The 72,089-nt window shown below is 37.9% G+C and overlaps 1 non-coding gene across 1 annotated transcript; it reads left to right on the top strand.

Annotated features, from left to right (window-relative positions):
• The first annotated feature begins 37,438 nt into the window (after positions 1–37,438).
• On the top strand, positions 37,439–37,545 carry LOC145607368 (small nucleolar RNA R71). Its single transcript, XR_014105550.1, has one exon. It is a non-coding gene; the product is annotated as a small nucleolar RNA R71 (small nucleolar RNA).
• Positions 37,546–72,089: the final 34,544 nt, after the last annotated feature.

The raw sequence follows: 72,089 nt of genomic DNA on the forward strand, positions 1-72,089 counted from the left end.
TCCTGGTTGACTTTTATGCTCCGTGAAAGGTTTACAAGTTCCATAAAAACTTGTTGGCGGCCCCCTACTTTCCTTGTCCGTAATCGTATAATGTCAATTCCTAATTCCTAAGAGTGCCAAACATATTCACAACATGCTTAATGTAGGCGCTTCAAACGACGACGCCTACAAGAGGTAATTACTTCAATTCTTTGTTTTATTAGTTAATTTGGGTGAATGTCGAGTAGAGCTCCTAAAATTAGACCTAGGTTTTAACTTCATGTTGTTAAAAACGAGTAACAATTGTTTCATAGAAGAAAGAGGGGACTAAGGCGGAGTTGTTAATGGCGCCTGACATGATGGGTGGTTTTGTAAAAATGGCGGGGTTTTCTAAGAACTTTTTTTGCTTATATTCTTGGAAAAGGCAAGAAAGTAGAGAATTTACCCAAGGGCTTCATTGTGTTTTTCAAGCATCCATTCTTAAAAATAGGGGCTAAATTCCCATTTGAACCGTCAAACAAATCTTTTTTCTAAGTACTAAGGTTGAGTCATGGGCATTTAATGCCTTTTTGCCGGAGAATTATGTCGGTGCTGGAGGAAGTTACTAAGAATTGGGATGATCCCTTTACGTTGGAGGATTTGACTGAAGCGCTTGAGATAAAGATGAGGAAGGTGGTTCTTTTCAGTTTGCATAAGAAAAGGGATCGATTAGTTTTGGACATTGATTGTAACGACATGGTCGGGATTGGACTAATTGGTTTGATTTGTTCAAGAAGACAACAATAGGTGTCGAGGAAAATTGGTTTTTAGAAGGATGGTCAACGGAGCCTGGTTCTTATATTTTAAGCCTTGATCTTAGATTCGATCGTGCAGGTTTGAATCTAAAATTTCTTAAGCCGACGGAGGCATCATCGTCGAAAATGAAGCGAATTCTTAATGTAAGGCCTTCGGAAAGCACTTTGGAGAGGATGAAGAACACTCTTGGTGATTCGTTAGGATAGAGGCAGATAGGATTACCGAGTACTTCATAGAGAGTCGAAAATTCCGAAGAAACGATGTCAACTCATAAGTCTTAATCTGTTTTCGTTGATTTTATTATCAATGTCATTGTTCATTTGTTATTATGCTCATTCGTTGTTCGGCGTATTAACATATTTTAGAATTCCTTTTTCTCTAATGCAATTTTAGTGTTTGATCTTTGATATATTGTTAAATTTCTAGTTGATTTTTTGAATTGATTGTTGATATTTTGGTTACAATGTTGATGATGAAATTAATGATTTGTTTAGTTTTTCTTTTCATTTCTACAATGTGTAGTGAGTAGATCCTTTGCTAGGGATGTAGTGAAGCATGTATGAATGATAAGCTAATTCTAATTTGGGGATTTAGATTGATTTGATATTGTGATGAAATTGGTTGATGGAATTTGTGCATGTTTAATATGGTGAGGAGTAGCTAACCTTGATTATCAAGCAAGATTCCGTTGTAGTTTTCATTGTTATGACATTTTGATTTGGAAGCTACTCATATTAATTGAACTTTTCTCGTGATTTTCCTTTTATAGTAATTCGTAGAGACTATAAGGAGGGTGTGCCCATCGTAGTGGATCCTTCTTCTTAAATGCCCATGGCCATTTAAAAGAATAGTTTGTTTACACTTGTTAGGTTGTATTAGGATTTGAATTCCTGAGTGTTTGGGGGACCTTACATTAGAATTGATTCTATCATTAGGCTTTTTTGTAAGAAACAAGTAGGAGTCACCAATGAGTTTTAGGAAAACTCATAAACCACGTTCACGCCTTTCATTCTCCCAAGTAGAGCTCAAGGGATATTTAGCACGAATCGTAAGTTTACCAACGCCCAAATTGGTCTACATGTACCAGAAATGAGTTCGGGAGCGAGGGTACAAAAATAATGTTCCCTTTAGGGGGGAATCGCTATCCTAGCCCTAGTACGACCTCTACTAGCTCTTCCTTTTTCATAATTTCGTCACCAAACAGTATATGCAACGAGATACCTAAAAACTAAGTTAGTTGATTTTATTTAATTTACAAGCACCAATCACGTAGGAATTACATTTTTGCAAAAGTCATTATTCTTATTTAATCAATATTTGTGGAAATAACAATAAATAAACAAGATTCACCTTGACAAAATGGATCAAATAACAATCAATTATTCAATTTTATTCATTAATTAACACAAGATACTGTGGAATTAATTAATTAAAAGTTCGTTTAAAGTTATCAAATAATACTGATGAATTAATTAATTAATTAAAGGTTATTTAAAAAAGAAAACAAAGGTGATTGATCTAAGTGCTCGGGAATTTACCACTTCTCCTTGCTAGATCTTTGTTTAGAACACTTATGGACTCCTTGTTCGGGAACCTCCATCGTAGTAACAAGTATTAAGGGGGTGAGTGTTTAAGACAAGAGGGTTAAGCTTACACAAGTTCACAAAGTTTCTGGAAGAGTTTTAGGTTAAAATCTGTCTGTTTAAGCGTCGTACTAAGCCTATATTTATAGAGAATAGATGCATTTAGGGTTTTGAGTATTCTGCCACATTAGGTGTCGCGTGCATCTAAATAGGTTGCGCGCGATTACCCAACGCAAGTGATTTAGATGTGCTTCTAAGGGCAGCAAAACTTGATATCTTGCGCGTGATATTATGTTAAGATTCGATTTTATATTTTTATGAAATTCTGAATCTTTTGCAAGAGCATCTCTAGACCTTGGGTTGCGTTTCACGCGCAAGCTTATGAGTTGCTCGCGCCCGACTAGCGTGAATCATTGAGATGCGTGCAGATTTTTATGAGGCAGCATTGGTTTTTAATTTAGGAGCCTTTAAATCTATCATAATTAGGTTTTAACCTTGGGCTTAAGCCTAATTATGATCGGGCTTAGTTATTTTGGACCTTAATTCGTTTTGTTTTAGGTTAAGCTAGTCATTTTGCATTCTTGTGGCTTAATTAGTTGTCCATAAGCATTCCTCACGTTGATCCAACATATAGATGGTTTTATTTATCGTCATAGTACTTCCTATCATGACAGGAGGCCAAAAGTAGATGTCTACAGTTAGCTCCAACTTTGATCGAGTCTAGAAATGACGAGGATCACAGTAGCCAAGGAAATAAATCCGAGATTCATTATGATAAGTTCCCTATGAATAGTGAATCTTTCAGTAATGTTAAGAATGTCGTAACGATCCTTGATTCACTAAGTTTTTTGACAAGTAGCTATTAAGACTAGACACATTATTTTCTAGTCTTAATGTTCTAAAGAATCTAAATAGATCCTTTGCAAATGTAGAACGCCTTTACAAGGGATGTCCTAGGTGATGTCATGTCATGCGAAGATATCGGTTTAAAAAAGAGTAAAGAGGATGATATACTCTCAATTATGGCATCGTTGATAAAAAGTTCTTAAATATGTCATTGAAACTTTAGTCTATGATAGTAACAAGTTAAAAGATGATAAAATGAGAAATGTTTCGGCATTCATAGCGTAACTATAGACACCCAAATGATTCTCCCCAAAACCAAACCCTGTGATAAATACCTTTCATGTCATTTGATTATCGAACAAAGGAAAAGTGTGGAAAGACTGGTGTTGCGGTTAGTTTTTATTCTCTCTTTCTGTTTTCGAAAACCTATTTTATTTTATGAAAATAGGCAATCCTGTTTAGTTTGGTCCATAACAAGTGTCCGATAATATTATAGTTGGATAGGGCTCGAAAAGAGCCTTCCAACGATATATTATAATCCCAATTCCAATGAATAACGAGGAAGTTATGGTCAATTACTAAACTGGGCCCGATTTGATCTTTATATGCGGCCCAATGATATAGAGGAGGGTCTATTATGAACTATCATTCCAAATGCAATTAGGATTGATTATAGTCTTCTTGAATCTTCTAGAAGGTTCTTTTGAATCCTAATGGGATTAGGATTGATAATTGGGTTTTATGAGTTTTATTTGGAATTAAAGAAGTGTTTTAAATGAAATTACGATTTTACCCCTAGTATGGGCTTTTACGACTTAATTTTATTAAAAAAAGAAAACGGGTTTTATTCTTCTTCAAACTTCGATTCTTTTTTATCAAATCCGGACTATTTTCATTATAAATAGCATCGTAGACCTTCGTTTTTAATTACCATCTCTCGTTAAGAAATTCTTGATTCGTTCTCTTTCTTTCTTAACCAACTTTTCACAAACAAAATTCTTTACGTGAAAGGTTGGTTAAGAAAGAAAGAGAACGAATTAAGAATTTCTGAGGGTTTGGTCCCAAATCTATATTCAATTAGTTAATTTCATTGTTTGTTTTATTATTTTCCTTGAAGTTACTAACGTGTGTATTTTGTTATTAGAAAGAGATACAATGCATCCAATTAAGTGATTTAATTGCTTTATTGATATTATGATATAGAAATCATGCTTAGATTGTTATTTTAATGTCTAGTATCATGTTAGGATGCTTTTCCTAGTATCATGATTAGGGTAAAGAATAAGTTCTTTGTATAAATTATGATTTCTACGATGCTTCCTATTTTGTTTCTTAATAGCATGCTAGTAACATGTTAGGGTTAAATCTTTGATATTTATTGTTTAGTGACATGCTAGGGTTTGTTATTAATCTTGTTAGTATCATGCCTAGGATCTTTCTATTAATATTATGCTTTAACATGATTATGTTAATTATGATTATTATGATTATGATTGTTATGATGATGATTCATGATTATGATTATTGATGTTATTATGTTGCTTGATGATATATTTATTTGTTATTGCTTGATCACGCATTTTATGCATGTTTAAAGGGAATTGGTACTTGTAATCATGCTTAATAAGATAATTAATAATCTTGTTTAGGGTTAATATGATTATAACTCAAGTGATCGCTAATAATAGTTTTGTTTGTGCATTAATATTCAACCAACATAGATTAAACAGGTTAATGGTAAACCTAATGATTCCATGTTTAGTCTGAAAGTGCACATGAATGCGAGAAGAATAAAATACAGGCCTATTATTATGGCAGGTTCTTTCCCTTTTAGATTGGATTTGTACCTTCATCCCCGAACTTCCAGTCTTGGTTCTAGACCTATTGGAGTTAACGATCTCCTGGATTGTTAAGGGGTGTAACCTTCACCTCGTGAACGGTTTACAAGTTCGTAAAACTTGTTAGCGACTCTTTTGCTCTAACTTCTTTCTTTTTGGACGCCACCATGCTTAAGTGTATGATCACAGTGGAATTCAAGTTTGGGGTAATTCTTAAAATATTCCCTAGAGTTTTTGGCGACTTCGCTGGGGAGGATTTCTATTTTAATTCCTAAAATTTATTTTGGCAATGATTTAAAATGAGTGGATGAGACTTGAAAAGTTCTAAGTATTTCATGTGCGTAATTTTGATTAACATTATTGTCATATGCATAAAAAAGTTTCTCATTGGAATGACCATTCGTAATGAGTTAAAAAATAGGATTTTTACACGTAGGAAATTTTAGAAATATCTTTCACAACTAAAATCGAAATAATACTACGAAAACTTGAAAATTCTATGAACACATACAGCTGCTGAGGCATGTAGGAACCAACGTCTAGAAAACAGAGCATGTCGCTAAAGATATGGCTCTGTCGCTGGCGACAATTCTGTCGTCTGGTGACAGGGCTCATGTCCCGGCGACAGACTCTGTTGGCTGGCGCTGCGTTCTTCCAATACCAAGCCAGAAATTTGCCTTCTAATTTTGCCTAGTTTTAGCATTGTTGGCTCGATTCTACTTCCTGATTGAGTTTTTCTCATATTTCTAAAACCCATTTTTGTTCTACATATGGAAATAACCCTCTGGGAGTTCATGTTCCATCTACCTGATTGAACGCTCTGAGCAACAAAGTGTACATCTGAGAATGTTGAATTCACCAAACCATGGAAGTGAGTTTAACTCGCGGGGTCCCATCCACACGCGCCAACCCTTACAAAGGTAAGGCTTTCGCACGGTGCATCTGGACTCATAACCATCGACCCTCTCTTAGTAACCCATATCTCGAACTTTTGAGAACTAGAGCCATGGTTAGGTTGCAAACTCATTGCATCATATTGTGCCTACTTGATTACTTGTGCATTATTTGTTGTGCATAATCTATGTGTTTTTCCTAACCGTTTGTTTGAATTGTGTTTAATCCTTAAATAAACTAATTACTGACTAAAAGGACTTTGCCTAATTAATTAATTAATTTGAGTAATCAAAGTTTATTAAATTAATCAAAACTGACTTAGTACGACTTTAGGCCTGTCCTGTAGAGTAAAAATACTAAAAGTAGTCCCAAACGCTGTTGTGCAACGTCATGCGACAACCCTGTCGTCTGGCGCTGCACAGAAGAGTGCGGCGACAGTCCTGTTGCTTTGGCGACAGTTCTGGTTTTTGCTCGAGTTATCACGACGAATCTAATTAAACAGTTTATTTATCACTTTGGTTATTTTGTTAATGGCAGTAACCTTATTTATCCCTTAATTGAGTATGAACATTTAGTCCCATGGTCTTACACAAGAGTCTTAACATTTCACCTACACTCACTAGTCTTAGCACACACTTTGTATATGTTACCATGACCATGTCTTAGGTTCATGCATGAGTCGTTTTTTTGTCATTCGAGTTGGGGGTCCAATCTATTCCTATTCTCTTCCACATTCTCTTCCATGTTGAATAGAGCTTGAGTCAAAATAAATAATAATAAAAAAACTTATCCCTAATTTCCCTTTCCACAATACTTGGTAAAGGAGAGAAGGGTGGTTAAACAAGGAAAGCACCTTCCTTCAAGTTCAGCTTTTTGATAAACTAGTCAGTCGGAAGAGAAAAGCTAAGATAATGGCGAGTCAAGAAGAAGTCAATGAGCTTAAGAAGCAAATGGATAGCGTTACTGAGGTGCTAAGGACCTTAACCATCCAAATCAATGACCTTGTGAAACAACAACAAATTAAGCTCATGCAAGAGAGCATGAGCAAGATATCTAATGACTACAGGTTCCAAGGTATTAGTTCGCAAGGGGTCTCGGTGGACAAGGAGCTTCTTCAGCATAAGTTCAATACCAACGGCATCCCAAAATTCAAGGCTACTGACAGCCCCTATTTCCATTTAAGAGAATTCGAGACCATAATGAACATTAAGGGGATTGATAGGAAAGTCTTTGATTCCTTGTTTTCTTTATCTTTTGAAACCGTTTGTCAACAATGGTTATTTTCCCTTGACAAAGAGAAAACCTCTTTTCGGGATTCAATAAAAAAACTTTCGTAGACAGATATTAGTGCAACATCCAAGACGAAACAGACCACAGACAACTTAAGATGTTAAAACTAAAAGAAAACGAAGGGTTAACTTCTTTCTTCAACAAATGGAGGGAAAATTCTGCTAATATGGTTAAGGTTCCTACCGAAAAAGAGTCTCTAAGGATGTTCATCAAGAACCTTCAAGAAAAATATGCAAAGCGCTTAAAAAACCATCACAACTTGAATACTTTCAAGGCTGTGTATAATATAGGCATTAACATTAAAGATGATCTCTGAAAGATAATAGTGTGAGAGGAAAGAAGAACGACCATCCTTCTTCTTCCTCTCCCAATAACGATGTATATGCTATGAACACCTTTAAACCACGAATGCAAAGGTCAAAAAGAGTGTTCACTCCACTTGGTATGAGTTATGAAACAACTTTCGAAAAGCTACACCACAAAGGGCTAGTCATGCCCATAGAACCTATCAAAGACCCAGTTCTAGAAGCCAGGCCACCTAAGTGGGATCCTAATAAATACTACATGTATCACCAAGGAAAGGGTCATGACACTGAGGAGTATTGGAAACTCAAAGAAGCTATTCAAGACCTGATCGATGACAATAAAACTTCCGAGATTCTAGCAATCGCAGAAGATCAAACATCCTTCGATCCTTCACTCCTTATTACACCTGTAGGTGAGCCCAAGATAGAGATAGCTTTTATAAGTTTTATTTATGAAGTGACCATGATCGAGGAGGATGAAAGAATTTTCTTAGATAATACCGGGGAAGATTTGTCAAGTCTAAGAGTAGACGTTCAAAAACTGCAAGATGACATTGCCATGCTCTTGAATTTGGTAGAAGGACAAGCAAATCGGATGATGGCTATCGAACAAAATTCTCACCAAGGATTTAATGAAGAATTCAATGCTCCTAAGCCACGAGCAAAACAGACCATTGAAGAATACACACCAATAGAAATAACTTATGATGAAGCTTTTGACTATCTTCATGATCAAGGTCTCATTCATCCCGTTGGCCCCAGTCAAGACCCACCACTTGAGAAACGATCTCCCAATTGGGATCTAAACTCTTATTCCAAATATCATAGAGGCCATGGTCACACCACCGAAAAGTATTTTGCCCTCAAGGATCACATTCAAGACCTCATTGATTCAAATCACCTTAATGTTACTCTTAGCAACAGGAAGGCCAAGAATAGAAACAAAAATAACAATGGCTGGAAAGGAAAGAAGAACGACAATCCTTTTTCTTCCAAAACTATCTACTCGAACAACGTTATCTTATATGAGGTCATTGCCATGAACAAACGAGAGCAAAAGAGAACCTTTACACCTATTAGCATAAGTTATGACACAACATTCGATCGCCTTCATGGTAGAGGTCTCATAACTCCCATTAGACCTATTCAAGATCCCCGCACCTAAGAAGAGGTTACCTAGTTGGAATCCAGATGAACACTCCAAGTACCATCAATGTAGGGATTATACTACTGAGAGATGTTGGAAGCTAAAAGAGGTCATCCAATACCTAATTGATGATAATAAGCTTCATATATCTTTAAACGAAATGAAGTCCAAGTGATGATAAAGCATAAGATACGAGGCGAGCTTGAACGACAAGATTTCGTGACCTCTTTTTTTTTTTTTTTTTTTTTTCTTTTTTTCAATTCCCCAAATAAGTCTAGCAATAGGCACCTTTTTATTTTCCTTAGATTCTTCTTTTGTATGCTTCTTTCTCCCTTTAATAAAATGAGCATTTATTTCCTCGCATATGATCATTGCATTAAAAAAAAAATTATTGTCGAACTAAGAACAAGGTATACAAATGATTTAAGGCACCCCTTGTAGCCACATCATATCATCTTTTACCCTTTAAATATGCAATTCTTTCTTGATAAACCACTTTAAGCCTCATTTTACGATTAACTTTTCTTTATTCAACCCACATCTACCTAACCTTGGGATGGGATGGTGTGTAACTTATGCAATTTTAAAAGCTTGAGTGATTTTAAAAAATAAAAAAGCAATAAAAAATAAATAAAATAGTACAAAAGGGCAAGTGTTCCAATGTCTTTGACATGAACACGTCTCAGATTGCGTCTCTTATTGAGTACTCGGTACCGTGCCTGAGAGACATGAATTCCAAGTGAGTGATAAACCGCATGATCGGGATTGCCCACACTTATAAAAATAAAATAACTACTAAAGAAAAAAAAAAGAGAGCTAAAAAATAGTGAGAAACCTCAAGCATGAAAATACAAATATTCAAAAGCAAAATTGCACACCTTCGGGGCTTATCTAGGGTCCTAAGCGTTTTATCTCCTTCTTCTTTAACCTTTAGCCTAACCACGTTACAACCATTAAAAAGACCTTTTTCAGGTATACATTAACTTGTGCGAGGTTCGGCTAGAGCTACGTTCGGCCTGATTCCTAACGTAATATTTACACTCATAATTGATCAAATCTAGGAATTTCCAATGCTCATCCCTTTTAATTTAGAGCTAGACTTGGGGGCTTGATCCCTACATTATTAACTTACCTAGCCTAAAGAGTCACCATCATTTGACTCTTCTAAAAATACATTTTCCACACACTTAGACCTTGCAGCCTAACTTTAGTGTCACTATCACACACATCACAAATACATGACCAAATATACTTCCCATAGGAACCCATTGTCATGAAAACTTAACACAACATTCAACTATACTTCGTCATAACAAAATCACTCATCACACATCATTGCATCACAAAGTACGAAGTGCTTAGCCTCCGTGCCTAAGTTACCCAAATACTTTCATCATTAAGTCAGCAATTGAGATAGCCTAGGATGAATTAATACTTGCACCTTGAGAAATAGTATCAAACAACATTTGACTAAGCTCATTCAACATGCACCATCAAAAACTTCGATTCTTTTTTGCGTCTTTCTTTTTCGGTAGAAAGTCGGTACTCTCAACAAAAATGACTGAAATTTTTTGCTTTTTCGAATTTTGAGTCAAGCACATCACAATACAATACACACACGGGTCATGAGTAACACGTGTCAATTCACTTTGAGTCAACCTCAAGTCAGTCGATTACCTTAGGTCAACCCTAAAAAAAAAATCAAGCCTTAGGTGAACCCTAAGAAAAGCACTAGCAAAGTCTTTTGGCAATATTTTGATTTTTACAGGGTACAACCATTTAACAAAGCTCCTGTTCACAGCCAACCAAACGATCGCAACAAACATTCAAGTATTATCAAAGCTCCATTGTTTAGAGACGCGTGGACATATCATCAAAGCTCTTTTGCTCCGAGACGCGTGGGCATATCATTCAAAAAGCTCTTTTGCTTAGAGATGCGTGGGCATATTATTCAAAAAGCGCTCTTAATTAGAGACACGCGGACATCTCATTAACAAGCTCTATTGTGAAGAGACGAGTGAACAGTCCTAAAAAAGAAGCTCTTTTTTAAGAGACGAGCTGAGTGATCATCAAACAACAGCGAGATGGCGTTCCCTAGCTTGTGGCCTGGAAGGTCGTCACCACAAAATGCAGCAAAAAATCGGTTACCTACAGAGACGTGTGCTTGACGGTGCAAGGTACGCGTTTCTTTACTCTTTTATCTGTTTAACTAATGATATTTTGTAGGTATCGACGTTACAAGAATGATTTAGGATCGTAGAACGTTCTGAATCATTCTCCGTCCCTATCGTTACTTTGACTTTAGTTTTCGAAACATAAGTTTCTCCAAACTCAGTCAAAGTGGGGGCTTTTGTATACACCCAAATGTGTCTCCTTAAAATCAAACTCAGTGATGAATACCTTTCATTTCATTTGATTATCAAACAAAGCGAAAGTGTGGAAAGTCTGGTGTTGCGGATAGTTTTTATTCTCTCTATCTGTTTTCGAAAACCTATTCTATTTTATGAAAATAGCCAATCCTATTTAGTTTAGTCCATAACAAGGGTCTGATAATAGTTTAGTTGGATAGGGATAAAAAAGAGCTTTCCAACGGTTATTATAAGCCCAATTAAGATGAATAATGAGAAAGTTATGCCCAAATTACTAAACTGGGCCCGGTTTGATCTTTATATGCGGCCAAATGATGTAGAGGAGGGTCTATTATTAATTATCATTCCTAATGCAATTAGGATTGATTATAGTCTTCTAGAATCATCTATAAGGTTCTTTTCAATCCTAATAGGATTAGGATTGATAATTTGGTTTTATGAGTTTTATTTTGAATAAAAGAAGTGTTGTAAATGAAATTACGATTTTACCCTTCTAACAGACTATTTCGACTTAATTATATCAAAAAATACAAAGCGTGTGGAAAAAGATCTTAAAGCGCCGGACGCTAGGCTGTCGCCTAGCGACAGGGGCTGTTGTGGCCACAGAGGCGTGGGTTTTATTCTTCTTCAAACTCCGATTCTTTTTTATCAAATCTAGACAATTTTCAAGAAATTCTGGATTCTCTATCTCTCTTTTTAAACCAACTTTTCACAAACAAAATTTCGCATTCCCAAGATCTAGACACGCCTAGCCAAGTTCGAAGTTGCCTTTGCCCTAGTCGTGAGAGGTTGATATCTTCTGAGGGTTTTGTCCCAAATCTGCATTTCAATTATTTAATTTAATCGTTTGTTTTATTATTTTTCTTGAATTTACTAACGTGTATATTTTGTTATTAGAAATAGATACAAGGCATCCAAGTAAGTGCTTTAATTGCTGTATTGATATTATGATATAGAAATCATGCTTAAATAGTTATTTTAATTCTTAGTATCAAGTTAGGATTCTTTTCCTAGTATCATGTTTAGGGTAAAGAATAAGTTCCTTGTATCAATTATAATTTCTATGATGCTTCCTATTTTCTTTCTTAATAACATGTTAGTATCATGTTATGGTTAAAGGTTTAATTTTTATTGTTTAGTGACATGCTAGGGTTTGTCATACCTAGGATCTTGCTATTAATATTATGATTTAACATGATTATGTTAATTATGATTATTATGATTATAATTGTTATGATGATGATTCATGATTATGATTATTATTATGATTATTTTTGTTATTATGTTGCTTGATGATATATTTATTTGTTATTGCTTGATCACGCATTTTATGCATGTTCAAAGGGAATTGGTACTTGTAATCAAGCTTAATAAGATAATAAATAATCTTTTTTAGGGTTACTATGATTATAATTTAAGTGATCGGCAATAATAGTTTTGTTTGTGCATTAATATTCAACCAACATAGATTAAACAGGTTTAGGGTAAACCTAATGATTGCATGTTATTCAGAAAACACACATGAATGCGAGAAGAATAAAGTAGAGGCCTATTATTAGCTCAAGTTCTTTCTCTTTTAGATTAGATTTGTACCTTCATCCCTGAACTTCCAGTCTTGGTTTCATACCTATTGGAGTTAACGATCTCCTGGATCGTTAAGGGATGTAACCTTCACTTCGTAAACGGTTTACAAGTTCCTAAAACTTGTTGGCGACTCTTTTTCTCTAGCTTCTTTCCCTTTGGACGCCACCCTACTTAAGTGTTTGATTATAGTGGGGCTCAAGTTTGGGGTAATGCTTATAATATTCCCTACACTAACATATGAATAAATTTCTTTACACTCGCTCGCCAAAACGCAGTATTTGGGGTTTACAAGATATAAATACATGTCTTAGGACTGGATGCATATATCCAAATCTAGTGAGAGAGAAGAAAATCGACAACTTTCTCAGTAGTTTTGACAACAAGATGAGAACACGTGTCTTAGGACTGGGGGCACGTGTCTAAATAGATGCAACATCACATGTCACTCTTTATACAAGGGGGTGGACAGACACCCTAATTGTTCGGTAAGTCAGTATGCTCACTAACTAGCGTATTTGCTTCTAATCGAGAATGTGCCTTGTCCTCGATGGTTCTGCCCGCCATTCGACTAGTTTAACAAAAGCCTAAAGACATAAACTCTACAGTTTTAGTTACAAGTGGTAGATCACGTTTGCTGGGAACAGGTGAAATTTTGCGCAACACCTACGCCATAAAATGTTACAATGTAAGGTACACCATGCAATTTTACATTGCACAATACACTATTCTTTTTGATGTGGATGCCAAAAAAAATAAAAAAGAACGTGACATTTGTAAAGTAAATAAAGTAAAATGACAAACTTGTCTATGGGAGCTCTTACGTAAAGCACCAATACGGAACATTTTAAGACACGCTTACGAAAAACGTCTAAAATGTATGCTTATGGAAGGCACAAAGCACGCTAAGCATGTAGGATGATGCAAAAAACTATAAAAAAGAGAACAAACTACAAGATAGAAAGCAAATAAAAGATTTCAATAACTTTACTTGCCATTACATATAACAACGAGCAAAAACCGTTTGATACTAATCAAACGGATCAAAATCAAAGTACCGGTCTTGTATTGACCAGTATCCGCGCGCAACTTAGTGGGTCGTGCTAGCTAGGCGCGCGCATCGTTCTGAGTTGCGCTTGGCTGTCAAGTGAAACTAATTGAGTTGCGTGCGACTTTTAAATCCACAAAAAGAAAATCCTTGAGCACGATTTTTCATTTCGCTCTCTCTCTTTCTCTCCTTTATTCGCCATTTTTGCTTCTTTCTCTCTGTAAAAATCTCAAATATTTTTTTTTTAAGCTAAAGGAAGCAGATCTCGTCCCCTATTCATATTTTCCATAATCTAATGTAAGTTTTTTGCCTTTTTCCTTCATTTTTTTTGGTGAATTTGGGGAAGGTTCGAACCGCAAAACCCCAATTTTCGAATTTAAGGGTTTTTAATTTGCTCCATAATTCTTGAAATTTTTTATCCTATATTGTTATGCTTTGTTTAAGGAGTATTTGGCAACAAATTACGAAAAATTGTTGAGTATTGAACCTTGTATGAGCATTTCTGTGTTTAAGTTCATTCTTGGCATATTTCTTCGATTTTTGGCTCGAATTTGTTGTTTTGCTTGCTTATTTTGGTTATACCTGTTGATTATGAAGTGAATTATAGTATTAGAAATACAATTACTTTCATGAAACATGTTTCGAAAATTTTGAATCTGAAAAAATGGCGTGAAGTTGTAGACACCTAATTGTGTCTCCTTTAAAACCAAGCCCAGTGATGAATATCTTTCATGTCATTGATTATCGAACAATGTGAAAGTGTGAAAAGTTTTGTGATGCGGTCATTTTTAATAAACATTTCTTTCTGTTTTCAAAAAAATACTCTATTTATGGAATATCCAGTCTAATTTATCTTGGTCCATGACAAGGGTCCAATAATAGTGTAGTTTGGTCAAGCTTGCAAAGAGCTTTCTAATGATATATTATAAGCCCAATTTAGATTAATAATGAGGAAGTTCTGGCCAAAATATTAAATTGGATCTGAAATGGTTTTATGGCCCTATGATCTAGTGGAGGGTCCATTAATTATTATTTCTAAAGTTATTAAGGTTAATTTTAATTTTCTAGAATAGTCTATATGGTTATTTTGAGTTCTAATAGAGTTAGGATTGATAATTATGTTTTAGAAAAATAATGTATTTGATTTGAAATAAAACAAGTGTTTTATTTTAAAAAAATCTGATTTAAAATTGATAAACACGGATTTTAATTTCTTTATTATATTAAGAAAAGGATTCTTTACAAAAGGGCGTTTTGTCTTTTAATCAGCGCTAAACGACATGTCTGCCACCAAACGACAGAGCCTGTCTCCATGCGTGATGCTTGTCGTTTCACACTGGATCCTGTCACTGGCGACATGAGCAAGTTTTATTCCAATTTAAATTCCTATTCTTTTCTATCGTTTTCGGACTATGTTCGCTATAAATAGGGTCGTATTTCCCTGTTTTCATAGTTTCACAATCATTAACAATCATCTTTAATTCTCTCAAGCAATAGCTTATTCTTTTCCCTATTTGTAAACCTTTCTTTTGTACAAAATTCTGCATTCACAAGTTTTAGAGGCCTATTTTAAGGGCAGGTTCATTCTCTTTTAGATTGGACTTGTACCTTCATCCCCGTATATCCAGTCATGGTTCCAGACCACTATGGAGTTAGCGATCTCTTGGATCGTGAAGGGGTGTAACCTTCACCCTATGAGCGGTTTACAAGTTCCTAAAACATTTTAGCGACTCTATTTCTCTAGCTTCCTTCCCTTTGGATGCCACCATGCTTAAGTGTATGATCACAGTGGGGCTTAATTGTGGGATGCTTGAAATATTCCCTATAGTATTTTGGCGACTCCACCGGGAAGTATTCATGTGGTAATTTTGATTAAGATTATTGATATATGCATAAAAAGGTCGCATTGGATAGACCATCCATAATGCATAAAAAACATAGACTTTTTACACATAGGAAATTTGGGAAATATCTTTCACAACTAGAATAAAAAAAACACCGCGAAAAACTAGAAAATTCTAAAACATAAAGCTGCCGAGGCATGTAGAAACCGGTGCCAAGAAAACAGTGCAAGCGCAATGCGATGGCTCTGTCGCCATGCGACAACAATGTCGTTTGGCAATAGGGTCATTTTTTTGCGACATGCCCTGTTGTCTCACGCCATGTTCTTCCAATACCGAGCCAGAAATCTACCTTCTTGGTTTCAACCAGTTTTAGTACTGTTCGCTCGTTCTACTTCCTGATTGAGTTTTTCTCACTATTTTGATGTGTTCTACATATAGCCATAACCCTCTAGGAATTCACGCTCCATCTACCAAATCGAACGCTCATGGCAACGAAGGGTGCATCCGAGTTTGTTGAATTCACCAAACCAAGGAAGCGAGTTTAACGCGCGGGGTCCCATTAACACGCGCCAACCCTTCCAAAGGTAAGGCTTTTGCGCTGTGCATCCGGACTCATAACCATGGACCCTTTTTTATAAACCGTTATCCTTGAACTTTAGAGAACTAGAACCATGGTTTGGTCGCAAACTCATTGCATCATATTGTGTTTACTTGACTACTTGTGCATTCTTTGCTTGTGCATAACCTATGCGTGTTTAAACTAATCGTTTGTTTGATTTTTGAATGAGTCAAAATAAACTTACCAATGACTAAATGCCTTTATTTAATTAATTGATTAATTAATTTGAGCTAATAAATATATCTAAAACCGAGACATAGTCTTTTTGAGGCAACCCAGATTTTTAATCCCGCAAACTACACAAGCGTCAACTTGTTTTGGTCATTGCCGGAGTTCTAAGAAGAGTTACAAGTCGTACATACAATGGGTTTTTATCCCTAAGTAGTGTCTTTCATTTAGAGTTGGTTTCGTCCAATTTGGAGTCACAGATCAAATGTTATGACTAACATACTACAGCCTATCCACTTTAGTGCACATATGTGGAGTCTTAACTTAGTCTTTGTTTAAGTCTAGTCACATAGTCTAGTCCCATGGTCATGACACGAGTCTTGAACATATCACTTACACACACAAGTATTCACACACTTTGTACATACTCTTTTCACACCATGATCATGTCTTAGGTTCATGCATGAGTAGTCCATTCCGTCATTAGAGTTGGGGGGTCCAATCTATTCCTAATTTTTCCATATCTCTCCATCTTTCCACTCTCTACATGCTTTCTCCATGCATACCACTCCCATATTCTTACATGATATCTTCCCATCTATAGCATGTTGAATTGCGTTTGAGTCAAATAATTAATAATGAACATCTATGACTTCCCTTTCCACAGTACATGGTCAAGAAGAGAAGGGAGGCTAATCAAGGACAACACTTTTGTTAAAATCTCCCTTTTTAATAAACCGATTCTTCAAAGGAGAAAAGCTAAGAGGATGATGACAACTAAAGAAGAAGTCAATGAACTTAGGGAGAACTTGGCCGATAATTGAAATGGTGAAGGTTATGGCTCTTCAAGTCAATGACCCTGCGAAATAGTAACAGAGAAAAGGGAGGAAAGCTTGAACAAGCTCTCCAATGACTACATGTTCCAAGGCATTAGCTCACAAGGGGTCTTAGTGGACAAGGACCTTTTTCCGCAGAAGTTCAATGCCTATGACATCTTTAGATTCAAACCTATTGATAATCCTTACTTCCACTTAAAAGCTTTTCAAACCATAATAAACATTAAGTGGATTGATAGGAAAGTCTGTCACTCTTTGTTCTCTCTATCTCTTGAAACCATTTTCCAACAATGGTTGTTTTCCCTTGACACAGAAAAGATCTCTACATGGGATGAAATAGTAAAAGCTTTAATTCATAGGTACAAATGTAACATTCACGTTGATACTAATGATAGAGAACTTGAAATGTTAAAACTAAAAGAGAATGAGGGTTTCACTTCCTTCTTTAATAAGTGGAGGGAAACTTCTGCGAAAATGGTTGAGGTGACTAGTGAGAAGGAATCTATAAGGATGTTCATTAAGAACCTCCGTGAAAAATATTCTAAGCATCTCAAATATCAAAGTAATTTGAATACTTTCAAGGCCGTTTACAACGTACGAATCAACATCGAGGACGACTTGATGAGTGTAATTTATGGCGCTCATTTTCTCTCTTTTAGGATGAATTTAGATTGCTTTTATATTTCTTTTCTTTCCTTTTCCTTAGTTTTGATCTTCATTTATTTAGTTAGCACATTACTTAGTTGATTTTCCATTTTCATGTATTTCTTGGTTTTTCACGTCTTTTTCCCTTTTGTTTTTTTTCTTTCATTTTTTAAGGTTAAGGTCGTTATCCAAATATTCCTGAGACCCCTTCTCATGTTTGTCATTGGTTAGGATGCCTAGTGTTTTCTATTTGAAGCTCAAGCATGGAGAAGTGCAAGTTCCAGCCATATGACCTTAGGCCGTGCATTCAAGCAGTGGGGGCACGAATTCTCGTGTTGAACCCACAATCGAGATAATTTTTGGTATTTCATGTCCCGTGTTTATCAAGAGCATCGAGTAGAGAGCACAAGGAGCATCAAAATGGTGGTGAAAAGGGGCTATTCTTTTCTAGGCGCGGCCGCACAGCCAGGTAGCCTGTGCGCGTGTAACCCTGGCGTGGGCGCACTGCCTTCTCTTCCTGTTCCGTACCCATTTTCGCGCGACCGCACTCCCTCTTAAAGATGGCTACGCCTGTTAGGGTCTATTTTGGACGATCTAACTAATTTCTTTTTGTTAATTTTACTATATATAGACTTTTCTTTTATTTTTAGAGAGAGAATTCCATTAGAGATAATTAGAGATAGTTTTGAGATCAAATTTTAGAGAAAGAAACTCTAGTTTGTGGAGAGATAAGTTCATGATTAATGATTACAAGCACAATTTCTATTGATTTCACCAAAGTTTGTAAGGATTTCTTCTACTTTAATGCAATCTTTAGCTTTTAATATCAGTTGTTTGTTGAGTGTTCAAGTTTATTTGATTAGTGATTAAATTTAGTTTGATTAATATGATTTTGGTGAACTTGTGATTTAGCTTAGTTTTGATTTTGATTTCTTCCATGGATTGTGAGTAGTTTACTTGCTACGGTGATGGTGAAGCATGTATGAGTAATGATCAATGATAATTGGGGGAAATTGATTGAGTTAATCTTGTTATTAAATTGGGAAATTGATTTTGTGCATGTCTGTGATTAATAGAAGAGTAGCTTACTTTGATTGGTGCACTAGATTGCATTGTGAGTTCTCTTTGATACGGACAATTGATTTGTGGCTTGCATTTGTCGATTCAGTTAGTTTGTGAAGTTCTTAGCTAGAGTCTCTCGTAGTTGGCGCTAGTTAGACCTCTAGGAAAATGGCTTATCATACTATTTTGATTACATTATTGATTTTCCCTCGCAATACTTGAATTAATCGATCCCAATCCCGATTAGTTTGTATCCATTACAAGTATATGCGAATTCTAATCCCTAATGCTTGATATATCGATTTACTTTGTGTTTGCGTTGTTTTTTTAGTTAAATCTAGTCATCTTACTTTCCAATTTTTGATTTCGATATAGCTTAACTTTAGCAATAGTTAACTTCCCTCCATTCCCTTGGGTTCGACCCTTGTCTTGCCTGTATACTAGTATTTGGGGTGGTTAAGTGTTTACAAATTTAGTTTTGATCATGGAAGGGTTAGTTTTAACGACCTACTCTTAACCCGCATAAAAAATGGCGCCATTGCCAGGGAATGGTGTAGTAGTGTGCTATTATTGTTGAGTCTATTTCACTTTATTTCAAAAATACAATAAGATTTTTCCTTTTTAGGCTACATTTGTAGCCGTGCTATTGATATTTGCTTTATGTTTTTGTATGCGTAGGATAAGAGGAAGGACTCTTGTGCCATTTGATCCGGAAATTGAGAGAACCATAACAAGGATAAGGGTTGCTAATTGTTCTTCAAGTCCAAGCTTTCCAAGAGAGGAGATTCATCAAGAAAGAGAAGAGGAGGATCGAGGAAGCATGGGAGCTAATCAAAGAGTTTCTTGACTGGGTTAGAGCTGAAAAGGCACCGGTTAGAGCTGCCACCAAAAAAAAATCGCGGGAGTATCTAAGGCACCGGTTAACCAGTGTCCAAAATAATTAAAGGCACTGGTTAACCGGTGCCAAAACCGGTTTACGGCACCGATTTTAAACAGGTAGCAAAAGGGGGGTAATTGGCACCCCCTACATTGTAATCGGTTCAAACCGGAGCCTTAGGTCGGGTTTGAACCGGTGCCCTTTGCTATTTTTCTACTAATGGTTCTACTTGCATCTTTGTCCCTTTCTTTATTTTCCTACTTTTCTTCTATCTTTGTTTTCCTATTTTTCTTTTTTTTTTTTACTTATCCTTTATTTTTCTTTCTTTTTGATTTTGGTTTAAATAAAGTTTTTAAGGCTTTCCTTTTTCTTTTTGTTGACTTTCTTGTGAATTGGACTATATACCAACAGACTTTTGCTTTTGAATGAACATCTTCCTAATTGGTAGTGGTATGCACGGTTTGAGAATATGCTTGGTTGATTCTAGGATAGCGTATGCTAAGATAGCATGTCCAAGAACTAGGGGGATCATGAAACCGGTATCTACTTGTTTGTGGCATGTTAGTAGTTGCTTCCTATAGTCGATTTGACACCTTTAGTGAGTTATTGCTACATCCATGTGAGGTTTACTTTTTTTTCTAGCCTTTTCGACTTACTTGCATGAGCGGAATGGATCCTTGACTATTGCAAACCCAATCTTGAATCTTGACTCATAATTCTCAAACACGAGACTGAACCATCTAGGGAGGACAAAGGCATCTTTTCGGGGTGGTAATTTTTCTTTTTCTAGGTTAATCTTCTTTATTTCAGATTTTGTGATCACATTTGCCCACTTGCTAACCATTTGAGCCTTTTTCCTTCTTTTCAACCACATATTTAGAACTTTAAGACTTTTATTTCTTTTTGTTCCATTCTTGGTTTTATGTGAAGCAAATGGTCATGATATTGGAGATTGTGTTTTATGAGTTTGGAATTTGGTTCTTATTTGTAAGCAAGCTTGTGAATTGTATATTTTGCGAATAATGGCAAGTGATTAAATGAAAAAGTCGTTCAAAGTAAAAAAAACCGAGGACATTTAATTGCAAAGTTGTAAAATCCGTCCATAGTTAAAAAAGGCAAACACACAAATAAAGTATATAAATGAAAAAAATTGTAAAAATGATAAAAAGACAAGCAAACTCAAACGCTTTGGAAAAAATGTAATAAAAGGTGAAAGTATGAGAAATTTCAAAAATATTTTGATGTGATTCTTTTTTCCTTTCTCCTTTTCAAGCATTGAGGACAATGCTTCCTTTATGCTTGGGGGAGAAGCATTTATGCTTTTTGTATATATGATTGTGGTTATAGCTTTGAATAAGCTTGGGGGTGTTAGTTTGTTTTTGTTTGGCAAGTACTTGGTTATGAGGAGAAGATTTGATCACCCTTTTGCTTCACTAATTAGGAATACCGCCAAATTTTAAATTTTTAAGCCTACCCTCACCCTTTTTGCCCTTACGTTACAACCATTGGGAAAGACCTCTCGACCTAGAGGTTGAGTCACATATCGAGAGAGGGCATTATGAGTTAAAGACTAAAGAGAGGGGATGCAAAGTGAAGAATTCGAGTAGCCTAAAATATGTTATATTCCGACTCCTTCGAGGAGTTATAGAGATACTCACTAGAGGGGGATTTGAGATTTTAGGGAGAAATCGGCAAGACCAAATGGGATAAAGGTGGATTATGATAGCTAGTTCTCTACGCTTAGCATATTCTATGTTTCAATTAACCTTGGATATCTTGGAACATGCATACCCATATTCGCTTAAGAAAGTTGTTTATTCATTTGAAGTGTAGTCATTTTGTAAAGTACAATTTGTAAAGGTTTTGATTTTGCTTTTCTTTCTTTTTCTTTTACTTTTTTGTGGTTTGCCTCATGTATGTTGGTGAGAGTTATAGGTTAAGCTCTTAGGAAACCTTTACGAGACCTCACTCGTCCTCATAGGCGACTTTGGGGTTCAAAGGGCTTGTTGTAGCTAAAAACATCTGTGATTCCTACGTTAGTGAGCCTTAGTGTATATTCCCATATTATGTCTTTCTTTTTCATTTTTAAATAAATATTTCATCCATATTTTGCTCGAGGACGAGCAAAAGTTTAGCTTAGGGGAATTTGATGAGTGTCATTTATGGCAGTCATTTGCTCTTTTAAGGATGATTTTAAATTTCTTATATAATTTTTTTCTTTCCTTTTTCCTTAGTTTTGATATTTATTTCTTTAGTTTGCACATTACTTAGTTGATTTTCCATTTTCATGCATTTCTTAGTTTTTCTCGTCTTTCTCCCTTTTATTTGTTTGTTTTCTTTCATTTTATCAGGTTAAGGTCGTTATCAAAAGATTCCCGAGAACCCTTCCCATGTTTAGCATTGGTTAGATTCCTAGTTTTCTCTATTTAAAGCTCAAGCATGGAGAAGTGCAAGTTCCATTTAACCTTAGGCTGTCCATTCAAGCCGTGGGGGCACGAATTCTCGTGTAGAACCCATAGTCGAGATAATTTTTGTTCTGCCATGTCCCGTGTTTATCAAGAGCATTGAGTTGAGTGCACGAGGAGCATCAAAATGGTGGTGATGAAAGGAGATTGCCCTGTTCCCGCATGGGCGCGCGCGGCTATGGCATTGGCACGCGTAACCCTGGCGCGGGCGCGCCGCCTGCTCACCCTGTTCCGTAACCATTTTCGCGCGGTCGCGCTCTTTCTTGAAGATGGCCGCGCCTTTTTGGGTCTATTTTGGGTGATCTTACTAATTTCTTTTTGTTATTTTTACTATATATATACTTTTGTTCTATTTGTAAAAGGAGAATTCAATTAGAGGTAATTAGAGATAGTTTTGAGATCAAATTTTAGAGAGAGAAACTCTAGTTTATAGAGAGAGAAGTTGATGATTGATGATTGATGATTCTAAGCACAATTTCTATTGATTTCACCAAAGTTTGTAAGGATTTCTTCTACTTTAATGCAATCTTTAGCTTTGATTTCAATTATTTGTTTATTGTTCATGTTTAATTTATTAGTAATTGAATTTAGTTTGATTAATATTATGATGATGAACTTGTTGATTAGCTTAGTTTTGATTTTGATTTCTTCCATGGATTGTGAGTAGTTTACTTGCTAGGGTGATGGTCAAGCATGTATGAGTAATGATCAATGCTAATTGGGGTAAATTGATTGAGGTAATCTTTTGATTAAATTGGTTAACTAATTTTGTGCATGTGTGTGATTAATTGAAGAGTAGCTAAATTTGATTGGTGCACTAGATTCCATTGTGAGTTCTCTTTGATACGGACAATTGATTTGTGGCTTGCATTTGTCGATTAATTTGGTTTGTGAAGTTTCTAGCTAGAGTCTCTCATAGTTGGTGCAAGTTAGACCTCTAGGAAAATGGCTTATCATACTCTTTACAATCAATTTTCCCTCGCAATAATTGACTTAATCAATCCAAATCCTGATTAGTTTGTATCCATTACAAGTATATGCAAATCCTAATCCATAGTGCTTGATATATCGATTTACTTTGTGTTTGCTTTGTTTGTTTAGTTTAATCTGAAGGAGTTATGTCTTAGATAAGCACGATCACTAGATATATAAAGGGTCACGATTATGGAGATAATTAGTTCATTATATAGGGTCGTCAATGTTTGTTGCTAGGTATAACAACTGATCTTTGGGCTAGTTAAATGGCCCAAAGCCGTATAGAATGGATCTTACAAGGTCACACACAAGAGTATTGGGTTAACCAAGTTAGAGGCCCATTATTGGGCCTCATGACTTTATGACATACCATATTGATAGTTGGGCTAGGATAGTTAGAAGATTTTAGTAGGCTTTGGGCTTGACATGGATTATTTCTAGATATGATCTATAAATATAATCCATGCCTAGGGTTGCATATCACATCAACTTACACATAATAAATTGTCAATCAAGCAACCATAAGTCCAAAAACCCTAATTCTCTCTCTCTTCTACACGCCTCTCTCTATCCTCCCTTAATCGTACGGCCACCCCTCAAGGCGGTACGTGTGTTGATTGTTAGGGTGCTATGTGGTGTGTTCGTGATTCATATCTCTGTTTAAGGCTGATTGAAGTGTTCTATCACGACTAAGTAGCATTTGTGGAGGTTTAATCCGTGCTCGTGGACTTAGAAGAGGAAGCATACGTGGGGTTCTTGTTCTTCTTATTGTTCTTGCTCGATCACTTGTGGAATCTCGCTTTAAAGGTATAATTCTTAATTTTTTATGTGTTATTCATGAGATTCTTGTTTAGGTACTTTATGAATATGATTCATGTCTATTCCGCAATTTAGTACCTATAATCTCCTATAGTGGTTTCAGTTAGCCTCTGGCATGTACATATATTGAGTATCAATTCTTTGATAATCCACAATTTAAATTCAATTAGGAGGGAGAATAATTTAATTATGGGTCAATTATTATATTAAATGTGATTTAACATTATAGAATCATTAAAAGTTGTTTAATTTGCTCCGAATTAACCTTCAAATTGATTCGATTTTTGCCTAATTAATTCGAAAATTTCGAACCCCCCATACCCTAATTCGAAAATTTCAAAACCCTTAACCCTTATTTGTGAAATTTATGTTTTGGTTTTTGATTTAATTCGATAGTTATATTATTAATGAATTTAATCTATTTGATTTCATGCTAAATAATTAATTTTCATGACCAAATTATTTAATTTAAGATTTAAATTGAATTAGGGATTCATTTCATAAAGAATCCTAATTTTGAAATTAAATATGATTTAATTTTAAAATTAAAAAGACCACATTAAGTTAATTTAATTTTAACAAAAATGTTTTGTTTTAATTAATATTAAAATAAAAAAAATATATAGGGGTTTTGGGTACGTCAGCCGCTGTTGGGTGGCGCTGTCATGGTGACTGCCGAACCCAGTGGTCCATGAGGAGGGAGGGGCTGGGCAGGAAATTGGAGAGGAGAAGCAGCTACCGCAGGGTGTACGACCACCGTGGTTGGCTTCGGCTAGCCGCACCACGTGGCTAGCGCACAATTAAAAAAAAATATTTATTTTATTTTATTTTGGATAAAATCTGATTTCAAAATTTAAAACTAGTTTTCAATTTGAAAAGATAATTACCAAAGTTGAAGTTGTTATTTTTGTTAAGTTTGGATAATTATAGAGCAAAAGATTCTATTTGGATAATAATTGAATAAATAATGTGATTATCCCATAATTATTTTAGGATATTAATTGATCTAAAATATGTGATTGGCTAGTAATTAGCATAAAATTTTCTAAATTAGTTAGGATAATCATGGAAAATAAATATGATTTATCTTCCATAACTAAAATAAGATTTGATTCTACCTCATACCTAAATTAAAATATATGACATTTTATGATTGGTCATGAATAATATATGATATTATCTAATTACAGTAAATAATTAAAATATGAATTTTAAAAGCCATGTTTCCTTAATTGTGAACATTTGATGTTGTAGTTTAGGAAAGCATGTTGATTGATTTTTTTTATGGCATTTTATAATATATGATGTTATTTATTGCTATATAGACTAGTGTGGCCCATAGAATCTTAATACAATCTGCGCATTGTGATGTATTTTTGTAATCTAAATACGGTCTGCGTACCATTAAGTATTTTTGTAATATATTTATTTTATTTTATTAGTAGTTAGAATAGAATAGTATTACAGGTTGCAGTTGATCCAAGAAGCCAACGGAGTGGGAGCCCAAAGGAACAAATGGATGAGATCCATGAAGATTCAAGTGGGAGCCTTTATTGCTTTATTAGTTTTCTTAGGATTAAGGGGTCATAATATGTCATGTTTTATTTATTCATTAGTAGATTATGCATGATAGATTATATTTATGTTGCTTGATGATGCGTTAGAGTTCACTAAATAATCACAACATAATAAATCTAGGTCCCGGTAATATTGAGGCTTGCTTTTCCAATTAAAAACTCAATGTAATCTTCGATCTATATGATGGGTCATGCCAAATCTAGGTATCATACTATATCTTGGGTAAGTTGAATTGGGGTAAATTAAATTCTACAATTTTAATTAATTATACTCAACAAGGTTACCTAAAGAGTTTAAAACCTTGAAGCAAAGGGTAATAATTAAACATGTGATGATTAATTATTCAACCAAGAATTACAAGAGTTGTAATCAGTAAAGAGTTTACTCACCTTGAAAACGTAGACGTTGATGGTAGGGCCAAAGTCCGGTCAATTATTGCACAAATAAAGGATCTTGGAATCACTTAGTTCAAATTGGGATCAATTAATTGAGTAAAGTGTTTTAAAGTTACCAATCTATTAAATCGCTTATGGTAATTTAAATTTATTAAACATAATAATTGAACTTTACCTCTTTTTGTTTTTGTTTGTAGATGAATAAACTTAGAGACAACACGATTTTACCAACGAAACTAAATTTAAGGCTTAATCTCAGAAACTTCGGGGAATAGGAGAACGAGCTGAGAAATGTTCTAAAAAGCCAAAAGCTTGAATCTTGTTTGTACATACCCGTTGAGAGCGAGTATACTAAAGGTTATGATACTGAAAGGCATGCGAAAATTGTTTCGGATGTAGAGAAAATCAGGAATCTCATTTTAGAATCTATTCCAGATTGTTGCAAAAGAAGGTTTAGGCACTATGAGTTGACCAACTTGCGTGAGCGTCTTCGTGCTATATGTAGAGGTGGCATTGGGGTATTAGAAAGTAGAGGCATCAAAGACCATAATGTAAGAGAGGTCGTTAATTCAATCCCTCGGATTTGCTACTCCTGAACTGACAGCATAAGGTATAAGGCTTACAGTGTTTATTGTAAGATAATGGCTAAGAAACTTATGCATGGTTAGTTAGTAAGGACCCATGTCACTGAACTGGTTGATTTATTTAATCAGATGGACTCCCTTGGGAGACCGTTTGATGATGACTCCGCGCATGACATAATCTTGTTCTCACTCCATGATGGATTTGACATAATCAGGCTCACTCATAATGATGAGGGCTCGACGGTGACATTAGTCAACCTTTTACCCAACCATGCTGAGGAGTACCTGAAAAGGAGAGGAAGCGAATGCTTATATTGTGACAATTGGCTTTGCCACACGCCTGGGTGTCCCCATCATACACCATTGAAAACATAATGTATGGAGTTACTTGATGATTTTGTTGCAGAAATTAATCTTACTTCATCTTCCACTTGGGTATTTGATACCGGTTGTGGTGCTCACATTGTTAATAACATGAAGGGCTTAAGAGTGAGTAAGAAGTTAGCAAAAGGGGAAGTAACGCTTCGAGTTGGAAATGGAGAAAAAGTTGCTGCACTTGCTATTGGAAACTATCACTTGAAACTTCCCTCTTTGACTTATATTGGTGCTTAATAATTGTTATTATGTACCAACAATTACCAAGAACATTATTTCAGTTCCTGTTTTAGATACTGAAGGTTTGTCATTTGAAATAAGAGACAAAAGTTCTTTTATTTCCAAAGAAAACATGTTATATGCTAACGCAAAATTAATTGATGGTCTGTATATCTTAGACTATACGACTCATGTCTACAACATAGATTATAAAAAGCAAAGAACAGATGGTTCAAACCCAACTTACCTATGACATTGTAGACTTGGTCATATTAACCAAAAGCGCATCCAAAAATTACACAAGGATGGACTTCTTTCTTAATTTCATTATGAATCATTGGAAAATTGTGAGTCATGCTTGCTTGGAAAAATGACTAAGTCACCCTTCATGGGTATAGGCGAAAGAGCTAGTGACCTTTTGGGACTCGTATATACAGATGTGTGTGGACCAATGAGTTCAAAAGCTAGGGGTGGATTTAGTTACATCATTACTTTCACTAATGATTTAAGTAGATTTGGCTACATTTACTTAATGAAAAACAAGTCAGAAGCCTTTGAAAAGTTCAAAGAATTCCATAATGAAGTACAAAACCAGCTTGGGAAATAATTAAAGCATTACGATTTGATCATGGTGGTGAATATTTGACCCAAGAATTTGATGAACATCTGATTATATGTGGAATACTTTCGCAATTAAAGCCTCAAGGGACACCACAATTAAATGGTGTGTAGAAAGGAGGAATAGGACCTCACTAGACATGGTTTGGTCCATGATCAGCTTTACTGATCTTCACATATCATTTTGGGGATATGCCATAGAAATAGCTGCTAGAGTATTAAACATAAGCCCGTCCAATGCAGTTGAGAAGACACCATATGAGTTATGGACTGGAAAAGTTCTAAAACTGTCTTATCTCAAGATTTGGAATTGTGAAGCCTATGTAAAACGTTTACAAGACGATAAACTACACCTTAAATTAGACAAATGTTTCTTCGTGGGTTATCCCAAAGAAACAAAAGGGTATTACTTCTACAATTGCGAAGATAACAAAGTGCTTGTTGCTCGCGATGGTGTCTTTCTAGAAAAGGAATTCCTCTCAAGAAAGCCAAGTGGGAGTAAATTAGTTCTTAAAGAAATTCGAGACGAGCAAAAAATAGATGATGATAACACCACATCAGAGGCGAGGGCACATGATTCGAATAATCATGCGTCGGAGCAAGCTAATTGAACTAGCGAGACTCCTATCGTCCCACTTGAATCTAATTCATGCGAAAATCTTCAAAGAGTTGGAGAGAACATTTCTAATGTTGCTCCTACCCCACGTAGGTCTGTCAGAATCAGAAACAAACATTCTGTTGGAGTTCTGTTAACTGAGGAATCTGAAATCTGCATATTGGAGAATGAGGAACCCGTAACCTACAAGCAAGCTTTGGCGAGCCCCAACTCAGATAAATGGCTTGAGGCCATGAAATCCGAAATGGAATCAACATCTGAAAATGTTGTGTGGACCCTAGTAAACATACCTAATGGGGTAACACCTATTGGTTGAAAATGGGTTTACAAGATTAAAACAGACAAGGATGGAAATGCCTACATCCATAAAGCAAGACTGGTCGCGAAAGGGTATAGACAAATTCATGGTATTGACTATGATGAGACCTTTTCCCTAGTAGCTATGCAATTCCATTCGGATCCTTTTAGCGATTGCTGCATTTTTCGATTACGAAATTTGGTAGATGGTTGTTAAAACCACCTTCTTGACTGGGTTCTTGACGGAGGAAGTGTATATGACACAACCTGAGGGTTCTGAAGATCTAGAAAATCCTGGAAGTGTATGCATGCTTTAGAAATACATTTATGGTTGAAGCAAGCATCGAGGAGTTGGAATATTCGTTTTGATGAGGCAATCAAACAATTTTATTTTCTCAAGAGCGAAGAGGAACCTTGTGTATACAAGAAATCCAATGGGAGCAGCGTTGTTTTCTTAGTCTTGTATGTGGATGACATACTACTCATGGGAAATGACATACCAATGCTTGAGTCAGTCAAGGAATAGTTGAAGAGTAGTTTCTCCATGAAGGACTTAGGTGAGGCCGAATACATATTGGGGATCAAGATCCATCGAGACAGATCTCGAAGGATGATTGGCCTAAGTCAAGAGACTTATATTGATAAGGTTCTTAATATTTTTTTCATGAAAGACTCTAAGAGAGGATTTCTCCCCATGTGTCATGGTGTTACGCTCAGTAAATCTTAGTGCCCTAACAAGCAAGAAGAGATGAGACGCATGTTTGACAAACCTTATGCTTCAGCAATAGGGTAAATCATGTATGCCATGATATGTACTAGGCCAGATGTTGCATATGCTCTAAGTATGTGTAGCAGATTTCAGGCATATCCAGGAGAAGCAAACTGGGTAGCTGCCAAGAACATCCTTAAGTACTTAAGAAGAACCAAAGGAATTTTTCTAGTATATTGTGGTGAAGATGAGTTGGTTGTCAAAGGATATACAGATGCGAGTTTCAAAATAGACAGAGATGACAGATCACAATCTGGATACATTTTCTGTCTAAATGGAGGAGCAGTGAGCTAGAAGAGTTCAAAGCAAAGCACTGTCGCGGAATCTACGACAAAAACAGAATATTTGGCTGCTGTTGAAGCAGCTAAGGAGGCAGTTTGGATTAAGAAGTTTCTAATTGAGCTGGACATTGTACCAAGTGATCAAATGGGAATCGAAATGTACTGTGACAACAATGGCACCATTGCTCAATAAAAAAAGCCTAGGTCACACTTCAAATCCAAACATGTTGAGAGGAAGTATTACCTCATTCGAGAAATCGTTGGCAGTGAAGATATCAAGATGTGCAAAGTTCATACGGATGAGAATATTGCTGATCCATTAACTAAACCCCTTCCATTGTCTAAGCATGAGAAACATGCTAGTGAATCTGGATTGAGGCTTATGATTTAATTTAAGTTGTATTTATTTTGAGAAAAAACTTATTACATATATAATAAATTCATTTGCAGAATTATGTTTAATCAGAAATTTATTTTTCATATTGTTTAATTATGGTTTATTATTAAATAAACTATCCAAAATATTTATGGATTGATGGGCTCATTGGGTTGATGACCTTATGAATGAAACCCCACAGGTTAACAAAATCCATGTATTATTTAAGTTCCTAGTTCCGAATAATTAAATTGGACATAAATGATTTAACAAAATGGACTAGCTTGTAAGATTGATTAGATAGCACAGTTTCATGGGCTATAGGGGCATAGTGATAATGCTTGGTTAATTGCATGGATATGCATGAATGATGCATAATCGAACTACTAATCTACTTTGAAGTTCAAGTATAGAGCTTTCGGATATATTAGTGGATTCCTTTTACATGAGTGGAACAATGATTCCATTCAATGACTGATTTAGCTATGGCACACTCAAACGTCTAGCCGTAAGTGGAGATTATAAAGGGTATTTCCTAGTTACTTTATGAGTTGAGTGGGAGCTTTGGTTACCACAAGATTGGATTGAGTCTACCTATTTAATTAGGCATGTGTCTTGGCCCTTGAAGAGGGAGAATTCAGAAAATGCATGGTCGTGCTCAATTGGATTACATAGTAATCATTTTTTTTGTAATTCTAACTCGGATTTCAAGAAAAGATTTGTAGATTGATATGATCATGACATAAGATGCAATCATATTATCAAATCGACACACATTGACTTAAGGAATTTTAATGTTGCGCACTTCTCTCAGATAAGTGGGAGATTGAATGAGTTATGTCTTCGATAAGTGCAATTACTAGATATATCAAGGATCACGATTATGGAGATAATTATCATTCTATATAGGGTCATCAATGTTTGTTGCTAGATATAACAATTGATCTTTGGACTAGTTAAATGGCCCAAAGACTTATAGAATGGATCCTACAAGGTCACACCACCATGTATTATGACATACCATATTGACAGGTTGGCTAGGATAGTTAGAAAAGTTTAGTTGGTTTTGGGATTGACGTGGATTTATTTCTAGATATGATCTATTACTATAATCCATGCCTAGGGTTTCATATCACATTAATATACACAGTGAATTGTCAATCAAGCAACCATAATTCCAAAAACCTTAATTCTCTCTCTCTCCTACACGCCTCTCTCTCTCTCCCTGACAGGGTAAAGTCGTATCCCCTAATCAAAAATAATTCCTAAGTCCTCTAACTAAAGTAGATAGGGAAGTAGGGTCGATCACCACAGGAAAACAAGTCTTTTTACTCCTAATTAATTAATATAATCTAAATTATTTAAGTAACCAATATTTATAATTAAGTAAGAAACTAAACTACTAAAGTTGAGAATAGGAAGAAAACAATATATGAAAGGATCTAGGGCATAGGTTCACCAATAAATAATACTCCAGGGTAAAACATAGTAACCAATCATTGACATTGCATAAATAACATGATTAACAGGCTCTCGCAATTTACTAGATCTAAGTTCTTATTGAAATTAGCCTTTAATATCAAATTAACATCTGCTCGATTCATCAATTTAATATTGCTATACTTTTACAAGCCGCAATTGTAAAACATTAAAACAATCCAATAAGAAATTATCATGCAATACCAATAATCAATAATAGTTAATCATCAATGCATCAATTAACCAGATTGTAAAGGGCTCTCGCTACATATTACAATCACACAATTAATTTACCGGTATTAAATCTCATCTCTCGAATCTTGACTTAACCATTTATAAATTAACTTCCCTATTGAAACTAGACCTAAACATTAATTCTCATCTCTCGATTCTTGAATCAATATTGTCAAACTCATGCATAAAAGATAGGCCTAATCTAGTCACAGAGCATTAAATCAATCAATAGGAAATTAATCTAGCATTGATAATCAACAACAATAATTTACCCCTTCATATTATTTATTAGATCCCCATAAACCCTAGAACTTAAACTACTCACACATATTAAAAATTAAACAAATCGAAGCAATAAAATAAGACATGATTAAAGGAATAGAATAAATAACTAAGATTAAGAGAAGAGGAAACGTTACCAGAATAAATCTGGAATTAAAGGAAGAATTAAGAACAAAAGTTTTAGAGAGAATTTAGGAGAGAGAAAAATACTAAGTAGAGAGAGAAAGTCTCAGAAAGAAAGTCCCGTAATTATTCCGTACAAAAACGTATATAAACTTCTCCTAAAACAAGAATTAAACTAAACTTAATCAGACTCTAGGAAACACACGCGCCCGCCTTTTTTCCAATGCTTCTTCTGATGTGCCGCGCCCGATCGAGCCTAGCTCACCCGATCGGGCGCGCCTTTGCCTTGAGGACACTAACGCACGCAGCCGCCCGATCGGGCGTATGCTTGCCCGATCGGGCCCGGTCTTCATCTTCGAGGCTTGGACTTCGATTGGGCTAGATTTCTCGGCCCAATCCATATTTCCTCTCGGGTCTCGAATACATGGTCCAAATGCCTCGTGATCCAAATTACCGAGCCCTTAGTCACCGGCTCTCACCGATCTTTGGCTCTAAAAGTGGTCGTGTCCTTCTAGCTTCCGTAGTCGATCCAATAAGGCCCGGGAAAATGCTCCAAGAGTGCAATTTCCTGTAAAATACAACTAAAACTACGAAAACACTAAAACACACAAATTAGTAATAAAAGTGGCCCGAAAGAGCCAAAAACACTACTAATAACGACCAAGGGACGGGGGTAAAACACTATATAAAATGGACATATCAAACTCCCCCAAGCCAAACCTTTGCTTGTCCCTAAGCAAAGAGCTCATCAATGAACATATAAAACATACTTCACTCCAATAGTCAAATCAATAACCAACAACTCAAGGCAAATCTAATGAACACGCTTCAACATCAATCAATCTTATTCATCTAATCACCCTTCCTCCCCAACAATTGTCAAGTAGAGCAAACCAAAAGAGCATATAGAATTCAAGACTAGTGCTCACACACTCAACTCTCATTTATGTGGCGAGTAAAAAATGTACTCGATCGCTCTCCAACCAACCCCTTTATGTGAACAATGCCCTCCCAACTCACACTCTCGCGTGTATAAAACAATGAACGCTCAACCTACTAGTCGACTCGAAATATGCCAAGTCATAAATTGCATTGATAAGCAACACTTTCACAATCATACAATTCTATGCACAAAGGTCAGAAGGTCTTTAAAGCTTGTAATGTAAGGCTAGGGTAAAGGGTAGGATAAATTTGGGAATAAGTGAGAGAAAAGCTATGCTTAAAGGAGCCATATCCTAATAAAACCCATGATCAAAATAAATAGTGATCATACATCTCCTACATAACCAACTCTAACATCAACCAAATATACTCCAATCATAATAAATAATCCCAACACTTACAATAATCACTCATAAGATATAATAATGAAGAAATAGAGTGAATAAACAAACTTATTTTCCAAACTTGAATTTTTTTCATTGAGGCACAAAATTATTTTTCTTTGATCAACCTCCAAATAGAACATTTGAACATTTCTTTCTATTGAAGTTCACTTATTTTCTCAAAAAAAATTTCTTTGAACTTCTCTTTTTTTTTCATAATATCATGCTTTATTTTTTCCAAGAAAATACAACTCTCAAACTCATCAAAAATAAGCATGAATAACAACAAAACAACTTCTCAAATCCCACCCAAATTGTGCTAATAATAAGCACACTACAAACTTCCTCACCTCACTTACTAATAGCTCCCCCAAGCCAAGCTTGGGACTAGTAACCAATGGGGAAAAATAGGCTTGTAATGTGGCTAATAAACAACAAAAAAGTCAAGGCAACAACATGGGTAGCAAAAAGGGAACAAATGTATCTACAATATCTGGAGGCTACCTAAAAGAACAAATGCCTTCATCCTCCACAATGTGCATAATAATGAATCATATAAACATTACTTATAGTTGCAAACCAATACTCAAATTCATTGACATACCAGGAACTATGGAACTATCACACATTTCCTAACCAAATCAACTAGTCAAGCACTATATTCACAAGTAGTTGGGCAAAATTGACGCATGTTAAGGTTTCCAAACAATTAAGCTTCAAATCATGACCAACAAATTCACAATGCTCATTATCAATAACCAAGAATCAAAACAATTTTTTCCTCAAGTTCGGGGCACAGGGAAGTATGATTTACAATTCATTGGAACAAAACTAACCTAAGAAAGTAATAAAATCTACTAAGCACACCAAAAGAAAAATAAAAAAATAAAAAATAAAATAAAATAAAAAGAGAGAGGGTGAAAGATATACCAAGCGCACACGAGAACCTCCCCCCAAGCTAAATTAGAAAATGTCCTCATTGTCTTAAAGGGAACCTAGTAGTCAAGGTGACTACTCTTCATCATCACCACATCAATGTCACCAAAGCCTCTAGGATTGCAATGCATCTCTTTGGAACAAAATTAGGCAAGAAAGAAACAAAGTGTTAGTGGGAAAAAGTTCAAATTTGAGTCAGGTGCACTATTCTGATCATAACTTTTGATGTATAAATGATAATAAAGTTATTATAATTGCATTGGAAACTAGACTTGAAGAGCTTTACAACGACAGGTCACACGCAAAAATCGGATAAAAAACGCAAAAGTTATGGCCTGTCGAAGTTGACATAGTTTGCTGACGCGTACGCGCGCCCGATCGGGCGAGATCCGCCCGATATATCTTTTCCTTCACTCGATTTGCGCCCGATCGGGCAACCTCACCCGATCGGGCGAAATTTGCTCGAGTTTCTGACTGCACTTGCGCGCCCGATCGGGCGACTCCGCCCGATCGAGCTAATTAAGGCTCGATTCGAGCTCTCTTCTCGCGCTCGATCGGGCGAGTGGAGGCATGAAATTTAACCCTCCTTGCGCGCCCGTGCCCAGTCGTTTCCTTTGTTTTTCTTCGTCTTCAATTTCTTCTAAGTCTTTTGACCTCTTAAACCTATACTTGTACAAAAACACTTATAGACGGTAAAATTTCACTCTCTTCGCCTCTCAAAACAAAAATTAAAGAAAAGGAGAAATAGTACAGAAAGCAAGAAATACGGGTTGCCTTCCGTAAAGAGCTGGTTTATCTAGGTCCCGCACGACCGTCTTACCAAGTACAATATTTAGGACCCTTGGCCTAACGCTTGATCGTGTGGTTTCTCACCCGGTCTAGCGGTGTTCAGGCTGCGATTCGGCTTTCTGACATACCCTGTGGGATGCCAAACCACCTTATCTGGTGGGTCCTCTTTGACTTGGATTGGGGGATCTTCAATGCTACGCACTAAAAACCCTCCGTCGATCGAATGTTGCTTCAAATTGTCATCGCGTTCAACACTTGCAACTCGATCTGGCGGAACACTTACCGTAGGCTCGATTCGCACAACTTGCTCGATTGGTTCCACTTGTTCATCCTCGAAACCAAGACCAACAGTGTAGAGTGCTATTTCTATTGCATCGACTTCCTTCTGCCATTTTTCTATCTCATCTGAAAAGGATGCAACACAAGATACCACCTCCAAGGGATCTTTTTCAAAAGCTTGGGGCTTGTTAGAATAATTTACAACCACATTAACACTAAAACATTTCTCCTCAGTCATGGAGCTTTTAGGGGCCTTATTCAGATTAAAAACAACTTTATCGTCCCCTACTGATAGTGTTAGCTTACCACTTCTTACATCTATGACTACTCTTGCAGTGTTAAGGAATGGTTTACCCAAAATAATTGGAGTTTGCATATCCTCAGCCATATCAAGAACAACAAAATCTACAGGTATATAAAATTTACCTACTCTAACGGGGACATCCTCTAAAACACCTAAGGGGTATTTAAAAGTACGGTCGGCCATTTGTAGAGTTATATTGGTAGCTTTTAACTTACCCATATTCAACTTGGAGCACACAGATAATGGCATGACGCTAACACTAGAACCCAAATCACATAATGCATTATCAATCAAGAGATTGCCAATATGACAAGGGATAGAAAAACTACCCGGATCTTTTAATTTAGGTGGAGACTTATTTTGAAGTACGGCACTACACTCTGAAGTGAAAGCTACTGTCTCTACCTCACTAATAGACCTTTTTCTCGTCAAAATTTTTTTCATAAATTTTGCATATGAGGGTATTTGTGTGATCAATTCAATAAAGGGAACTGTTACCTTCAAATCTTTAACCACCTCCAGAAACTTACCAAACTGCTTATCCAAGTTTGTCTTCAATTGACGATTGGGGAAAGGAAGTTTGATGATTGGCTTTGGAGCATTCTTATTCTTGTCTGGTGTAGCCACCTTCTCTGGAGTTGTACCCTACAATGTAGAATTAGATATGTTAGTATTATCTTTTAACCCTGCAGGGCTATCAACTACATTGTTTGGTTTAATGGAATCAAGATTAGCATTATTTGATAAAACAGGTTCATCGACTCTGGGCCTAGAGGGCCCTTCATAGTTTGAACCAATCCTTAGAGTAATTGCAAATGCTTGATCCGTAGGCCTAGTCGGCTGTGCCGGCAGGGCTCCCTGTTGGCGGGCTTGTAGAGTAGCGGAGAGTTGCGCAATTTGATTATCTACAATTTTATTATGCGCTAGAATTTGATCAATTGTCGCATCTCTGCTCTCCATGTGCTTTTGCATATTGACCAACATTGCTCTAATTTCCGCCAGAGAAGGGTCGGAAGATGAGGGGGGTTGTTGTGGTTGGTTCTTCTTGCTAGCATTGGGATGATAATATTTCTGCTGCTGTTGCTGTGGCGCCTGTGGTTCTTGTGGTGGTGGATTTTGAACATTAGTGCTCCGGTAGGAAAGGTATGGATCATTCCGATACCAAGGATTGTAAGTGTTGGAGTATGGGTTATTCTGCCTATAAGCTTGGAAGGCATTAACTTGCTACACGGAACTCCTACAATCCTGCTCCCAATGACCTACAATACCACAATTTTCACAGAAAGCCTCATTAGAATTATTATTAATCGCAGAAACATTAGCTACATTAGCAGTGCTCAGATTATCTAATTTTTGGCAAATAGAGGTCAGTTGAGCTTGCAAAAAGGATATAGAGTCGACACTATGCTTCCCCTTGTTAGCAAATCCTCTGGGATTCCCATATTGGGAATTGTGTATCGCCATATCTTCAATAACCTGACATGCATCATCAACATTAAGATTCATAAATCGCCCACTAGCTGCAGAGTCTAAGATTATTCTAGAGGAATTTCCAATGCCGTTATAAAAGGCTTGGATTAACTGCCATTGTGCTAAATTATGGTGAGGGCATTCTCTTTGTAAGTCCTTAAACCTCTCCCAAGCCTCATATAAAGACTCATCGGCTTCTTGGGCAAAGTTCTTAATCGCACTCCGTAGTACTGCTGTTCTCTCTGCAGGATAATACTTGTTATAGAAATTTAAAACAAGAGTTTCCCAGTCAGTTATACCAAGTGTAGTTCTATTTAAGCCATTAAACCACAATTTAGCTTTTCTAGTTAAAGAGAAGGGAAAGAGAATCTCCCTGATTTGGTCTTGAGTGACCCCAGCTTGCCTGATGGTGTTGTAATATTGACAATAGTCGGCAATGTGAAGATTCGGGTCTTCACCCTTTGCTCCACTGAATTGCTTCCTCTCTATCATCGTTATAAATTGAGGTTTAATTTCAAATTGAACCCCATCAAGAGCCGGAGTAGGGGTGAGTTGTGGAAAATCCATAAGCTTTGGTTGTGAATAATCACTAAGCTTCTTTGGAGCCGTCATCTCTAATTCTGCGTCTGATGATACCTCTAAATTGCTAGAATCAGTTGGAGGATCACGGTGATTATTATTATTATCACAAGAATCTGCTAGGATTTGCTTGTAGAGATTTTTCTGTCTATGGAAGGAACGTTCGATCTAAGGATCGAATGGGATGTAACCTGATCTGGAACACCTGGGCATAAACAAAAACTAGAAGCAAATATGAGATTTGTCTCAGAGAACTAACGCTCTCTGAGACAAAAAGGGAAATAATCTAGACTACAAAAACAATCAGAAATAAAAATAAAACCGTTTCCCCGGCAACAGCGCCAAATTTTGACAGGGTAAAGTCGTATCCCCGAATCAAAAATAATTCCTAATTCCTCTAACTAAAGTAGATAGAGAAGTAGGGTCGATCTCCATAGGGAAACAAGTCTTTTTACTCCTAATTAATTAATATAATCTAAATTATTTAAGTAACCAATGTTTATATTTAATTAAGAAACTAAACTACTAAAGTTGAGAATAGGAAGAAAACAATATATGAAAGGATCTAGGGCATAGGTTCACCAATAAATAATACTCCAGGGTAAAACATAGTAACCAATCATTGACATTGCATAAATAACATGATTAACAGGCTCTCGCAATTTACTAGATCTAAGTTCTTATTGAAATTAGCCTTTAATATCAAATTAACATCTGCTCGATTCATCAATTTAATATTGCTATACTTTTACAAGCCGCAATTGTAAAACATTAAAACAATCCAATAAGAAATTATTATGGAATACCAATAATCAATAATAGTTAATCATCAATGCATCAATTAACCAGATTGTAAAGGGCTCTCGCTACATATTACAATCACACAATTAATTTACCGGTATTAAATCTCATCTCTCGAATCTTGACTTAACCATTTATAAATTAACTTGCCTATTGAAACTAGACCTAAACATTAATTCTCATCTCTTGATTCTTGAATCAATATTGTCAAACTCATGCATAAAAGATAGGCCTAATCTAGTCACAGAGCATTAAATCAATCAATAGGAAATTAATCTAGCATTGATAATCAACAACAATAATTTACCCCTTCATATTATTTATTAGATCCCCATAAACCCTAGAAATTAAACTACTCACACATATTAAAAATTAAACAAATCGAAGCAGTAAAATAAGACATGATTAAAGGAATAGAATAAATAACTAAGATTAAGAGAAGAGGAAGCGTTACCAGAATAAATCTGGAATTAAAGGAAGAATTAAGAACAAAAGTTTTAGAGAGAATTTAGGAGAGAGAAAAATACTAAGTAGAGAGAGAAAGTCTCAGAAAGAAAGTCCCGTAATTATTCCGTACAAAAACGTATATAAACTTCTCCTAAAACAAGAATTAAACTAAAATTAATCAGACTCTAGGAAAAACACGCGCCCGATCGGGCGAAGGGCCGCCCGATCGGGCCCGCCTTTTTTCCAATGCTTCTTCTGATGTGCCGCGCCCGATCGAGTGCGCCTTTTTCTTGAGGACACTAACGCACGCAGCCGCCCGATCGGGCGTATGCTTGCCCGATCGGGCCCGGTCTTCATCTTTGAGGCTTGGACTTCGATTGGGCTAGATTTCTCGGCCCAATCCATATTTCCTCTCGGGTCTCGAATACATGGTCCAAATGCCTCGTGATCCAAATTACCGAGCCCTTAGTCACCGGCTCTCACCGATCTTGGGCTCCAAAAGTGGTCGTGTCCTTCTAGCTTCCGTAGTCGATCCAATAAGGCCCGGGAAAATGCTCCAAGAGTGCAATTTCCTGTAAAATACAACTAAAACTACGAAAACACTAGAACACACAAATTAGTAATAAAAGTGGCCCGAAAGAGCCAAAAACACTACTAATAACGACCAAGGGACGGGGGTAAAACACTATATAAAATGGACATATCACTCCCCTCCCTTGACCGTACGGCCACCCCTCAAGGTGGTGCGTGTGGTGGTTGTTTGGGTGGTACGTGGTGTGTTCGTGATTCATATCTCCATTTAAGGTTGATTGAAGTGTTCGTTCACAACTAACTTGCATTAGTGGAGGTTTAATTCGTGCTCGTGGACTTAGTAGAGGAATCACACGTGGGGTTCTCGTTCTCCTTATTGTTCTTGCTCGATCACTTGTGGAATCACGCTTCTAAGTGTAGACACCCATTTGTGTCTCCCCAAAACCAAACCCGGTGATGAGTACCTTTCGTGTCGAATCATAATCAAATAAAGTGAAAGTGTGGAAAGTCTATTGTTGCGGATAGTTTTAATTTCTTTTCTTTTCTCTCTGTTTTTGAAAACATATTTTAAGAAAGCAGCCAATCTAGTTTGGTTGGTCCATAATAAGGTTCCAATAATGGCGTAGTTGGATGGGGCTTGAAAAGAATTTTCCAACGATATATTATAAGCCCAATTCCGATGAATAATGAGGAAGTTATGGCCAAATTACTAAAATGGGCCCGGTTTGAGCCTTATATGCGGCCCAATGATCTAGAGAAGGCCCTAATATGGATTTATCATTCCTAATGCAATTAGGAATGGTTTTAGTCTTCTAGATTCCTCTAGAAGGTTCTTTTCATTCTTAATTCAATTAGGATTGACAAATTGACTTTTGTTGACTTTTTGGAGTTTTAATCAGAATAAAAGAGTGTTTTTAAGGAAAATACGATTTTGTCCTTCTGTACGGTTAAATTTTATCTGAATTTAGAAAATGCGTGAAAAAATTAATTAGCGCCTAACGCCAGACATTAGCGCCTGGCGCCTAGCGCTAGCGTTAGCGCTTGGCGCTAATGGTCAGCGCCTGGCGCTGACTTCTTTTTTCCTTGTCAAAACTTTGATTTGTTTTTTTTTTTTTTTATCTTTTTGGCTGATTTTCTCTATAAATAGCCTCCTAAAATATCCGTTTTTCATCATCAAAAATCAACAACTCTTTAATTCTCTTCTCTTTCTAAAGCTAAAGCTTATTCTCCCTCTCTCCCTTTTCTAGACTAGCCTTTTTACATACAAAATTCCGCATTCACAAGACTTAGAAGCATCTAGCCAAGTTCGAAGTTGCCTTCGTCTTAGACGTGAAAGGTTTTAATTACTGAGAATTTTGTCCCAAATCTCAATTTCAATTATTTAATTTAATTGGTTGTTTTATTATTTTCCTTGAAGTTACTAACGTGTGTATTTTATTATTAGAAAGGGATACGAGGCATTCAAGTAAGTACTTTAATAGTTTAATTGATATTATGATATAGAAATCATGCTTAGATTGTTATTTTGATTCCTAGTATCATATTATGAAGTTTTATTGCTTCCTAGTATCATGTTTAGGATAAAGAATAAGTTCCTTAAATGAAGTATGATTGTTATTATGTTTCCTATTTCTCTTCCTAATATTCATGTTAGTATCATGTTAGGGCTAAATATTTGATCTTTGATGTTTAGTGACATGCTAGGGTTTGTTATTAATCTTGTTAGTATCATGCCTAGGATCTTGTTATTATTATTATGCTTTAACATGATTATGATTGTCATGATTATTTTTATAATTGTTGTGATTATTTTATGTTGCTTGATATATTTATTGTTATTGCTTGATCACTCCTTTTATGCATGTTTAAAGGGAATTTGTACTTGTAATCACGCTTAATAAAATAATTAATAATGTTGTTTAGGGTTAATATGATTATGATTCAAGTGATCGCCAATAATAGTTTATTTGTGCATTAAATTCAACCAACATAGATAAACAGGTTTAGGGTAAACCTATTGATTGCATGTTAGTCAGAAAGCGCACGTAAATACGATTAGAATAAAGTAGAGGCCTATTATTAGGGCATGTTCAATCTCTTTTAGGTTGGATTTGTACCTTCATCCCTGAACAACCAGTCATGGTTCTAGACCTATTGGAGTTGACGATCTCCTAGATCGTTAAGTGGTGTAACCTTCACCTCGTGAACGGTTTACAAGTTCCTAAAACTTGTTGGTGACTCCTTTGCTCTATCTTCTTTCCCTTTGGACGCCACCGTACTTAAGTGTATGATCACAGTGGGGTTCCAGCTAGGGATAATGCTTGAAATATTCCATACAGTTTTTGGCGACTCCACTGGGGAGGATTTCTATTTTAATTCCTAAAATTTACTTCGGCAATGATTTAGAATGAGTGGATGAGAATCGAAAAGTTCTAAGTATTTCATGTGCGTAATTTTGATTAATATTATTGTCAAATGCATGAAAAAGGTCTCATTGGAAAGACAATCAATAATTAGTTAAAAACATAGGATTTTACACGTAGGAAATTGGAGGAATATCTTTTATAATTAGGACCGAAATAATGCTGCGCGAAATTGCAAAATTTTATCGAGCACAGAAAGCTGCTGAGGCATGTAGGAACTAGCGTAAGGAAACAAAGTCTAGCGCCACTGATTTGACTTTAGCGCCAGGCGACAACTTCTGTCGACAGGCGCTAAAGCCGAATTGTTGACGCCGGCCTCTGTTTGCTGGCGCCAAGTTCTTCCAATACCGAACCAGAAATATGAGTTCTAATTTTGACCAGTTTTTTAGCACTGTTTGCTCGATCCTACCTCCTGATTGAGTTTTTCTCACTACTCTAAAACCCATATGTGTTCTACATATGGACATAACCCTATGGGAATTCATGCTCCATCTACCTGATTGAACGCTCTGTGCAACAAAGGGTACATCCGAGAATGTTGAATTAACCAAACCATGGAAGCGAGTTTTTCTTAACTCGCGGTGTCCCATCCACTGGCGCCAACCCTTCACGGTTAGGCTTCCGCGCGGTGCATCTGGACAATTAACCTTTGACTAACCCATATCCCGAACTTTAGAGAACTAGAGCCATGGTTAGGTTGCAAACTCATTGCATCATGTTGTGACTACTTGACTACTTGTGCATCTCTTACTTGTGCATACTTATTATGTGACTAAAACTAACCGTTTGGTTTGACTTGTGATTAAGCCTAAATAAACTAATTGATGACTAGAGGAATTTTCTTAATTAATTAATTAATTAATTAATTTGATCTAATAAATATGTCTAAAATCGAGTCATAGTTCCTTTAAGTCAACCCGGATTTTTATTCCCGTATACTGCACAAGCGTCAACTTGTTTTGGTCATAGCCGGAGTTCTAGGACGAACTACGAGTCGTAAACTTATGGATCTGTAGCCCCGAGTTTACCTTTAATTTGGCGTTGGTCACATCCCAATCAGATTCACAGATCAAAAGTTATGACTAAAATACGACAGCCTGTCCAGTTTAATGCATATACGTGAAGTCTTAACTTAGTCATTGCTTGAGTCTAATCACATAGTCTAGCTACATGTTCATGACAAGAGTCTTAACATGTCACCTACACTCATTACACTCACTAGTATTGGCACACACTTTGAGTATATATCACCATGACCATGTCTTAGGTTCATGCATGACTCGGTTTTTTTCCGTCATTTGGGGGTAAATTCTATTCCTAATTTTTTTCATATCTCTCCATCTACATAATCTTTCCATTCTCTACATGCTTTCTCCATATCACAACCTTCATTCTTCCTACCTTTTTCCATCCATGCATGTTGGATCGAGTTTGAGTCATGTGATTGACAAAAAAAAAAAAAAAAAAAAAAAAAAGAGGGTAATGATGAAACAAATTAAATGCACAAGGCAAACTTCTCACCAAGTTTTCGTGCTTTCTTCTTCTTTTTATCAAACCCTTTCCCCAATAAGTCTAGCATAGGCACCCTTCATCCTCCTTGAATTTATTTCTTAGAGTTTGATTTTTATCCTTCACTTTTGTAATAAAATGAGCATTTATTTCCTTACATATGATCATTAAATTGCATTAAAAACAAATAAATAAATAAAATCATTGTCAAGCTAAGCACAAGGTATACAAATGATTTGAGGCACCCCTTGTAGCCACATCATATCACCTTTCACCCTTCAAATATACAATCCTTTTTTGATAAACCACTTTGAGCATCGTCTAACAATAAACCTTTCTTCTTCAACCCATATCTACCTAACCTTGGGATGGGATGGTGTGTAACTTATGCAATTTCAAAAGCTTGAGTGATTTCAAAAGATCAAAAAAATAAAATAAGAAAAATAATAAATAAAAGTGTACAAAAGGGCAAGTGTTCCAAGGTCTTTGATATGAACACGTCTCAGATTGCGTCTCTTATCGAGTGCTCGGTCCCGTGCCTGAGAAACATGAATGCCAAGTGAGTGATAGACCGCATGATCGGGATTTCCCACACTTATAAAAATAAAATAAATGCTAAACCAAAAAAAAAAAAAAAAAAAAAAAGAAAAAAAGAAAAAGAGAAAAGAGAGCTAAAAAAGAGTAGAAACTCAAGCATAAAAATACAAAGATCCAAAAGCAAAGTTGCAATCCTTGGGGGGTGATCTAGGGTCTTGAGCCTTTATCCCCTTCTTCTTCAAACCTTTAGCCTAACCACGTCACAACCCTTTTGAGGTATACACACACTTGTGCGAGGTTCGGCTAGAGCTACGTTCGGCCTGATTCCTAACGGATACGTAAGCAACCTCACATCGAGGCGCGGCCATAATAAACATGCATTCATATTCACATTCACATTCACACACCATGATCATATCAAGGGATTCAATGCTCATCCCTTTTTATTTAGAGCTAGACTTGGGTGCTTGATCCTTATATCATCAGCTTACCTAGCCTAAGAGTCACCATTAGTTGACTCTTCTAAAATTAATATCTTTCCACACACTCAGCTCTTGCGGACTAACTTTAGTGTCACTTTCACACACTGCACAGATTCATGACCAAATATACTTCCCTTAGTAACCCTTTGTCATGAAATCTTAACACAACGCTGAAGCATGACTTGTCATATCAACATTAATCATCATTACATCACAAAGTATGAAGTGCTTAGCCTCCGTGCCTAAGTTACCTAAATACTTTCATTATCGAGTAACCTAGGATAGTTAAGATGTTACAATCCTTGTACTGTGAGAGACAACGTTAACGGATTAAGCTCATTCAACATGCATCTTCTAAAAACTTCACTTTTCGTGTCCTTCTTTTTCGGGAGAAAGTCGGTACCCTCCACAAAAATGACGGAAAATTTTTGCCTTTTTGTATTTTTCGAGTCACACGATCACATTAAAATGCACACATGAGTCATGTACACATTGAATCATGTTGTGTTATCACATTGAGTCAACACTATGCACACAAGGGTCATGAGTCACACGTGTCAATCCACCTCGAGTGAGTCATCATTGAGTCAAGTTTATACCTTGAGTCATGTCCAGTCAATGAGTCAAGCAACACTAAATCTTAGGTCAACCCTAATTACATGCGCAAAGACCTATAGTTAAAGATGTAAATGCAGGTACATCCCAGCAAGCAAGAACATTCCCGGATTTTTTCAACAAAATCGCGAATATGACCACATGAGATTCTTCAAAGATGAGAGGAGTTTGAGCAAAATTACGTGGATTAGTAAATTAGAGATGAAGAGCTTTAATTTACAAAAGATTTGAGCAGATTTTGTTGAAAGGAAACGACCAAGTTCAAAGTTCGAAGAGAAATCAAGCAACATCGGCAGTAAGAGCAGAATAGATAAGACCCGACTCCAGACCAAGACGACAACATCTAGCGTCTGGAAACGGATTTCAGCGCCTGGAGCTAGATCCCAGCGTCAAGCGACAAAGCCAAATCGCAGCGCCTAAGGCATTGCAGTAGCGACAGAACGCTCAACCACTCAGAATAGTTATTTCGACCTCATACGGCAATTTCGGGTTCCTTGGTACGCCAGTTAGCCCCTATAAGCAAATTGACATGATTAGTAGTTGGATCGGTTACAATCACATTTAGTGATCGACCTAATAAAAGACCGTCCCACTTAGCTTAAATCGCCTAAGCGTTGGCTCATTACAAATATCAACGCATCGATTCAAAAGCAAGCAGCGATCATCAACTCTCTTCATTCACAAAATTATTCAGTTCTTTTCATCATATTCAATTCTTTTCAATAACATTCATTCATTCATGCATTCTTTCTTCTTTGCTTTTTAATACAAAATTCCGCATTCACAAGATCTAGAAACGCCTAGCCATATTCGAAGTTGCCTTCGCCCTAGACGTGAAAGGTTTTAATTTCTGAGGGTTTGGTCCCAAATCTCTATTTCAATTATTTAATTTAATTGTTTGTTTATTGTTTTCCTTGAAGTTACTAACGTGTGTATTTTGTTATTAGAAAGAGGTACGAGGCATTCAAGCAAGTATTTTATTGTTTTTATTGATATTATGATGTAGATATCATGTCTATATTGTTATTATGATATTCCTAGTATCATTTCTAGGGTATTTTTAATATTAAATATGATTGCTATGATGCCTACTATTCTCTTCCTAATATTTATGATTGTTAGTATCATGTTAGGGTTAAAGATTTGATTTTTATTGCTTAGTGACATGCTAGGGTTTGTTATTAATCTTGTTAGTATCATGCCTAGGATCTTGCTATGCTTTAACATGATTATGATTATTTCAATTATAATTTATTTTTATGATGATATTATCATTATTATAATTATTATTCATGATATTGATTATTTATTATGTTGCTTGATACATATTATATTTTTATATTCTTTATTGCTTGATCACCTTTATTGTGTATTTAAAGGGAATTGGTATTTGCAATCACGCTTAATAAGATAATTAATAATCTTGTTAGGTTAATTGTGATTATAATTTCAAGTGATCGCCAATAATAGATTTATTTGTGCATTAAATTCAACCAACATAGATTAAACAGGTTTAGGGTTAATCCTATTAATTGTATGTTAATCAGAAAGCGCACATGAATACGAGCAGAATAAAGTAGAGGCCTATTATTAGGGCAGGTTCAATCTCTTTTAGGTTGGATTTTTACCATCATCCCCGAACGCTTTTTTGGTTCATGACCTTATGGAGTTGACGATCTCTTGGATCGTTAAGGGGTGTAACCTTCACCTCGTGAACGGTTTACAAGTTCCTTAAAAACTTGTTGGCGACTCTTTTGCTCTATCTTCTTCCCTTTTGGACGCCACCGTACTTTAGTGTATGATCACAGTGGGGTTCAAGCTAGTGGGATTTTAAAGGCTTGAAACTATTCCCCACACCGCCGGATTTTACTTCGCAACAACGTCGAAAACTCAAGCACGAGGCCAAGAGATACATTTGGGATGATCCTATTTCATTGAAGAGGGGGGTCGATGGTTTGTTGAGGAGATGCGTCCCCAACGACGAGGTTCAAAGTGTTCTCCATATGTGCCACTCTTTTCCTTGTGGTGGGAATATGAGTGCTCAAAAGACCGCCTCAAAGGTCCTTCAATCTATGCTCGTTTGGCCTTCTCTATTTAAGGATGCTTGGATATTTGTCAAGACTTGTGATAAATGTCAACGGATGGGGAATATTTGTAGAAGGGATGAAATGCCGCAAAACCCCATCCTTGAGCTTGAAGTTTTTGATGTGTGGGCTATAGACTTCATGGGCCCTTTCATTTCTTCACATGGGAACAAGTATATTTTGGTTGCCGTTGACTACGTATCCAAGTGGGCGCAGGCCATAGCTTCTCCAACGAATGACTCTAAGGTGGTGGTCAATCTTTTCAAGAAAGTGATCTTTCCGAGATTTGGTGTTCCAAGAGAAATAATTAGTGACGGGGGATCGCACTTCAAGAACCACACCTTCGTTCGACTACTTGATAAGTATGGGGTGTCTCACAAGCGAGGGCTTGCTTACCACCCTCAAACGAGTGGTCAATTGGAGGTCACCAATAGAGAGTTTAAGGTTATTTTAGAGAAGACGGTCGCTAGGACGGGGAAGGATTGGTCCACCAAACTCATTGAGTCTCCATGGGCGTATAGGACCGCCTTCAAAACTCCAATAGGGACCACTCCCTACAAGCTTATCTATGGGAAAAATTGTCATTTGCTTGTAGAGATGGAGCATCGAACGCATTGGACAATCAAGCAAATCAAGTTTGAACTCCATAGTGCTGGTGAGCAAAGGCTTCTAGAGCTACATGAGTTAGAGGAGTTGAGGATGAATGCCTACGATAGCGTAAGCATGTATAAGGCACGGACTAAGGCTTGGCACGATGCTCAAATTGTCAAGAAGGAATTCGTCAAAGGCCAAAAAGTCCTCCTATTCAACTCCCACTTGAAGCTTTTCCTGGGCAAACTTAGGTCAAGGTGGAGTGGATCGTACATTGTCACGGAAGTGTTTCCATATGGAGCCTACGAAATCTCCCAAGACGGCCACTCTCCTTTCAAAGTCAACGATCACCGTCTCAAGCCCTATTATAAAGGATTTCCAAGTGATGGACCGATTTCTGTGACACTTCTTGATGTGCATCGTCAATTTGACCCTCCTTAATCAACTCAAGGAACGTCGAGCTAACGACGTTAACCAAAAGAACTTCCGGGAGGCAACCCGAGTTTCTAACCCTTTTCTATTTTCTTCCTTTCTTGTTGCTTTCATCCTTCTATGTACAATTTGGGATTGTTGGGATTTATGAGTTTTGATTGTGTTGGGGTTTTTGATATGCTTTGCATCTAGCATGATTGTATGGTGTTTAGATGTGTGTTAAGGACAATTTTTACTTGTGCGATTTTTAAGGGAGTTTTGCCGAACCACTTTAGGTTTGGCCACTGCAGCATTTTTAAGGAATTATGGCAGCATTCTGCCAAAGGGATCAAATTTGCATTTTGACAGAAGGTTCGACCGAACCTATGGATGGTTCGACCGAACTTTTACTATAGTTCGGCCGAATTGTCCCTAGTTCGGTCACTCCTCAATTTTTGAAAAATTTCAAGTCCATTCTGCCAAAATTTGCAAAAATCAAGTTCCATTTAAGGTTCGACCGAACCTTGGGATGGTTCGACCGAACTGTCCTTAGGTTCGGTCAATCCTCCATTTTTGCAAAATTGCTGTAACATTCTGCCAGGATTTTAAAAAATTGATCTGCAGCTTAGGTTCGACCGAACCTTGGTTATGTTCGACCGAACTTTTACTGTAGTTTAGCCGAATATACCCCTGGTTCGGCCGAACCATACTTCAGTTTTGAAAAAAAATAACGATGCTGCCATTTAATTATTGTTGCTGATTTCGTAGCTTATCACTCCCATTTTCGCATATCCCCTTCTCTATTCTCCTCCTTCTCACTCTAAACCTCCATTACAACCCCTCTTCCAACCTCAAATCTCCATCAAAATCACTCCAATCTTCACTTTTTCTCACTAATATTCCATCCTCTACTCAATTTCTACAATCTCCACCAAAAAATCCTCACAAAAATCCCATCTTTTCATTTTCCCCAATTTCAAGGGTTAGAGTGCTTTGGTGTTTTTGGGTTTTTACTTGCTTCCAATCAATTGTGGTATGGGTTTCCTAGTTTTTGCAAGTTTATTTCATCAATTTCTCATAGTTTTACCATGTTTTACATATTTAAGTATGAATTGTGGTATTCTTGAAATTGTTAGTAATAACTTGTTTGATTCATGTTGTCCTTTGGATTTACTTGCTGCAATTGATTTGTTGTTGATAGTAGAACATGTTGTTATGATGATTATGCATGTTTGCCTTGGTTTTATTTTGATCTCAATGTCTTTGCTTAAGAATGTTGATTTCATACTAGGGTGTTCATGTTACCATTTTATGATTGACAAATTCATGAGTTGGATGTTGTTGGAGATTGTTATTCATTGTTTTGGTTTGTTTTGATGGTTTGATGAATGGATATCATGAAAATTAGGGGACATCATGCCAAATTTCAACTAGACTTTGTTAGGACTCATATAGGAATGACATAGGAATTCTTATTCAACCCATGGTTCAAATGTATTCATGCATGCCTTGAATTGTATACTCTCATGCTTACACTTGTACCTTGGCTAGCTACTTGGCTTCTTACGTCATTTCTTATCAATTTGTTCTAATGATATGCTCTAGGTGAATTTCTAGAATCAAAATGCTCGGCAAAGGCAAAGGAAAGTAAAAGAGGAAGATAGTGGGAGAATCTTCAGGACCACAATTCCCACCTCCTCCCGGCATCAATGATCATGGCATTGTTGCTTCTGACGAGCAATTTTGGCCCATCTATGAGTCACTCATCAAGCGTCCAATCCGTTCTACAAGATTCTTTTGCCCCCCAACTTTGAGGAAGTTAGGTATTTTGGATGAGGTGGTCAGGTTGGCTCAAAACTTTGGATGGGGTGACTTCATTCACCTCCACGCTTACACTTACGAGCGTGTAACTTTGGAATTCCTTGCCTCTCTTCACAAGGAAGTCTTTGAGCCGGAGGATGTTGATGAGGATCCTCAACTTATGATTCACTTTAGAATGTTCAACGAGGATCACTCTTTAACGGAAAGTGAGCCAAATGAGATATTCTTTTGGCATGCCACCGGACTTGATCACCAATCCAAAATGACCTCCTCTCATCGCATACCTTACAACGAGCAAGAGTGGTGGAGGAGTATCAACAACAAGGATAGGTTTCTAACTAATGCCTCAAAGGTCAGCAATATCATTCACATAGCCTTGAGGTATTTTGTACGACTTCTCCTATATGCCGTGTTCTTCAAAGAAAACCTTGGCTCCATGGTAAAAGATGAGGTTGCTTACCTATTCTTGGCCGATAACACTCAGCGCCTCAAATTTCAATGCTCTTCCACCTTCATCCAACGGCTCTTGGATACTAAGGATAACCGTCTCGGTGATGTGATCTTTATGGGTGGCATGATTACTATCATTGCTCTTTCTTTGAAGAATGGAGAATACAAAGATCAAATTGAATTGCTCCCACCCGTGCACAAAACCCGAGAAGAGCTCACCGATGAGTTCCCTCCCTATGCTCTTTCCATAAGCGCCCTTCGTCACAGCCGCTTCCTCAACTATACCACTAGCAAGCGCCGATTCATCCTCTTGGTCGATAGAGAGATCGAATGTCCTTCCGCACCCCAACCTCACTACGGTGGACCACTCCGCTCCTCTCAAATAAAAGATCCCTCAGCAAAACATCCCCAATGAGCTAAGACGAACTAGAGCCCGGGGTGGAGTTCCTCAACCTCCGTCGGGAGCAAACCGTTCCCCCCCTTAGCGGGGGAGGTGAGGCATCATCCTCTTCTTCCATTTCTCCTTTTGATTTAAATGCCCTTTGTTGTACCCTCGATGATATCCGTCGAGACAATATAACTTCCGTTGAACAATGGGGGTACTACGCGAGGGCAAATTATGACAATCTTTTGCAAGCGGGCATTCAAGCGCCCTATGTGAACTACCTTTACCACCCTCCTCAAGAGGGTCCGGTCAATCATTGGGGACCCTATAACCCTCAAAACCTCCCCCCTTGCTACGCCTATTGGGAAGGTCCCATCGACCCTACCAACCGCGTTGGCACCCCACCATACGACCCCTATCGTCCGGGTGGGTGTGATCCGGCTTATGACCCGGCATCCACATCTACCCTTCTCCTTTTGATGGCGGTTGGGGTGACCAAGGGTGGCCCTATGAGCACTTTAACCAACCCTTCCACCCTTTCATGGATACTCCCGGGTTTGATCCTGTTAACCCCTCTCGACCTAGAGGGCAAGGAGATGATACCCTGTGATGAGGGTTCCCTTCCCTCCCCCCGGTCTTCTAACTTGTAACTTTTGCTCGGGACGAGCAAAAGAATAGTGTGGAGGAGGATGTCCTTTTGGTTGGTTGAAGTGTACATAGGAGGGTAGAGTGGTAGGGTAGTAGCTTGCACATAAGGAGGATAATGAGGATAGTGGCCTTGTTATTGTTGATGGCGTTGTGATGGTGATGTTGTGATGGTGTTGTGATGTGATGATGATGTTGTGATGATGATGGTGATGTGATGGTGATAATGATGATGTTTTATGATTATTTTTGCTGATTTTTGATGATTTTCTTTGATGATTCTTGAGTTTTTGTAGGTGGAGATTCTCCCAAGAAAAAAAAATCCAAAAATTCCCGAAAATCCAAATCCTCTTAATCCAAACTTTGTAGATAGCTTTTTATTTATTTTTTTTCTTCTTTTTGTTTATTTCTTTAGTCTTTTTCTTTGTTTTCTAACCTTTTATTGTTTTGTTGTAGTTTCTTTTGTTTGGCTCACCTTTATGAAGCTTGAAAGCGGAGATGAAGGACTTTAAGGAGCAACACTAGCTCCCTTGGTGAGATTGGATACATTACCTTGTCTTCTATTTCAAGCGGCATTCGGTGAGAACTTTCCTCTCTTTCTTTTTCTTTTTCTTTGAGTGCTTAGTTTAGGTCTAGTTTAGGAAGAGTTGAATGGTTCGAGGTTGATTGATTTTGGTTCTAAGGAACCTGGGATCGTTGATGTTGATATCAACGATCACTTGTATGTCGATTGGGATTTATTTGATTTACATGCCTCGATTATGAACCTTTTTAATTTCTTTCTCTTTCTTGTGTGTTTTTCTTGTTCCCTTTTGTGTAACAAGCATGACTATGGCAAGTTGAAATATTTTTGATGTGGATTTGCTTATTCATTTGAATTTGAGAATTTGTGTGCCTTTTTTATGACATGTCTTAGAATGCTTACCTTCCTAGTTGATGAGTGTTTACACGATTTTAGAATGCTTAAGGTTGAATTAGACACATTATAAGCTAAGGTAGCCGGTTTAGAACTTTTGAGGACGTTTGAACCCCCTAGTTCACGGGAAAGTGGTAAGATGGTGTTGCTCTCCGTAGTGAATAGGATTCCCTTGGTTGGTATTTGCTTATTTTTATCCCGTGTGAGCGTCATTTGTTCTAGCCTTCATCATTCTTGTGAGAGGCGCTTTGGATCCTTAACTATGCATGTCTTAATCTTTGTGTTGGTATTTAGCTCCCGAGATCGTGACCAAACAACTTTAAAGGAGGAAGAGGGTATTTCTTCTCATTTTTCTTTGTTTTCTTTGTGTTTTGTTACAAATTTGGTTTTCATTTTTACATCCACCCACTTGCTAACCAATTTGGGCCTCATTCACCTTTCTTGATCTAGCCATATTACAAACCTATCGGCCTATGTACTACCAACCCTTGTAGTTAGTGAAGCATTGGCTTTTTAGGTTCGAATTTGAGAGTGTTGGTTTTGGGGCAAGAAAGTTGTGAGTATTGGTTCATATGATCATTTATTTCCTTACTTATGTAATAATATTGAGAGCATTTAATTCCTTACATATGATCATTGCATTGCATTAAAAAAACAAATAAATAAATAAAATCATTATCAAGCTAAGCACAAGGTATACCAATGATTTGAGGCACCCCTTGTAGCCACATCATATCACCTTTCACCCTTCAAATATACAATCCTTTTTTGATAAACCACTTTAAGCATCGTCTAACGATAAACCTTTCTTCTTCAACCCATATCTACCTAACCTTGGGATGGGATGGTGTGTAAATTATGCAATTTCAAAAGCATGAGTGATTTCAAAAGATAAAAAAAAATAAATTAAACAAAATAATAAATAAAAGTGTACAAAAGGGCAAGTGTTCCAAGGTCTTTGATATGAACACGTCTCAGATTGCGTCTCTTATCGAGTGCTCGGTCCCGTGCCTGAGAAACATGAATGTCAAGTGAGTGATAGACCGCATGATCGGGATTTCCCACACTTATAAAAATAAAATAAATGCTAAACCAAAAAAAAAAATAAAAAAAAATAAAGAGAAAAGAGAGCTAAAAAAGAGTAGAAACTCAAGCATAAAAATACAAAGATCCAAAAGCAAAGTTGCAAACCTTGGGGGGTGATCTAGGGTCTTGAGCCTTTATCCCCTTCTTCTTCAAACCTTTAGCCTAACCACGTCACAACCCTTCAAAAGACCTTTTTGAGGTATACACACACTTGTGCGAGGTTCGGCTAGAGCTACGTTCGGTCTCACATCGATGCGCGACCATAATAAACATGCATTCATATTCACATTCACGTTCACACACCATGATCATATCAAGGGATTCAATGCTCATCCCTTTTCATTTAGAGCTAGACTTGGGTGCTTGATCCTTATATCATCAGCTTACCTAGCCTAAGAGTCACCATTATTTGACTCTTCTAAAAATAATATCTTTCCATACACTTAGCTCTTGCGGCCTAACTTTAGTGTCACTTTCACACACTGCACATATTCATGACCAAATATACTTCCCTTAGTAACCCTTTGTCATGAAATCTGAACACAACGCTGAAGCATGCCTTGTCATATCAACATTAATCGTCATTACATCACAAAGTATGAAGTGCTTAGCCTCCGTGCCTGAGTTACCTAAATACTTTCATTATCAAGTAAACTAGGATAGTTAAGATGTTACAATCCTTGTACTGTGAGAGACAACGTTAACGGATTAAGCTCATTCAACATGCATCTTCAAAAAACTTCACTTTGATTCTTTTTCGTGTCTTTCTTGTTCGGGAGAAAGTTGCCACCCTCCACAAAAATGACGGAAAATTTTTGCCTTTATGTATTTTTCGAGTCACACGATCACATTAAAATGCACACACGAGTCATGTACACATTGATTCATGTTGTGTTATCACATTGAGTCAACACTATGCACACAAGGGTCATGAGTCACACGTGTCAATCCACCTCGAGTGAGTCATCATTGAGTCAAGTTTATACCTTGAGTCATGTCCAGTCAATGAGTCAAGCAACACTAAATCTTAGGTCAACCCTAATTACATGAGCAAAGTCCTATAGATAAAGATATAAATGCAGGTACATTCAAGCAAGCAAGAACATTCCTAGATTTTTTCAAAAAAATCGCGAATATGACCACATGAGATTCTTCAAAGATGAGAGGAGTTTGAGCAAAATTACGTGGATCAGTAAATTAAAGATGAAGAGCTTTAATTTACAAAAGATTTGAGCAAATTTTGTTGAAAGGAAATGACCAAGTTCAAAGTTCGAAGCAAAATCAAGCAACATCGGCAGTAAGAGCAGAATAGATAAGACCCGACTCCAGACCAAGACGACAACATCTAGCGTCTGGAACCAGATTTCAGCGCCTAGCGCTAGATCCCAGCGTCGGGCGACAAAGCCAAATCGCAGCGCCTAAGGCATTGCAGTAGCGATAGAACGCTTAACCACTCAGAATAGTTATTTCGACATCATACGGCAATTTCGGGTTCCTTGGTACGCCAGTTAGCCCCTATAAGCAAATTGACATGATTAGTAGTCGGCTCGGTTACAATCACATTAAGTGATCGACCTGATAAAAGACCGTCTCACTTAGCTTAAAGCGCCTAAGCATTGGCTCATTACAAATATCAACGCATCGGTTAAAAAGCAAGCAAATCACTTATACGACAATTTTTCCATGATTGGATTGTCATCTCCAACTGACAATATTTCCAAAATATGGATTGTCGCGCATCTTCTTTAACAACAACTTTTCCAAGATTGGATTGTCATCTCTGGCAAAGTTTCCAAGCGTGGATTGTCGTTCTCCTTCTCTGTTTGGCAATTTTTTTCAAGTTCGGATTGTCATACATTCATGGATCTTTGGCAAGTTTTCCGAGATTAGATTGTCATACACCTAGTTCCCTATGGAAAAATTTCCCAAAGGATTGTCGTAGGTCTCTACTCATCATAAATTTTGACAAAATTTCCTCAACGTGGATTGTCATTCATTTCAGCAAGTGGCAAATTTTCCCGAAGTGGGTTGTCGATCAACTCTTTTTTGACAAATGTTCTAAAACGCGGATTGTCAATTGTGGCAATATTTTCCTAAAAGGATTGTCGCATAACATTGGCAAATTTCCAAGGTGGATTGCTTTCAAGAGTTATATTCCAAGATGTGGATTCTCGATCGTTGCAAAGTTCTTATGGCAGATTCTTACGAAGCATTGGCAACTTTTCCCAAAATTGGATTTTGGCAAATTTTCCGAGACAACTTTCCTTAAATCGGATTGTCATGCATCATACAAGAGTTGTGTTGGCAACTATTCCCAAAGAAAATAGGATTGTCATCAAAGCAAAAGCACCGACATACTGGTTCACAAGCAGCAAAGCGCCGACGTACTGGCATAGCAGCATTAAGGATCAACAAGCAGTGATCTTTTCGAAGACTATCACAGCGAAAATTGGAGGCAGTTACAGGCGTAGCAGTCTTCAGGCGGTATTCTCTAGCTTGCGGAAGATCATCACAACCAATCGGTTACTTTCAGAGACGTGTGCTCAACGGTGCAAGATACGCGTTTCTTAACTCTTTTATCTGTTTAACTAACGCTAGTTTGCTGGTATCGGCGTTACAAGAGTTGTTTAGGATCGCAGAATGTTCTGAATCATTCTCCGCCCCTATAGATTGTTGGGGTTTAGTGAGTCTGACTCACCGCGGAAACAAACCCCGACCCGAGGAACCACTCGCAATAATTAAAATCATAAAGCATAAATAAATAATCACAAAGAAAGATAACGAATCTTACCCTCGAAGCGAGCTTCGCCCAAAACCCGGGGCTCTTACTTGAAAGCTACGAGCACGTCACGCGCCGCGCCTCCGACGGTATCCACCCACAAAAAGGCGAACACAACTTTAAGGTCCGCTACCTTGGGGTTAGCAAGGTCCGACCAAAACCCGAGTGTTATATGAGTTTAAGAGTTTTCCCAAAAATTATGGAATGCTCTTTTTAACTCCCACTCAAGCACTTCACTCCAAATGCCAAGGTTGGTATTTATAGAGGAAAGTATGAGTGGGAATTTCTATCCCATCAATGTGGGACCATGAAATTCCACAAATTAATTTAAAGCTAATTTAAATTAAAATTGCAAACTAATAATAAATCTACAAGTGGCATTACCATGTGAGATGGGTTGGTGAGGACCACATGGAGAGTAGGGGACCATACTTGCTCCCCACTGACGGCTCTCCTTGTGCCACATGTCCTCACCCACTTACTCCCATATTCCAAGCTTCCCCTTATTCACGGCCCTATGGCCCGAGCCAAGCCACGAGCCAAGCCCGAGCCCGGCCCGAGCCCAGACCGCACCTGGCCCGAGCCCAACCCGCACCAGCTGCTGCTATGGCGCGGCTGCTGCTGTGGCGCGGTGCGGCTGCGGCTGCTGCCGTGGTGCGGCTGCGGCTGCTGCCGTGGTGCGGCTGCTGCCGTGGCGCGGCGCGGCTGCTGCTGTGCCTAGCCGCGGCTGGCCGTGGATGTCAACACGGTGCGCTAGCTCGTCTTGCCCCTAGCATTCGGATGCTCGGGGCACTCCGATGGTAGGGGTATTTTCGGGAATATGGTCGATTTATTATGATTTTGCGCGTCTCGTCTTTTATCATTTAGACTCGACTTTCGACGATCGGTTTCGATGCTCTAAGCTCGAATTACCGACGTCTAAATATTTAACACTCGGGCGACGAATTAATTTCTTCCGAATTAATTCGTCGAGTTGGTTCGTATATTTTGCTTGGGTGTGACCCGAAGGGTTCAGTCAAGATTAAGCTGTAATATTAATTATATTAATATTACTGATCGGAAGCGGCCTCCACCCAGGCATTCCGATCACTTGACCTTACTGAATATATTAGCTTTCTAATAATTCTGAACCCGCTATCAGAATAATACACTTGTTCGAAGGACACCATTCCTTTCATAGATACCTAATGGGGAAGCCCAATTCTGATGAATAATGAGGAAGTTATGGCCAAATTACTAAACTGGGCTCGATTTGAGCCTTAAATGCGGCCCAATGATCTAGACAAGGGCCTAATATGGATTTATCATTCCTAATTCAATTAGGAATGGTTTTTGTCTTCTACATTCTTTTAGAAGGTTCTTTTCATTCCTAATTCAATTAGCATTGATAAATTGACTTTTGTTGACATTTTGGAGTTTTAATTAGAATAAAAGAGTGTTTTTAAGGAAAATACGATTTTGTCCTTCTGCACGGTTAAATTTTATCTGAATTCAGAAAACGTGTGAAAAAATTAATTAGCGCCTAACGCCAGACATTAGCGCCTGGTGCTAAGCCTAGCGCTTGGCGCTAGCGTTAGCGCCTGGCGCTAATGGTCAGCGCCTGGCGCTAACTTCTCTTTTCTTCGTCGAAACTCTGATTTGTTTTTTTTATCTTTTTAGCTGATTTTCTCTATAAATAGCCTCCTAAAATCTCCATTTTTCATCACAAATATCAACAACTCTCTAATTTTCTTCTCTCTCTAAAGCTAAAGCTTATTCTCTCTCTCTCCCTTTTCTAGACTAGCCTTTTTACATGCAAAATTTCGCATTCACAAGACTTAGAAGTATCTAGCCAAGAACAGCAGAAGTTGCACACGCAACACTTGCAGTGCACTGCTGTCGCTTCTCCTACTGTCCGAGTCCCTGCCCAGCTCCACCCTCCCTCCTAGACTACCTGGTGCGGCAGTCACCGTGGAAGCGCCACTCAGCCGCAGCTGCTGTACCAAAAACCCTTTTTTTTAATTAAAAGAAAACATTTTTATTAAAATAAATTTAACTCAATGTGGTCCTTTTAATTTTAAAATTAAATCATATTCAATTTCAAAATTAGGGTTATTCATGAATTTAGTCCCCAATTCAATTTAACTCTTAAATTAAATAATTTGATCATTAAAAATTCATAATTTAACATGAACTAAAATAGATTAAATTCTTTAAACATATAATTATCGAATTAAATCAAAACCAAAACACAAAATTTCACTAATTAAGGTTTAGGGTTTCGAAAATTTTGAAAACTAGGGTGGGGGGGTTCGAATTTTCGAGTGCTATAGGGTAAAAATCGGATCCACTAAAGGCTGATTCGGAGCAAATTAAACAACTTTTAATGATTCTATATTGTTAAATCACATTTAAAATAATAATTGAGCCATAATTAAATTATTCTCCCTCCTAATTGAATTAAAATTGTGGTCTATCAAAGAATTAATATTCAATATATGTACATGCATAGTCTGACTGACACCACTGTAGGAGTTTATAGGTACGAATGCAGAAAACATGAATCATATTCATATAGCACCTAATCCCAAGATCATGCATAACACCTAAAGAATTAGAATTAATACCTTTGAAGCGTGATTCCTGCACGTGCGATCGAACAAGAACAAAGGAGACAAAGAACCTCAAGTGTGATTCCTTTACTTGCTCCACATGCACAAATTAAGACCTCCCTTAATGCTAGTTAGTTGCAATCGAACACTTTAATTGACCTTCTATGGAGAAGGACGAGCAACGAACAAATCACGAACCACAACGAACCACCACACGCGCCACTAGGGTGGCCGGCCGTGATTCCAAGGGCGGAGGAGAGAGGCTTGGGACAGAGAGAGAGAGAGAGGGAGAGAGAGAGTGAGGGTTTTTGGGATTACTGGTTTCTTGATGCACAATTAACTATTAATTGTGTTGTGTCATACAACACTAGGCATGGACCTTATTTATAGATCTCATATCTAAATAAGAGTCCCTGACAAAGCCCAAAACCTAACTCTAATCTAACTATGCTAGCCCAATCCAATTCATGATTAATTACTCGTTCATGAGGCACATAAATGGGCCTCTAACTTGCTTAACCCAATACCTTTGTTGTGTGACCTCATAGGATCCATTCTAGTGGGCTTTTGACTATTTGACTAGTCGAAAGATTAGTTATCACAGTCTAGCAACAAATAATGACGACCTAAATGAACGAACTTATTATCTCCATAATAGTGATCCTTCATATATCTAATAATTGCACTTATCGAAGACATAACTCCTTCAAGAAGCTCTCAACTAAGCTAAGAGAAATGATATCTAATTCTAATTCTCTAATTATTCCTCTCTCGAACCTAAATAACAGTATTTATAATTATAAGGATGAAAGATAATTAATGAAAAAAGAAAATAAAATAAAAGGAATGAAAATAAAATAAAAAAAAGAAAAGAAAAGAAAAGTAAAAAGAAATAGGAAATAAAAAGGGAAATTAAAAAGGAAAAATTAAAGAAGGAAACAAAAAGAATCGAAAACAAGAAGTTTGTTGGACATCGAAATCGGCAGCTCTAATATTGGGAAATCATCCCATGCTTCGCACAGCACTCCAAATTACCAACATCATGGTTCGATCATCAAGCTTCATCAAGATCAACGGCTGAGAGTTAAGTTCCCGATCATGCACCTCCTTCAAACCCCGACACGCGCGGCCGCTATAAATGCGAGCGCAGCCGCGATGAAGGAAGATCGAAATGAGCGCAGCTCTAACGGGCTTTGAGTACGGGATTGTTTTACGGGTTTGTTGCGGCTGGAGCAGGGGAAAGCTGCGATTTGTTGTTGCGGGAGAAGGGTGGCTGGTTGCGGCTTGAAGGAGCTAAAGGTGGAGGTTGTTGCGTGATGTTAAAGTCTGATTTGTGTTGCGGTTTGGGAGGAGTGGGTGACTGATTTGTTATTGTTGCGTGGACAGGGGAACAGGGAAGCTGCTGGCCAAAACAGGGCACGAAAGTCGCGCCTGCGGTGAGCCCGCGGCCAGACCGCGGGGCTTACTACCTGATTTGAGACTTTTTTGTGAACACGATCCCGCGCCCACTGTTGTTAACCCAGCGCCCGCGGCTTGGCTGCTATGCTGGTTGCTTAACTTGCATGCTTGGCTTCCCAAACATGGCTCCGTTGACTTCCTTGAATGCGCTTGAGCTTCCTCCTTGATAGTTAAATCCCGGGAAACTCGACACACCTACAAAACAAGTCAAAGAAACAAAAAGCGAGAGAAATAGCCTAGAAACGAATAAAATAATAAGAAAACCATTAAATGCACTCATTGCTCTAAACTAACACACAAACACGCGAATCAAGCATTATTCCCTTAAAAACCGACATAAAATACTTATAAATTGCAAAAAAATTCGAAGAAAACCTGCCCTAAGAGTGCTATAACTGGCACGCATCATACCCCTACCCATTTAGAACTAGACTTGGGGGCTTGAACCCACATCAAATCAGATTACCCAGCCTAAAGAGTCATCATATTTGACTTTTCTCACATATATTTCCATCACCATAACCTTTGCAGCCAACCTTAGTATCACAGTCACACACTTTACTCATACATCCTATCCGTATCATCTTTCCCTTTAGGAACCCTTTCTTATGAAATCTTGTTTCAACACTGTGCATGTGTCATCATTTTTCAAGACAACATTCATCTAATGAAAACATTAAATTCTTGCTTAGTTTCCAAACCTAAGCAATATTCATTGTTTCGTGCATCGCATGTTGTTCTTAACTCCCTTACTAAGCAACATTCATTATGCAATACTCATCAATCACTTCACCTACATAAGTGCTTAGCTTCCAGACCTAAGTCGCGTTCAAGATCGTTATTTTACACCATATATGATGCTTAGCTCCGTGACCTAAGTGCATTCATCAATCATGTCACATGATGTAATTGTCCTCAGCCTCCTGGTCTACGAACATGCATCATTCATACGTTATTTTAAAGACAAGCAATTCAATCCATACGATTCATTTTATCTTGCTCAATGAGTAAGTTTAAACACTTTTTCATCTTTTTCTTTTGGGGAAGTTCAAAAACTTTTTCAAAATTTTTTCATCGAGGGAAGTTCAAAAATAATAGTTCAATTTTCACGTCTTTCTTTTTCGGGAGAAAGTCGGTACCCTCCACTAATGACTGATGAGTGGCATTTATGCCACTCTTTTATCCTTTTTCTCTAAGGATTCTCCCCTCATTTGCACTTGTTTGGCCCTTTTTCTAAGCATTTCTACTTAGTTTTGCTTCCTCTTTTATTTCTCCTTTATTTTCCCTTTTCTTAGTCTTCTCGCTTTGTTTTTATTGTGATTTTTATGCTTATGCTTTGTAGGAACCATCGGGATTTTCAAGAGGAGGAAGCTAAGCTCAAGGGGAGATGGAGGAAATATGATTCAGAAGAGGTTCGGCCGAACCTCTTGAAGGTGTGGCCGAACCAAGGTGTGGCCGAACCTGCTTATTGGTTCGGCCGAACGTCGAGCCAGGGACAAAATGTAATTTGGCAATTTTGCAAGAGTGGTCGAACCACAGAAGTTCGACCAGACCAGGATCAGGGAGGTTCGACCGAACCTACCCATGGTTCGGCCGAACCTACCATGTAGTCCGGCCGAACCTTCCCATTGTTCGGTCGGACCTCTCCTTTTATCAGCTGGCTCTGTACGAACTATATAAGTCCCATCTTAGAACGTTTTGAGGAAATTAGATTAACTTAGTTTTAATTTTTCTACATTTAGCTTAATCTAGAGAGAGAAACACTATAAGTATTTATTGGTAGAGAGAGAAAGTGTGGTTTTCTTCGTTGATGAACTTGGATTTTGAAGAAGGAGTTTGTTCAATCCTTTGTAGACCTTCATCTTCAATTAATGAGAAATCTCTTACTCTTTCTCTTTACCTTTGTTTTTTATTTTGCTTATTTGCTTTGATTTTTCTTCTTTGCTTATTAATCATGTTGATGCTTATTGATTTGATGATTGATATTGTTTTCAATATGATTTGTGAGTAGTCACCTAGCAAAGGGTGTGGGGATGGTGTAGTTGCTAATTTTTCATGCTTATAATGTTGGGGTTATGTTAATGGTGATTAAAGTCTTTGCATGCTTGATATTCTTTGATCTTCTTGCAAGTGCACATTGTTAGTTGATTAAAGGTGAGTCTTTTCTAACAACTAACGGAAGTTGACTTAGTTGAGATTCATTACTATCGATAATTCTTTGATTGCACCTTCTAATATATGGTTCTAGTGTGGAAACATAGAGGCTATGTTAGGAGAAACCGATTAACCTCGGAAGGCGGTTAAATTGGGCCTTACTTCGGTGTTCATGCATGTTTAGTTTACCATTGATTTGCTACTTTGTTACTGCATGATCAAGCGTCATCTTCTCCTACCCATTTCCTTTTGTGCCTAGTTATATTAATTTTAATCCATTTCGTTCTTAGTTTAATCTCTTAGTTATTCACACTTCTTCATCCGAGATAGCTTAGACTCTAGGTAATGAATATGGTGCTTAAGCATTTCTCCCTGTGGTTCGACCCCTATATATGCTTGCCTTATACTCGTATTAGGTTTGTTTAGGTTGTATAAATTGTATTTGATCTAGGGATAGACAATTGATGACACGTTTATTCCCTTGTCAAATTGGCGCCGTTGCCGGGGAGACAGCTTCTATTGCTATTTCATTGCTTGTTTGAGACTATCTCATCTTTTATTTGTTAGTGTTTGCTACTTTTGTTACTTGTCAATGCTTAAGTTCTTCTTAGCTTTGTTGTGTGAACAGAGGACAAACCCGCTCAAGATCTTTGATTCCCATCGATCTAGAGCTAGAGAGGTCTTTGTCCCTACTTCGAAGAGAAGCAAGAGCAAGGAGTAGAAATTCTTACACTCCAACGAGAGAAGTAAGAGAATTAGAAGATACTCCACCCTCTTCACCCTTAAGTGAAGAATTAGATAGCCCTAACTCATTTTCGAGTTCGGAAATCAACCCTTTCTCAACCTATAAGTTTGAGAGTTAAAAAGGTTCTAAAATGGGAGAGAATACGCCTTTGAGTCGTCTTGGGGCCCCTGAAGCTTTTAGAGCGCAAAGTGGGATCCTAACTCCTACTACTCAAGCCAACAATTTCGAGATCAAGCCTAATTTGATTGCTCTTATTGAGAGGAAACAATTTTCGGGTGGAAAGTTTGAGAGTCCTCATGAGCACCTAAAAGAGTTTGAGAAATATTGTGACACAATAAAGGCCAATGGAGTGACTCAAAAATATATTCGCCTCAAAATGTATCCATTTTCACTAATTGGGAGAGGTCTAGAATGGCTAGAGAAGGAGGTGCCCCCTAATTCTCTCACAACATGGGACCAAGTGACTACGGCCTTCTTGAGGAGGTTTTATAACCATAGGAAAACCGTCGAGGCTCGGTCTTTGATTCAAGGCTTTTGCCAAAAGAGTGGTGAGTCTCTAAGTGCGGAATGGGAACGATACAAAGAGCTTCAACGTAAATTCCCACACCATGGGATACCCAAGTATCAACTCATTCACACTTTCTATGGAGGTCTCACACCTCAAGGAAGAACAAGCCTAGACGCCGCGGCCGACGGTCCAATCATGAACAAAGGAGAGCATTAAGTGGAGTGTATTAAAGAGGAGGCCGCAAAGCACTATGATGATTGGTACGAAGGAGAAAGGGATGCTACTTCTAGTAAGGGTGTTTATGCATTGGAGCAAGCCAACGCAATCAACAACCTTTCTACCCAAATCTCCAAAATGACCAAGCAAATGGATGAATTGATGAAAGAAAGGTCCAACCCTCATGGTAATACCTCCCCTTCAACCAAGGGAGGCAATGGTATGGATACTTCCTCCTCCTCTTCTTACAATACAATGACCCAAGGATGCATGTTTTGCTCTAATTGTGAAACCTATGATCATGATACCTCTCATTGTGTATATGCTTGTGAAGTTCAACGCCCTTCCCATGAACATGATGATAATATGGAAAATGTCAATGCTATGAATTTTGCTCCTAGAATGGGAAATGTAGGAAACTTGAGGCCAAACTCCAATCAAATAGGGAATTGGAATCAAGGTGGAAACCGTGGTTGGAACCAAAGTGGTGGTGGTTATGATAACCAATACCATGGTGGGGGAGGCCCTTCCAATTTCAATGGAAGAGGCTACTCTAACCAAAGGGGGTATGGTAATCAAAACCAACAACCTAATTCCCGATACCATGACCATCAAAATCAAAATTTTGGTGAACAAGGTAACATGGGAAATAATCAACAAAGCAATGTTCCTAACCAAGGCACCGGAGGCAATAGAGGCCAATTTGTTTCTAACTATGCCCAAACTAATAGGCCTCCGGGTTTCCATCAACCCCAACTTCCTCCACCTCAACAACTTCTTCAACATGAAGCCCCTCCAATTGATCCCATGATAGCTAAATTAGATGCTCTTTTGAAAATGCCTGAGGAGGATCAAAAGAAACATGAAGAGGCCTAAAAACGAACCAATGCTCATATGAAAATGGTTGAGACCCAAATTGCTCAACTTGCATTTAATTCATCCCCTTCTTCTTCTTCTTCTTCTTCTTCTTCTTCTTCTCACATCCCAAGTCAAGGAGTCAACCCAAAACCTTTGTATGCTGTGACAACTAGGAGTGGGAAGGTAGTAGGGAGTGACCCTTTAGTTGAGGAAGAACCCCAAGAAGAAGTGGAGTTAGAGAATGAGGGTGAAAAACCCAATGAGCCATTGAGTGTTGAAAAGGAAAAAAATGTTGAGGTTCCCAAGGAAAAAGAAGCCACCCCCTTGCCCCTAAATCGCCAACCTAGAGAGGAGAAGCTACCCTTTCCACAACAATTTGTGAGAGCTAAACTTGATGCCCAATTTGGGATGTTTTTGGAAGTCATTAAGAATTTTCCTATTTCCGTCCCTTTTGTTGATGCTATGAAGTAAATGCCCCACTATTCCAAATGTTTGAAAGACGTTTTGAGTAGGAGAAGGGAGTGTGAGACGGTGAGTTTGACCGCCAATTGTAGCGCAATTCTTTCCAACAAACTTCCTACCAAATTGAAAGATCCGGGTAACTTTTCCATCCCTTGTTCTATCAATGGCATTGAATTTGATAAAGCCTTGTGTGATTTAGGCGCAAGTGTGAGTCTCATGCCCTATTCCGTCTACCAAAAGTTTAGTGTAGGAACCCTCTCCCCCACTAACATTACTCTCCAACTAGCTGACCGTTACGTTAAGTTCCCCATGGGCAAAGTTGAGGACATTCCCCGTGGATTTCTATGTGCTAGAGATGGATGAGGATAAGAGGATTACTATAATTTTGGGTAGACCATTTCTAGCTACTTCTAGAGCTATCATCGATGTGAAGGAGGGGAAGATATCCTTGAAGATTGACAATGATTCTATTGAGTTTGATTTGAATAATGTCATGCAACAACCCTCCTCAAGTGGTGAATGCTTTAGGGTAGATGTTCTTGATACCGTTCTTAATGAATTTTCTCGCTCCCACTTGCATGCTACTAAGGATCCTCTTGAAAGTGTGTTGTTGAATGAATCAAAAATAGGTACTCACAAAGAAGACATACAATTCTATGAGGATTTGCTTGAGGAAAGCAAGAAGGAGTGCAAGGGTGCGAGATGTCCATTTTTAGTGCCCCTACGGTACTTATGCGTATCGTAGGATGCCTTTCGGGCTTTGTAATACCCCCGCAACATTCTAACGTTGCATGATGTCCATTTTTAGTGATATGATTGAGGATGAGATAGAAGTCTTCATGGATGACTTCTCCGTTGGAGGAGCCACCTATGAAGATTGTCTATCTAATTTATCTCGTTGCTTCGAAAGGTGTGAGAGGGCTAACCTCGTGTTGAATTGGGAAAAGTGCCACTTTATGGTGGAAAGTGGGATTGTTCTTGGGCACAAAATTTCCCATGCCAGCATTGAGGTTGATAGAGCCAAGGTTGAGGTCATCGAAAAACTTCCTCCCCCCACCAACGTGAGGGAAGTGAGGTCTTTTCTTGGCCATGCCGGGTTCTAATGGCGCTTTATAAAAGATTTTTCATTGATCGCTAAGCCTCTAACATCCCTATTGCAACAAGATAAGGAGTTTGTGTTTGATGATGCTTGTCATAAGTCCTTTTGTAGGTTGAAAGACGCCCTTTGCACCGCTCCTATTGTCCAAGGTCCGGATTGGTCTCTTCCATTTGAGCTCATGTGTGATGCAAGCGACGAGGCCATTGGATCGTTTCTTGGACAACAAAAGGATGGGAAACTTCATGTCATACATTATTTGTCTAAAACTCTCAATGATGTCCAACGAAACTACACAACTACCGAGAAGGAGTTCCTAGCTTTTATCCATTCATTCGAGAAGTTTAGAACCTACCTCATTGGTTCTAAGACAATTGTGTATACCGACCACTCGGCTCTCAAATATTTGATAGGGAAGAAGAAAGCTGAACCAAGGTTTTTGAGATGGGTTTTAATCCTCCAAGACTTCAATTATGAGATGAGAGACAAGAAGGGAGCCAAGAATGTGGTGGCGGATCACCTTTCAAGGTTGGGCGGTGCAAGGTTTGAAGATGATGGCTTGCCAATAGAGGATGCTCTAAGAGATGATGTGATATATGTCCTTGAAGTGAAATCGGAGCCGTGTTATGCGAATATTGTGAATTACTTAGCTTGTAGTGCTATACCGCCGGATTTCACTTCGCAACAACGTCGAAAACTCAAGCACGAGGCCAAGAGATACATTTGGGATGATCCCATTTTATTGAAGAGAGGGGTCGATGGTTTGTTGAGGAGATGCGTCCCCAAAGACGAGGTTCAAAGTGTTCTCCATATGTGACACTCTTCTCCTTGTGGTGGGCATATGAGTGCTCAAAAGACCGCCTCAAAGGTCCTTCAATCTATGCTCTTTTGGCCTTTTCTATTCAAGGATGCTTGGATATTTGTCAAGACTTGTGATAGATGTCAACGGATGGGGAATATTTCTAGAAGGGATGAAATGCCGCAAAACCCCATCCTTGTGCTTGAAGTTTTTGATGTGTGGGCTATAGACTTCATGGGCCCTTTCATTTCTTCACATGGGAACAAGTATAATTTGGATGTCCTTGACTACGTATCCAAGTGGAGTGAGGCCGTAGCTTCTCCAACGAATGACTCTAAGGTGGTGGTCAATCTTTCCAAGAAAGTGATCTTTCCGAGATTTGGTGTTCAAAGAGAAATAATTAGTGACGGGGGATTGCACTTCAAGCACCACACCTTCGTTCGACTACTTGATAAGTATGGGGTGTCTCACAAGCGAGGGCTTGCTTACCACCCTCAAACGAGTGGTCAAGCAGAGGTCACCAATAGAGAACTTAAGGTGATTTTGGAGAAGACGGTTGCTAGGACGAGGAAGGATTGGTCCACCAAACTCATTGATTCTCTATGGGCGTATAGGACCACCTTCAAAACCTCAATAGGGACCACTCCCTACAAGCTTGTCTATGGGAAAAATTGTCATTTGCCCGTAGAGATGGAGCATCAAACGCATTGGGCAATCAAGCAAATCAACTTTGATCTCCATAGTGCGGGTGAGCAAAGGCTTCTAGAGCTACATGAGTTAGAGGAGTTGAGGATGAATGCCTACGATAGCGCAAGCATGTATAAGGCGCGGACTAAGGCTTGGCACGATGCTTAAATTTTCAAGAAGGAATTCGTCAAAGGCCAAAAAGTCCTCCTATTCAACTCCCGCTTGAAGCTTTTCCCGGGCAAACTTAGGTCAACGTGGAGTGGGCCGTACATTGTCTCGGAAGTGTTTCCATATGGAGCCTACGAAATCTCCCAAGACGGCCACTCTCCTTTCAAAGTCAATGGTCACCGTCTCAAGCCCTATTATGAAGGATTCCCAAGTGATGAACCGATTTCTATGACACTTCTTGATGTGCATCGTCAATTTGACCCTCCTTAATCAACTCAAGGAACGTCGAGCTAACGACGTTAACCAAAAGCGCTTCCGGGAGGGAACCCGAGTTTCTAACCCTTTTCTACTTTCTTCCTTTCTTGTTGCTTTTATCCTTCTATCTACAATTTTGGATTGTTGGGATTTATGAGTTTTGTTTGTGTTGGGATTTTTTATATGCTTTGCATCTAGCATGATTGTATGGTGTTTAGATGTGTGTTAAGGACAATTTTTACTTGTGCGATTTTTAAGGGAGTTTTGCCGAACCACTTTATGTTCGGCCACTACAACATTTTTAAGGAATTATGGCAGCATTCTTCCAAAGGGATCAAATTTGCATTTTGACAGAAGATTCGACCGAACCTATGGATGGTTCGACCGAACTTTTACTGTAGTTCGGCCGAACTGTCCCTGGTTCGATCACTCCTCAATTTTTGAAAAATTTCAAGTCCATTCTGCCAAAATTTCCAAAAATCAAGTTCCAGTTAAGGTTCGACCGAACCTTAGGATGGTTCGACCGAACTTGTTTTGTAGTTCGACCGAACTTTCCTTAGGTTCGGTCACTCCTCCATTTCTGCAAAATTGTTGGAACATTCTACCAGGATTTGAAAAAATTGATCTGCAGCTTAGGTTCGACCGAACCTTGGTTATGTTCGACCGAACTTTTACTGTAGTTTGGCCGAACATACCCCTGGTTCGGCCAAACCATACTTCAGTTTTGAAAAAAAAAACGATGCTGCCATTTTATTATTGCTGCTGATTTCGTGGCTTATCACTCCCATTTTCGCATCTCCCCTTCTCTATTCTCCTCCTTCTCACTCTAAACCTCCATTACAACCCCTCTTCCAACCTCAAATCTCCATCAAAATCACTCTAATCTTCACTTTTTCTCACTAATTTTCCATCCTCTACTCAATTTCTACAATCTCCACAAAAAATTCCTCACAAAAATCCCATCTTTTCATTTTCCCCAATTTTAAGGGTTTGAGTGCTTTGGTGTTTTTGGGTTTTTACTTGCTTCCAATCAATTGTGGTATGGTTTTCCTAGTTTTTGCAAGTTTATTTCATCAATTTCTCATAGTTTTACCATGTTTTACATATTTAAGTATGAATTGTGGTATTCTTGAAATTGTTAGTAATAACTTGTTTGATTCATGTTGTCCTTTGTATTTACTTGTTGCAATTGATTGGTTGTTGATAGTAGAACATGTTGTTATGATGATTATGCATGTTTGCCTTGGTTTTATTTTGATCTCAATGTCTTTGCTTAAGAATGTTGATTTCATACTAGGGTGTTCATGTTACCATTTTATGATTGAGAAATTCATGAGTTAGATGTTGTTAGAGATTGTTATTCATCGTTTTTGGTTTGTTTTTGATGGTTTTATGAATGGATATCATGAAAATTAGGGGACATCATGCCAACTTTCACCTAGACTTTGTTAGGACTCATATAGGAATGACACAGGAATTCTTATTCAAGCCTTGGTTCAAATGTATTCATGCATGCCTTGAATTGTATACTCTCATGCTTACACTTGTACCTTGGCTAGCTACTTGGCTTCTTATGTCATTTCTTATCAATTTGTTCTAATGATATGCTTTTGGTGAATTTGTAGAATCAAAATGTTCGGCAAAGGCAAAGGAAAGTCAAAGAGGAAGAGAGTGGGAGAATCTTCAGGACCACAATTCCCACCTCCTCCCGACATCAATGATCATGGCATTGTTTCTTCTGACGAGCAATTTTGGCCCATCTATGAGTCACTCATCAAGCATCTAATCCGTTCTACAAGATTCTTTTGCCCCCAAACTTTGAGGAAGCTAGGTATTTTGGATGAGGTGGTCATGTTGTCAAAACTTTGGATGGGGTGACTTCATTCACCTCAACGCTTACACTTACGAGCGTGTAACTTTGGAATTAATTGCCTCTCTTCGCAAGGAAGTCTTTGAGCCGGAGGATCTTGATGAGGATCCTCAACTTATGATTCACTTTAGAATGTTCAACGAGGATCACTCTTTAACGGAAAGTGAGCTAAATGAGATATTCTTTTGGCATGCCACCGGACTTGATCACCCATCCGAAATTACCTCCTCTCATCGCATGCCTTACAACGAGCAAGAGTGGTGGAGGAGTATCACCAACAAGGATTGGTTTCAAACTAATGCCTCAAAGGTCAGCAATATCATTCACATAGCCTTGAGGTATTTTGTACGGCATCTCCAATATGCCGTGTTATTCAAAGCAAACCTCGGCTACATGGTAAAAGATGAGGTTGATTGCCTATTCTTGGCCGATAACCCTCAGCGCCTCAAATTTCAATGCTCTTCCAACTTCATCCAACGGCTCTTGGATACTCAGGATAACCGTCTCGGTGATGAGATCTTTATGGGTGGCATGATTACTATCATTTCTCTTTCTTTGAAGAATGGAGCATACAAAGATCAAATTGAATTGCTCCCACCCGTGCACCAAACCCGAGAAGAGCTCACCGACGAGTTCCCTCCCTATGCTCTTTCTATAAGCGCCCTCCGTCACAGCCGCTTCCTCAACTACACCACTAGCAAGCGCCGATTCATCCTCTTGGTCGATAGGGAGATTGAATGGTGTGTCCTTTCGCACCCCGACCTCACTACGGTGGACCACTCCGCTCCTCTCAAATGGAAGATCCCTTAGCAAAACATCCCCAATGAGCTGAGAGGAACTAGAGCCCAGGGTGGAGTTCCTCAACCTCCGCCGGTCCTCCGTCAGGAGCAAACCGTTCCCCTCCTTAGCGGGGGAGGTGAGGCATCTAACTCTTCTTCCATTCCTACTTTTGATTTAAATGCCCTTCGTAGTACCCTCGATGATATCCGTCGAGACAATCAAGCTTCCATTTAACAATGGGGGTACTACGCGAGGGCAAATTATGACAATCTTGTGCAAGCGGGCATTCAAGCGCCCTATGTGAACTACCCTTACCACCCTCCTCAAGAGGGTCCGGTCAATCATTGGGGACCCTATGACCCTCAAAACACCCCCCTTGCTACGCCTATTGGGAAGGTCCCATCGACCCTACCCAACGCATTGGCACCCCACCATACGACCCCTATCGTCCGGGTGGGTGTGATCCGGCTTATGACCCGACATCACCATCTACCCCTACTCTTTATGATGGCGGTTGGGATGACCAAGGGTGGCCCTATGAGCACTTCAACCAACCCTTCCACCCTTTCATGGATACTCCCGGGTTTGATCCTATTAACCCCCCTCGACCTAGGGGGCAAGGAGATGATACCCCTTGATGAGGGTTTCCTTCCCTCCCCCCGGTCTTCTAACTTGTAACTTTTGCTCGGGACGAGAAAAATAATAGTGTGGGGGAAGATATCCTTTTGGTTGGTTGAAGTGTACATAGGAGGGTAAAGAGGTAGGGTAGTAGCTTGCACATAAGGAGGATAGTGAGGATAGTAGCCTTGTTATTGTTGATGGCGTTGTGATGGTGATGTTGTGATGGTGTTGTGATGTGATGATGATGTTGTGATGATGATGGTGATGTGATGGTGATGATGATGATGTTTTATGATTATTTTTGCTGATTTCTGAAGATTTTCTTTGATGATTCTTGAGTTTTTGTAGGTGGAGATGCTCCCAAGAAAAAAAATCCAAAAATTCCCAAAAATCAAAATCCCCTTAATCAAAACTT

The sequence above is a fragment of the Chenopodium album genome, chromosome 2 (genome assembly GCF_948465745.1).
Source record: "Chenopodium album chromosome 2, dcCheAlbu1.1, whole genome shotgun sequence".
NCBI classification, from domain to species: Eukaryota; Viridiplantae; Streptophyta; class Magnoliopsida; order Caryophyllales; family Amaranthaceae; genus Chenopodium; species Chenopodium album.